Source organism: Cryptomeria japonica, chromosome 11, assembly GCF_030272615.1.
Source record: "Cryptomeria japonica chromosome 11, Sugi_1.0, whole genome shotgun sequence".
In the NCBI taxonomy this organism is placed as follows: domain Eukaryota; kingdom Viridiplantae; phylum Streptophyta; class Pinopsida; order Cupressales; family Cupressaceae; genus Cryptomeria; species Cryptomeria japonica.
This window is the reverse complement of record NC_081415.1, coordinates 670517747-670578694: the sequence shown is the minus strand read 5'-3', so window position 1 is coordinate 670578694 and position 60948 is coordinate 670517747. Positions and strand designations below refer to the sequence as shown.

Here is a 60948-nt window from a genome sequence, read left to right as displayed (position 1 = left end):
CATGACCAGAAAATAAAACCACAACCATAACACTCAAAAACGATTCTTTTGGTGGGTCAGTCATTTTCTATACTACATTAACACAAATCTGATTTTATCGAATCAGAGCTTACCAACTAAGCTCAAAGAAATGCATAGCTATCAATAACAAAATCACATATAACATTCCAACATAAGTTTTTAATACTAGTAACTCTGTACAGATAGCAAATATCTTATGTATTATCAATGTACTATGTAGTGTTCCCAACACTAAAGTATGCATTACAGTCCGGTAAAATCTTACGAGGAAAGACTGATTGAAAACCTCTTTCCCATTTGAGGGTTTTGATTTTTACAAGTTGCTGCTTTAGAAACATGTATACCAACTCTTATACAAGAGACTACTACAAAAACATTTCACGGACCTTACAGCCAATAATTCACTCTTCAGAAGATGAATATTCATCTTCATTGAAATCATGGCTGCTGCTCCCGGCATCTTCTTGTGTTGCTGCCCTGTCAGCTTTAGCATATTTTGCACAGTACTCTACAACGAAACAAATTGACAAACTGAGTTGTAAATAGTACTGCCAGTTATATATGAATCCCATCATTAAGCATCTGTTAATACATTTTAAAACCAAGACCAGTGGAAAATATTGAAGTGCATGACTATTAGGATTTCCGGTTCCACCATCCTATCAGATATTGGTATAAGATAGCAACAAGGATGTAAAACAGAAAAGGAGTTACACAAATGATGTGTAGAATTGAACAGCTGGAATTGATTGGGCATTGAAAACACAAGCAACTGATAACTAATACCTTTGACTTTCTTTTCATAAAAATCCTCATCATGCATCAATAGAGAAGCAGCCTCTTCATTCATGGGATCAGTTGGATTTGGATATAATAGAAGCTGAGGAAGAAAAGACTCGAATACATTTGACAAGTCTGCATAAAAGAAACCACATTCAAATAACTTATAAATCAACAACAAACACAAACATGCAAAATCTATAATAAATAAATATTGAACTTAAATATCCACAGTAAACAAACATTAATCATCTCAAAAGAACAAAATAGAAAGAAAGCAACTTCTTCTCACCATACATTGGACTCCAAGCCTGGTTGATTACATCCAAGCACACTGACCCAGACCTTAATTACACACATGTTGAATATGGTTAAATTTTTGCTGCTAAGAGAAATAATTAAGTCCTCTAAAAACCAATGCATCCTTATTTAAAATAAGAGACATTAGAAATAATCCAGTTCTCTTAAGAAAATGCCACATGCATTCAGGATAAATGAAGCCTTACATTTCATCAACATTGGGATGGTAAATCCTGTTAGCAAAGCCTACAGATGGGGATTTATATGGGTATGCCTCTGGTATTTCAATGTGAACCTGCCAGATTCCACCATCATAAGGGCCTGCAGTACAGCATCATCCAAAACTCATAAGTGAAAGAGTTGGTCGTATAAAATCCATTAACGAAATAACAAATATTCTTCTCATAATAGTGTCTCATTGAAAATTTTAAATTATATTAACCAAAATAATCAGCTATAAAGCATCACTGAAAACACATATAATTAGAAGTAGAATAGCTAACAGACTATGGAACTACCTCAATAGGCCTTTGCTATCATCCACACAACGTATTTTACCAAGTTCATGGTATGCACCAACAATTATGATAAGGGTATGATGGTGGTGTACATGGTATGCCACATCTTCCGGTGAGAGATTTATTTCACTGTTGATTTGATTCCAGGGACTTGGTTTATTTCTAAGAATTGATATGATGGCACAGGAATTCTCTTAGTACATTTAGTTAAAGGAAATGATCCAAAAGGGATTTATTAGGCCAAAACTTAAAATACATAAGCCACGCCCTTTCTATCATACTTAGTACACAGCAGATCATGGCTGCTTATAACCTAGCAAATTAAACTATTTGTGGGTTTATCACGGAAACCGACAAGTTTCCTGCATTTTCAGTTATAAATGATGTGTATCACCAGTACAATCATGTATGATAAATAACTAATAGCATTCACTACTACTGGGTTCTGTTTTAGAACAACTACATTTATTGTCTATGTTATCAGATCCGGTTGGTGACCAAATGTATCTGGCTCAAATTCCCCTATAGATTCTGGCATCGTGCATCTATCATTTCCCTTTCTTGAGCATAATTTTTGTTGGTGCCCAGATTTGCGGGCCTCTTAAATTGCATAATTGGCTATGTTTGTGTAATGAAATAACTTGCACAAATGAAGAAAAGAAAATGAAACATGCTGCAAATACTTTATAATAGCTGAAAGTAATAAAGCCACTTCGAGGGGGTGAACCTCCAAATAACTCTAATGAGAACACGCTTCACAGTATGATGATAAAAGAAGACACAGTACCTCCTATATATACGCTACTTGTGCCTAGGATACCACCCAAGCCGACCTAAATGTGACTATATAGGCCCAAGACCAACCTAACTAATTAAATAGCAATGCAATAATAATGATATGACTTAATTAGGAGTTACGGTAGCCACAAGCCGACTACTCATAAGCATATATATACTCTAGGATTAAGGGTGTAGCATTGCCCCCCTCTTCAAATAAGCATTGTCCTCAATGCTAACCAAGTGTGGATTCTTCTAAATGAACTCTTCATCTTCCCAAGTGGCATCGCCAATTAATAGATTCTTCCATTGACTGAGATATTCATTAATTGTTCTAGTTCTCAGCTTCTTTGTACTTATTTGGAGAATGAACTTTGGTTCCAATATGATTCCTCCTCATTCATCAAGCTTTGGTAATATTGTCCATGTAAGAATGTTATTCCCTATTACTTTAAACAAGAAAAATGAAAAACTGGATGTATCTTGGTTGTTGGTGACAATTCCAACTTGTAGGCAACGCTACCTATTTTTTGCATGATCTGGTATGGGCCATAATATTTTGGTAATAACTTATTATTCTTTGTCTATTGCTTCAATGATATTTTCTTGTAAGTTTGCAATCTCAAGAACACCCAATTCCCCTCTTCAAAGCTTCTTTCACTATGATGTTGATTTTCTTGCTGCTTGATTCGATTTTGTGCCATGGCCAAATTCTCCTTGAGTCCTAAAAGTACTTTCTGTTGATGATGCACGTGGTCCTCCACAACTTGAACTCTTGGTGACACCCTGTTGTGACCATTTCACACATCGCCCCATTAGGATGGGGACCCCCTCTTTTTTTTTAGGTTTTGCTTTTCCCTTAGCTAGGTTTTCTCTCTGCTTGCTAAGTTTTGAGTGAGTGAGTGGTCGCCTGGGCTGGGTTGATTAAGGTTTCCTTCAAAGCTCAGTGTAGTCTGGATTTGGGAAGTCAGATATTGTGTACCTTGAACCCTACGGTTGTCGCAAGAGGTGTTTTACCTTTCAGACGAATAAGGATGGATAGAATGAGTAAAGAAGTGGTAGGTCTCAGGTCAGGGTAGGTCTGGATTGATGGTTTTCTTGTCAGACTCTTGTTTTCCTCCCGATCAGAGCCTATTAAGCAGAGTCAGTGGCCAAGGGGAGACTCACGAGGTGATTCAGGGACTGGAATGCATTTTTGCCTTAGGAAGAAGGTTTGAAGCGATAAAATGATGGAAGTTAGCCTAAAATAGGAATTTCGCTCCTGACCCTTCCAAAGGGTCTAGAGCGAATTCCTCTACAAGACACTCCACCTTGACCCAAACTATGAGCTAACCCATTCCTAGGCTTGAATGAAGGTAAAAACACTTGTTTGAATGAAGAAAGGTGAAAATAAAGCCAGGACTTGAGCTCAAAGAAGAATTTCGCTCCTGACCCTTCCAAAGGGTCCAGAGCGAAATTCAGGTAAAACCTTACTTTCTACAAAAATTGGAGCTATATGTCAACCTAAAGGATAAATTTGCATGATCATGATGGAAGGAAGCCTAACAAAGTGTTTCCAAGGCATGAAAAGGAGGAAGCAAGTGGAAGATTAGCTCAAAATGAGAATTTCGCTCCTGACCCTTCCAAAGGGTCCAAGCGAAATTCCTAAAATCCATCTTTTCCTCTCAATTTTGTGTCTATCCAAGTGTGGATCAAGATCGAAGAAGTCCTTAGGCATGGCTTTGATTTTCTTATGATCACCAAAAGTGAAGGAATTAAGCTAAAATTAGAATTTCGCTCCCGACCCTTCCAAAGGGTCCAGAGCGAAATTCTTCAAAACACTCATTTTCCCTTAGCCAAAGTCAAGACCAAGATGGAGATGAAAGGAGAATGATCTATGTTTGTCTCCCAGAGAAGATTGAAGGTGAAAAAAATGAACAATCAAGCCCAAATCACGATTTTCGCTCCTGACCCTTCCAAAGGGTCTAGAGCGAAAATCTACTTAGACCTCATTCCCTTCCTTGTTTGACCAAATTTTGATTTGCAAGGCATGTTGAAAGGAATAATGGACATATTTTTCCTTTGGAAATGTTTGAAGGCATTGAAAAGTGAGGATTTTGACCAAGAATGGAAAATTCGCTGCTGACCCTTCCAAAGGTTCTAGAGCGAAATTCCTTGCAAACCTAGTTTTTTGACCTTGCTTAGGCTTAAAACCTTGTTCCTTGGATGAGAAATGGTGAAATTTATCTTGTAAAAAAGAATGAGATTGAGAAGATGAAAAATCAAGTCAAGAATGAAAAATTCGCTCCTGACCCTTCCAAAGGGTCCAGAGCAAAATTCCTAAAATCACTTATTTTCCTAGCAAAATCAAGTCAAACTTGGGTTTTTATAGCTTGGATGAGTGAGGAGAAGTGTTTTCTTTCCTTTTGAGGTTGATTCAAGATGAAGTGATGGAGGAAGAAGCCTAAAACAAGATTTTTGCTCCTGACCCTTCCAAAGGGTCCAGAGCGAAAACCCTAAAAACCACCTTTTTTTTTCAAAAAATTGAGTGAAGTCAGGCTTAGACAAGGGTGAGAGAAACCATTTGGATTGCCTTGAAAGGACTCTTGATCATCAAAAATGCAAATTTTGAGCTAAAACTTGAATTTTGCTCCTGACCCTTCCAAAGGGTCTAGAGCAAAATTCTGGATAGGTCCTGTCCTTGGTTAGGGTTTTGAGTGAATTTTCCTTTTTAGGCCTTGTGAAGATCAAACCAATGTTGCCAAGTTGATAAGTGGATTCAAAATGAGAGAGTCAAGATGAGTTGAAGCGAAGGAGATTAAAAATTAAGCCTAAAAGGTGAATTTCGCTCCGGACCCTTCCAAAGGGTCCAGAGCGAAATTCACAAAAGGTCATGTTCTCCTCCAAGATAATATTGAGCCAAGCCAGTGATCAAGGTGAATGGACCTTGGAGATTTCCTTAGAGAAGGTTGTCAACTAAACAAAGGTGATTTTTGACCTAAAGAAGGAATTTCGCTCCTAACCCTTCCAAAGGGTCCAGAGCGAAATTCTCATTATCACCTAATTTACCCATGTGAGAAGCTAAAAGGATAGATCCCTAAGCTTTGTTAAACTAAAGCTAGCATATGCTCACTTTCAGGAGGATTTTGGAATAAAAAAATGGGGTAATTGAGGCCTAATCAAGAAAATCGCTCCTGACCCTTCCAAAGGGTCCAAGGCGAAATCCTTGGAGATGCCTATTCTTCACCTTATTTGGGCTACACAAAGACATGATGACCAAATCAAGGTTGTGAAGGTGATGGTAGATGGAGTAAATAAACCTAGGTTGGAAGTTCAAACAAGCCTCCTTGGAATAATTTAAACCTTCCTCATACTTTGAACATTCTAGTGCCTATGAAGAATGTGCCTTCATCAAACCTTGACCAAACTTTAGCATCCACTAGGCTTACCTATATCTTTTCACTAAATTTGCTAATTAAATCTCATTTGGGGGACTAAGACAAATTCGCATGAGCTAAGGCACTTATAAATTGATTAATTATTTTTTTCTAAGCCTTAAAATAAAAAAAAACCAACCTTTAGGCTTTGAAATTGTCCTAAAAATAAATAAATCCCCACTTTAGCACTCAAGACATCTTATTTTTTCTTTATAATCAAGTTGGCCAGCTTGTAGAGGGGTTTTTATTTTATTTATTTAAGCATTTACCAAGTTGGCCTAGTGAAAAACTGAGGTGAGCGCCCTATAAAGGAGAGGTGTGTTTTGAAATCATTAATCAATTATTCATTTTCTCCTATGCAAATTTAGAGAGCAGACCTGAAGGTGCAAATTCCAGCAGATTTAGGGGTGCGAAATTGAGCAGATTGAAGGCAAGTTTCCAGATTTTGAAAAATAATTGAAGGCTGGTTGAAGGCGAACTCCTTGGTGGAAGCTGATTGAAGGTTAATTCATCCAAGGGAAGAGTCTGAAATTCAGATCAAAGACCTCTTATCCAGCAAATTCTCATTTTCCTTTATCCTTTTTCAAGGTTGATAGCTAGAAATCAAGGAAAAGGTATGTATAATCGGATTTTTGAAAGCTTATTCAAGATTTGATTTAATTTTCCATATCAATCCTTTGTAAGGTTAAGTCTTTCACAATCTGATTTCAATTCACAATTAATATTAATTTGAAAATTCATAATTCTAAGGATTTATTACATTATTTTCAAATTAATATTTATCTATTTCCTTGAAAAGACTTAAATCCCATACCTTAAGGTATTATGCTCAAACCTAAATTTAAGCCTTTTGTGTAGGTATCAAATGACGACCCCCAAAGCCAGTGGATCCACTACCCGGCAGGCTCTCATCAAGGAGGACTAGAAGAATGATGATTTGGAGACCAAGATCGTGTCCAAGTGGAGCAATATCGGAGACACCAATCTAGGAAACTTCAATGTGAAAAAGTTTCGGGAAGCACCTTACATCGGCAAGCCGTCACCTGTTGCGAAGAGGATAATTGAGAATGGCATCATCAAGGCCGCAAGTTTCCCTCCTGCAGTCAAGTGTCACGAGTTGATGATCGAATGTGCCCGACACTATGATTCACATTCAAGGACGATTGTAGCTGAGGATGGAACTGTCTTAGCCTACCTTTCAGAGGAAGCTATAAGTGAAGCTTTTCATCTCCCGAAGCAGAGAGACATGATCTACAAAAGTCTGGAAGGAGCTAGGTCTATCTACGAGGATGATCCTGATTCTTGTCTGGACTTCATTAACAAGAATTGGTTGCTCAAAAGCAGACCTTGCCTGAACAAGATTCCCAATACGCCGCACAAAATTGATTTCTAGGAAGAATTCAAGGACTTGATAACCATGCTCAATCGGGTTACTGGTGCCTCTCAAGCCTTCTTCTTCGACAAATGTATTTTCTTCTTCATACAAGTGATTGTGCAAGGAAAAGGAAAGCTCAATTGGGCTAGAATCATTAGTAATAACCTGGACGTGCAATTGAGGAGGCTAGCCCCTACCAAGTCATTCCACATGAGTTCATATGTTATATATTCCTTAGTCAGGAGTTTTGAGTATGCAGGGCTACCACATAGAGGATTTGTTGGAAGAGGACCCAGAGAAATAAGAGTTTGTGATTCTTATGTTCAACTACATCATCCGCGAAAGAAAGGACTACAAGCTAATCAATGACACCTTCACGATGTATATCACCAGGACATTGCAAGGAGGGATTCATCATCGATTGTCTGTAGAGGCACAAGAACTCGTGAAGAAGCATGGTGCATGGTTCATTCAGTTTCCAAAATTCACCTATATCAGGGTCCATGGATGCCCTTCACCTCCCTATATGTTGCCAAGGTATCCTACAGATAGGATAATATTACTTGAAGTGACCAGACAGTTGGCAACCTATGCTAGAGCATCAAGACATAAGCATGGAAATGGAATCCCTATACCTATTCTACTAGGGAGTTCAATTGAAGTATGCCCGTAACTCTCAAGCTGTGGAGGATGCAGAAAAGGAATTATCTCTATATTCGTTCACATCCTTTGCCTCAAGGGAGAATTTTGACCCTCATGGTCACATGGAAGAGACAGTCGGGAAGAAGTACAAGCATGAGTTTCAAGTAGAGGACTTCTGGATGAATGTCCAGGATGATGTAGAGGTCAAAAGAAAGATGCATTCCAGATTACCCTTGGATCTCATCAGAAAATGTAAAATTTATAGAGTAGTCGATCAAGCCCAGGACAGTGGTAGATATATCCAATCTTACTATGAGAAGGAAGATAAAGAAGTGAAGGTAGATTGGAATGAGCCTGAAGTTGTAGACTTAAGAGCATTAATGGATCCCATTTTAACTTTCACTCGCAGATGGGTGGACATACAACATCAAAAGTTGAAAGAGCAAAATGTATCTATGACATTCACCCTAGAAACAAGAACAAAGGAAGGAGAAGCAAGTGTGAGTGAGAATGCTTCTCATTCCAAGGGATCAAAGAGAAAGGAAGGACTTGAGAAGAGAGAACCTTCCAAGAAGAAGCAAAAAGTGAATCCTGACCGTCCATCGAGTACATCTTCTAGGCATGAGAAGGAAGCAAGTCAAGGAGAAGATCAGAGACAGATAGTGTATGAAATTGATAAGTCTATGGAACCCATGGTGCAGAATGATAAACAAGGTAAAGGATAGACACCTCAGCATTCATCGAGTCAATCTCTCTAGGTTGGTGCTAATGAACAACAAGAAGAAAAGAATGATGATGAAGCAACATCTCCTTTCAGGGAAGATAGACCTCTGCCTAAAGAAATACAAGTGAGGGAAAGGAAGTCTTCCATTCCAGATTGGCTAAAGGAAAGGCTGACAAGGGTAGTTGTGGTCGAAGAAGAAGAACAAGTGTTCAACTTGGAAAGTCTCATAGGAAGTTCTCATGAAGAGATCGAAAAGAGGAAGGCCACAAAGATGTCAAAAGTAATTAGAGATGAAGCAGGATCCAGAAAGGTACATATAGCTACACCAGTGGTAGACAAGTATGAGGACAAGATTCTAGCAGAAGAATATGATCTAGAGACAATTGATCTTGGTCCACTTACCTCCGAGCAGGATATGGAAGAAGCAACTGATTCAGTGAGAGCACTTAATGAAAAACTCAAAGAAGAAATGGAAAAGAATAAGAAGCTAGAAAGAGAGGTCAGTGCTTGGAGGAATTATTTTATCCATCTTAATCAACCTTTGAGACAACAGGATCCGGCAATATCTCCTTTGCATGCACTTCCTCTTGAATCAATAAATGAGGCAGAAAGGATAAAGAGCTTGGTCCAACTCATGAGTTCTTGGATTGATGAATCTTACAAGGTAGCCATTGAATTTGCAACAAGAATGATGAAGACAATCCATCGAGCTATCCAAGTCCTTGAGATCATCTATAATCTAATGATAACTGTGGATGCATTCACTCACACTAAAGACGTTATCATCCCGGTCTTGCAAGTGATAAGAAGGACATTGAGACAGATTCTAGCACAAGAGAAGATAATGGATGGAGAAGCCCATAGCCTTCTGCAGTGGTCAACTTTGCTCCAGATGAAGGAAGTTCTTTTCGAAGATATCAATACCAGATGCAGCGAGTCGAAGACACCATCCACCCTATTCAAGACAAGGTGCTCGATGTATTGTGTACAATCTTTGACAGAAGGATAGAGATCGAGACAGATGTGGATGTCCAAGAGTTGGAAGGCAAAATCAAGAGCATTTTCTGCAAGAGAGCATTGTCACAGAAAGGCAGCGAGATCAGATGAATGCTACTATGTTCCTGATTGAGAAGACAAAAGAACTTGAGCCTGGATGGGAGGCGACCCTTCTCACAGCTTTTGATCAAGTCCTTCACTTGGAAGAACGAATGAAGAATCTTCCTGAGATTCCCATTGCTGAGATTGAGAAGATTACGTCCAGATTCATTGAATATGCTAGAAAAGAGCATAGGAAAGGGAACAAGGTTCTAGATGAAAAATTGTTATAAAATGATGTGGCAACTTAATTCCTATTGGGTTGTCTCCTTGTTATTTGTGCCAATTCCTATTGGCTATGGATTGATAATGTTTATCTAAATGGGGACTTTTTTGTAACAAACCCTAATTAGGGTTTAGGTGTCAAAATCTCAGCCGTTGATCTTCTTTTGATCTAGGCCGTTCATTGTATTTGAGAGTGCTATATAAGCCCTCACTCATTTCATTTCAGAGAGAGTTAGAGAGAGATTTAGAATATATAAGTTTAATATTGTCAGCAGCAGAAAAATAAATAGTGAAGAGAGAAAGTTGAACAATTGTTGTTTTATTTGGCTATGAGATCAATGAAATATTGAAGTTATGGTGTTTTATTGCAATTCTTGTGGCTATTTTCATGGTTTCTTCTCTTCTTGAATCACTCTTAGTAGAGATAGCATTTAAGTTTTAAGTTTGAAGGACGAATGTTGTGCTTGATCTTTGATAAGACTCATATTCCAAACTACTAGCTCTTTATTGATTGTAAGAACGCCCTGTGTGGTCAACTGGAAACATTGAGATTGTTTAAAGAAGTTCAATCATTGTCGGAGGCATTGATATGTATCTTACTGATAGTATCTATCCCCTTGGTGATTTGAAAATCATTGAATCCCCTTAGAAGATCGCACCAATTCTAGTGGAGTTGTAATCTTTTGGCAATACTAAAATTGGTAGAGTTCTATCAAGACCAATCATCACTGAGTCATTCTTAGGATTAGTTTAAGAATAGCCTCCTTAAAACCTTTATCTTTTGATCTTTTTAAAACATCAGTTAGTTCTAAGAGAATCCTGTTTCCTCGTTAAAAAAGTAATCACACGAACAAGCTTTCCTTGAAAGTACGTAAGGCCCCTTGTAAAACAATAAACACAACGACCACTGGTGCTTATCCACGAGTAGAGATCCTACATAACAGAACCTTGAAGCTCTTCCGATTGATCCTTTTGCGATATCTTCAGCATTCAGAAACTTTACTTAAGAGAGGATAAGATACCTCTGGGTATTTCATTCTGTGTTTGGTTGTGTACAAAATACACATCAACATACCCTCAATGATGATGTGATGGAAGGAGGCTGATATCCACATGGCGCCATAAAAGGAGACGTTTTTTATGAGCTATGGAAGGAAGTGTTATACCACCATTTTTCTAGTAGTAGCCAATCTAGCCATTGTGATTGCTATCATAAGTGAAACAACATAGATATCCTTCCAAACACTTATTAACAACCTCAGTTTGCCCATCAGATTGAGGGTGGTACAAAGAACTATGAGCCAATTGAGTTCCCAAACATGAGAATAAATTTGTCCAAAAGTTACTAGTAAAGATAGGATTACAGTCACTAACAAAAACCTTAGGTGTACCATGTAGCTTTTGTATATTCTAAAAAAATGCTTTTTCCACTGTACTTGTTGTAAAAGGATATGATAATGCAATAAAATGGGCATATTTAGTGAGCTGATCCATCAGTGCCATAATGACATTCTAACCTTTTGATCTTGGGAAACCTATGATGAAAACCATGGAGACCTCTTCCTAATGCTGGTTAGGAATAACTAAGGGCTGCAAGAGACCCGGTATTTTAACTATCTTCCCTTTATTTCTTTGACAAACCAAACATTCAGCCACAAATTTTTGAACATTTCCTTTTAGTCCTTCCCAAAAGAAGTCTTGCTTAACTCGATATGTTTTCAAAAATCCTGAATGACCACCTATTGGAGACTCATGAACTTCTGTGAAAATCTTTTGTTTGAGAGTAGAATTCTTGCATGGGTATAATCGCTCTTTATACCACAAAGCATCTCCCTTCCATCAATCTAAACTACTCAGATCACTCTGTAATTGTTGAATAAGATTACTTGTAGCAACATCATTTTTCCATTCTTCTTTAGCTTCTACTACCCAATCTGCTTGTAATATTGAAATGGCACACAATAGAGCTTCATCCTTTTCATCCTTCTTGGATAATGCATCCACCACAATATTTTCCTTTCCTTTCTTGTATGTGATCCCAAAGTCCTACCCCAACATCTTAGTGACCCATTTTTGTTACTCTTCAAAAGATAATCTCTATTCCAAAAATATTTTAGCTATCATGATCCATCTCAACTTTGAAGTGTCTTCCCATTAGGTATGGCCTCCATTGTTTGACTGCATGAAGAATAGCTAACATCTCTTCATAAATAAGCTTAAGTTGATTTTTAACCTTTAATTGACAGCTCTCAAAAGCAATGGGTTGACCCTCCTGCATGACAACTGCTCCAATACCATTACCTAAAGCATCATATCTCACAATAAAATCCTTTGTAAAGTCAAGAGTAGCAAGAACTAGAGTAGTACACATAGCAGCTTTCAATATCTCAATGCTGCATTAGCTAACTCATTCCATTGAAAAGAATCCTTCTTCAATAGAGCTATGAGTGGTATTGCTATACAACCATAGTTATGCACAAATATTCTATAGTTCCCAGTCAACCCCTTAATTTCTTAATGGTTTTGGGAATATGCCATTCCACAATATCCCTAATTTTGTTAGGATCCGCCTTTACTCCATGTGAAACTATGTGTCCCAAGTACTCCACCTCCTTGAGACCAAAAGCACACTTGGAAGGCTTAGCATATAACTAGTGATCTTAAAGAACTTGTAGTGCTATATCAACATGATGTAAATGTTCCTCCCTGTCTTGCTATAAATTAATATATCATCAAAGAACACTAATACAAAATTTCTCAAAAAATCCTTAAAGATGGAGTTCATCAAACTTTGAAATGTAGATGGTGCATTAGCAAGACCAAAAGGCATGACCTAAAACTCATACTGACCCTCATGAGTCCTAAATGTTGTCCTGGGAATGTCTTCTTAATTAGAATTTGGTGATAACCCGATCTAAGATCTAACTTGGTAAAAACAATAGCTCCATTCAATTCATCTAATAAATCATCAATGATGAAATATCCCCTGCAGTGGATTGATTGAAAATACGAGGGATATTTGCTGATAACTGACTTTCCAATCTGCATGTTATGTGGTTTATGTTTGCATGTTATGCTGATAGGGTGTCTCAGAATTTTTCAGATTGGAGTAGAGGTTAATCAACCACACATTTCTCATGAAAGAACAACTACGAATGATAATATGATTGCCAAGAATGCATATACAACTGATTTACTTAAATTAGACACACAATCATGCTCCTACAGCTAGCTGACATTACACCAAACAGTTTGCAGGAAACCTCAGACAATCATATAATCAAAATGCTGCCTTATTCCTCCCTTCTTATTCAAATGATTATCAAATGAGTTCTTACAATAGCAATATTATGACCAAAATCTACCCACTTATCACTCAGAAGTTCTAGAGACTAATGAAAGCCATGATTATTACAGCTAACTGAAATAAGTACATAGAATGTTTGACAATAAACCTGGAAAAGATCGCCTAACTCGATTTTTGAAGAAGCAAGCAATATCATGGATTATGAAGCCTCCAATCTGCAAATCGAACTTGTCTTCAGAAGTCGCCCCTGCTGTAATGAAGATGGACTGATAATAATTGATGGACTGCTGCTAGCCTCCAAACTCTTCTCCAAATTTGATCGCCTTTACCCCTCAAATGTGGTGCTATCCTCCTTCATGTGATTCAATGCCAATATGGAAAGCTGTAAGCAAAATCATGGGAACTTGACAGTCTGATTCAAATTGTCTCAGATCTGAAATTGATGCAACATTCTACTTATTTCTCCCTTCAATCACTCCCAAATAGAATTGCCTTATGCTTCTAAGGCTAGCGATGTCTTCCAAAGTGAACTTCAATGCTCAAAAAGGGAGATAAAGGAAAATCGAGACTATGTAGGGAGAAGTCGATTTTTATCTAAGACCTGCAAATCGATCAGCTCTCACCCAATTTCATTTCCAATGATCTACAAATAAAATTGGCCTCTTACTTCAATAGGAATTGATGCATTTGGGACAACCAAAGTGATAATCTGAAAACATCATGAATCCCAACTGCCATGAAAATTACAAATAACTCGATAGGCACAATATGGAAGACTGAGTATCTCCCACTCTCAACTGCAACCCCTTGGAAGTTCTTTCACCTCCTCAGTTATGCGAATCATAGGGAGTTTTTGTTCCCAAATGATTAATCTGCAGAAACCCTTGGCTCCACAAGTCTACACAAGAGAAGATATCCAAACAACTAATGATGAACAATGAACCAACCTCCTCTATTTATTCTTTTCACAACCAATCAATTGGTTCCTTCTAAAAGATTCTTCTCTTATCCTATTGTTACACTTTATTATTTTATTACACATATTAATTAATTTAATTGCACTTAAAAATATTATTACATTATAATTAAGTGCAAATGTCTCGCAATACATGTAATCTCCTTATTTCACCGTAAAGTCAAGTAGACACAAAACGTGAAGCCGCAAATCATTGCCAGCCGACCCCCTAATCAATCTCCTTGGCCCACGAGGGTCAAGTGATAGGCCAATCCCGTGAATGTCTGTGGACTAATGAGAAGAGGACATTACAGTCCGCCTTCCCTGAAATTGCTTGTCCTCAAGCAATCTCAATGCTGGATGCTGCAGAATATCCTCTCTCACAAGTAGCATCCTCAACTGGCAAATCTTTCCACTTCACCAAATATTCCCTAATGACTCTGCTCCTCAATCTGCGCTCCTTGAAATCAATGATGGTCTTAGGTACTAATATCAATTTCCCCTCTTCATCAAGTGGAGGTAGCACTGTGGAAGGTTTAACATGATGTCCTATTGCCTTTTTAAGACGTGACACATGAAAAACATTATGCATCTTTGCATCTGCCGGCAGCTCAAGATAATAGGCCACCTCTCCAACTCGCTTGACAATTCTGAATGGCCTATAATAGCACGGCTTGAGCTTCTCTGCACCACTCTTCTTAAGTTTGGACTGCTTGTACGACTGCAACATCAAATACACTATGTCACCCACGTCAAATGATCGCTCAACTCACTTCTGATCGGCATACTGTTTTTGCTGATTTTGTGCCTTCTGTATATTTTCCTTCAATGATCTCATAATGTCCTGACTTTCTTGAAGATCCCTGGCACTCGATACTCTACTGTCACTCAGCAAAAGATCCAAGAAGTTGGGCGTATCATACCCATACAAAGCCATGAATGGTGTCAAATGGATGGACGTGTGGCAGGTAGTATTATAACCATAGATGGAACACTCATAGAGTACTCAATGAGTTTTAAAAACTCGCCGAGTTTTTGAGCTCTGCGAGTTTTTACCACTTTAACTCGCAACAAAATCTCTCCGAGTAATCACCAAGTTTTTTGCAAAAACTCGACTCGACTAAAAAAGAGGCCCAAACATGTCAAAAAAATATCTATTTTTTTGTTTTTTCAGGTCAGTTTCATTCTCTTCATCAGAATATATACATGAAATATAACATTCAAGTATAAGAAAGGAAAAAGACTTATACTTTAAGTTATGTTTTATGTATATATTGGCAGGATGTTTGAGAGTGGTTTCAGATCTCTAGGAGTTATAATGCAAATTCTAGGTTTTAGAAGATCTTTTAATTTTTCAGACAGTCAAATTTCAGTAATCATTATGCTCCTATCAACATTCTGTCGCTCTCTCTATCTCACTCACTTTATCTGCCTCGAATTTTAGACCTATCTATCTCCCTATCACTCTTTTTCTATCCCCCTCTCTACCACATTCCATCTCACTCCCTCCTCTCTCCCCCAAGATCTAGACCTATCTCTCTACCGCTCTTTTTCTCACCCTTAGACCCTAATGAGGGGTGCTACTCTCAACCTAATTTTAATTTGCAGATGCTTGGTGGCAAAGTTGGGGTGGAAATACCTCAAATCTAATAAAAATTGCCCTCAAAATCTTATGTTAACCTTGTAATTCATCGAGTTGTGAGTGCAATTAGAGCTTGTTTGAAGCCATCGACACGAAGAAGAGGAGCAAGTTAGCTCAAAAACGCCTCAATGACCTTGTCTTTGTGCAATATAATCTTCGATTGTGCATAAGGAAGGTAGAGGAAGTAGTAGGTGGTCCACTTAACTTGGATGATATTGATCCTTACAATGATTGGACATCACAGGAGCGACCTCCATTGTTTTACGAGGATGACATCATTGATTTGGAGAGGCAGGCTATGGAGGAGGAGGGGGGTGGATTTGGTTTCATGTTGGATGACATTGAGGAAGAGGATGAGGATGAGGAGTCATTGCCAGCGCCACAAGTAGGTGGAGACATAGCTCCATCCAAGATGGAGGATGAGCCGGCCATACTGAGCGAGGAGGCACAGTCACGCCCACTGCAAACTTCTAGGACTAGACCCTCTAGTTCTACCTCTCCCTTAGTTTTTGCTAGAGCTGGGAAGAGGAAGTTGTAATTGTAATTTGTAATGATGTATTTACTTTTGGTTTTACAAAAACTATTTACTATTTTGCTTCCAAGCTTCCAGCCATCAACATTCCTCATGAGGATGTGATTTTGTAGACACTTTGCATTTAAGTATATCTAGAATCAACTTGTTTCTTTTGTGTTATCATTTATTGACTCATTGGATGCATCTTCTCATTAAAGTTTGCCAAAAAAAATGCATTTTTTACTAAATTTAAGCGTGTTTTTAAGTTGCCAAGTTTTTCCCAAGTTTTTTTCCTAGGGGGATGGTGAGTTGAGCTGAGTCACGAGTAGTCCAACTATGATTATAAAAATATTCACAAAGATGCAACCACTTCACCCATGCCCGCTGTTGTCCGACTATATAATTTCGTATGTAACCTTCCACCCATTTGTTCACATTCTCTGTTTGTCCATCAGTCTGTGGGTGGTAGCTCATACTAGGGGTGAGCTCAGTACCACTGAGTCTAAACAACTCCTGCCAAAAATTACTCATGAATCTGATGTCCCTGTCATTGACAATAGTCTGTAGCAACCCATGAAGTCTGAAAACCTCTCAGAAGAAAAGATCTGCCACCTGTACTACTGAATGAGTAGCTGAGATCGGAAAGAAGTGAGCAAACTTTGTAAGACGATCAACAACCACATAAATACAATCACTGCCGTGAACTCTAGGCAATCCAAAAATGAAATCCATCGATAGACATTCCCACTTCCTATCAGGAATGGGAAGTGGTTGGAGAAGTCCTGCTGGATAAGTATGTTCTTGCTTGTTTTGTTGACAAACATGACACTCTCTAACATACTGAAGAACATCGGACTTGAGCCCTTTCCAAGTGAACTGTTCCCTTACCTGCCTGTATGTCTTTATAATATTCCCACTATTTAAATTTTTTTTTTTTCAAAGCAATATCACAATCACACCAATCACCCGTTAGGGTTAGAATAATGAAATCCAAACAACTGGAAGGAACCCTACACTTTCTAATCACCGAGAGACTAGACTGGGAGGGTGAGAGCATACGATAGCAGGGGATTATTAGAGATAATTTGCTGAACTGCTGAAATACAATAATTGGCGGCAAACCAGCTCCCTCCGCTTATCCAGCGGGAAAGCAGGGAACTTGGCGGAAACCAGCCAAGAGAACAATACTTCAAACACAAATCACTCTACCGCAATATTTCAGCGGGAGGATTAAATACACTGAACAAACTCAACTCGACCGCTTATGCGGCGGGAGGACCATTACAACCAATATCACTGAACCGCTTATGCAGCGGGATGACTGAGTTACAAAATATTAGATATAGGCGGCAAGCCAGCGTCTTCCACTTTTCAGCGAGATATGGAGAATACTATCCAGAAACGGTTAGTAGTACTACTACTTAACCTTACAATAGAGACGGAAGATAGAGTAGAAGTATAATGCTGAACACATGAGATAATTATCATCAAACTAACTCAACACCAAAAAAACAGTAGGCTGGAAATGCATAACCAGCAACACATAAACTCACTAAATTATTCACATCTCACTCATATCTCCTTCAATTCACCCCAAATCACTCCCAAACAATTAGTAGAAAAGCAGGGACTAAGAACACACCAAAAAGAGCTACTAAACACCCTGTAAACACCCTGCGTGCATCCCAATGCACTTCCCAGGAACCACGCCTAAGCTAGAAATTTCGATTAGCAAAAACAAATCTAAGACTCCAAATAAGGGGCTGCAAACTTACACGATATATCACCAATAGCATAAAGAGGGTTTGAGCCAGTACCTAGAATGAGTTGTCGCTCAGGCAGGGAGGTATGATCGAAAACTTGCTTCAACCACAACAAACCAACAACTCCAGAAAACACACCACTCCAAAATACTGAAAATACACACTGAAAATGTCACAAGAATACACCACTCAGCTAGGTACTATATCTCAAGTACGAAACTGGTAATACTAGGGAGCCACACTTTGAAGCTTCAAGTTCATATGCCAATTCGACAGCATAACGATGCAATTTTTCAAGATGCCCAAAATGAGAGCCCAAGGCTTATATTTATAACTTCAAGCTCCCCCAAATTCAGATGCAAATGGCGCCCAAACTCAACTCAAACTCCTTTCATTTCATTTCAAGTCTTCACCCAACATGGTGCCCACTTCCCTTCTTCCTAGGCAGAGTTCGAACTTTACCTTTGGTGACAATTTTGCAACATAAAATAATATAACATGAGATGTTTTATCATCCCCAATCGCCACCAAAAATTACACCATTGACTTAGGAAAATAACACATTGATATCAGATAATTATTTTTCCCTAAGTCATCCTCAATACATTTAATTAGTAAATACAAATATTTAAATATTAAACCTTAGAACAAGGAAATAATATTTAATTAAATCACTTATGACTTCCATACTGATCATCAACAAAACTAGGATGAAGTGGAGTAAAGAAGACCATAGAACTGCTACAGGATTAGGAACCTATCCACTGCCACAAATAGAAATGCTCCATACTGCCACTTACTAAAAATAGCAAGTCATGAATTACTCCTTCGAAAAGCATGATGTTCGCACCCAGAGACAGAGCTTGGAAAGCTTAGTAAGACAACATCATCCAAACATCCAAACCCTAACTTACTAAAAATAGTAAGTTCTTGCTTCACCAATGTTTGAAACCCTAATTCTCCATTCCACATAGCCTACAGGTCTCCGGAATAGGCCAATGGACCACTGAAAGCACATCATTGAGAAGGGGACATTACAATCCGCCCTCCCCAAAATTTCTTGTCCTCAAGCAACTGTAAGGCTAGATGCAATAAAATCTCTTCATTTTCCCACGTAGCATCCTCTGCTGGCAAATTTTTTCACTTGATCAAGTATTCCTTGATCACCCTTCTCCTCAAAGAACACTCCCTAAAATCAAGGATAGCTTCAGGAATCAAAACTAACTCTCCCTCCTCATCAAGCAGAGGTAACTCTGTCGAAGCAACAACATTATGTCCAAGAGCCTTCTTAAGGCGAGACATGAAATACATTATGAATCCTACTGCTCGCCGGTAGTTCCAACTCATATGCCACTTCTCCAATCCTCTTGTTGACTCTAAAGGCCCATAGAATCGTGGTTTAGAATTCTCAACTCCATTCTTCTTGAGAGTAAATTGCTTGTAGGGTTGGAGCCTCAAATAAACAATGTCGCCCACCTCAAAGGTGCGCTCAATTTGCTGCTAATCAGCATACAACTTTTGTTGATTCTGCGCATGCTGGAGATTGTCCCTCAACGTCCTCAAAATATCTAGACTCTGTCACATAATATCCTTCGCCTGAGGGGTTCTTCTATCACCAAATATCAAGTCAACGAAGCTAGGAGCTTCATAACCATATAGTGCCATGAATGGTGACATCCGGATGGACATGTGATAGGAAGAGTTGTAGCAATACTCTCCTAGGTGAAGCCATCTCACCCATGTATTCTGCTGCTCCGAGACATAGTTTCTAAGGTATCCTTCGAACCACTTATTCACTATGTCGGTCTGCCCATCATTTTGTGGGTGATAACTTGTGCTTGGAGTGAGCACAGTTTTACATAATTTGAAAATCTCTTGCCAAAAAGAACTTAGGAACTTGCTGTCCCTATCACTCGCAATGTTCTTTGGTAACCCATGTAACCTGAACACCTCTCGAAATAACACTTTAGCAACCTAAGCTGCTGTGAATGAGCTGGTGATGGCGAAAAAGTGAGCAAACTTAGTTAGTCTATCCACCACCACATAAATACTATCCTTCCCTTGAGCTCGTGGCAACCCAGTGATGAAGTCCATGGATATGATTTCCCATTTTTTACTGGGAATGGGCAAGGGTTGTAACAAACCAGTTGGTAGGGTGTGCTCATCTTTGTTTCTCTGACATGTATGACACTCCTTGATGTACCTCAAAACATCATTTTTTAGTCCCTTCCAAGAAAACCTCGGATCTGCCTGTATGTCTTGAAGTAACCTTGGTGACCAGCAAGGGGAATGTCATAGAAATTCTTCAAAATCTTCTCGTTCAGCTTAGATTCAGCCATAATGAAGATCCTTCCTTTGTATAGAAACAATCCCTTAACCAATTTGTACTTTTCATCATGAAAAGTACCCTCTATGATGCTGGTTGCAAACTGATTTTTGGCATAATCAACAAGCAACAACTCCCTCCAATCAACAGTAAGCTCGCACAATGAGCTCAAATGGGGCCTTTTGAACAAGGCATCAACCACAATGTTATTCTTTCCTTTGACATACTCGATATCAAAGTCGTAAGCCTGTAGCTTACTCACCCACTTTTGCTGCCTTTCGTTCAAGTCTTTCTGATGCATGAAGTGTTTAAGACTGTTATGATCAGTCTTAACGACGAACTTACTCTCCACAAGATATTGCCTAAACTTTGCAAGGGCATGCACTATGGCAAACATCTCCTTGTCATATATCGAATATAGCCTTTCAGGCCTTCTCAACTTCTTGCTTTCAAAGATTATAGGATGCTTGTCTTGCATGAGGACTGCACCAACACCTTCTCCAGATGCATCACACTACAGTTCAAAAGGCTTGGTGAAATTAGGTAGAGCCAAAATAGGGCAAGAGCTCATGATCCCCTTAAACTGATCAAATACTGTCCGTGCCTTTTCTGACCATTCAAAAACTCCTTTCCTTGTAAGATTTGTGAGGGGGGCAGCCAACTAAGAGTAGCCCTTCACAAACCTACGATAAAAACCACAAAGACCCAATAATCCCTTTAAGTGTGTTATATTCTCAGGAGGAGGCCAATCAATGATAGCTCTAATCTTTTCAAGATCTACCTTCACACCTCCTGCACTGATAATGTGACCAAGGTAGAGCAATTCTTCCATTCCAAATTCACATTTGGACTCCTTTGCAAACAGGGACTCGGATTCTAGTATGCTCACCACTTCATCCAAGTGTTGTAAGTGCTCGTTTCAAGATTTGTTGAATATGAGTATGTCATCAAAGAATATGAGCACGAACTTCCTTAATTGTTTCTAGAAGATTTTGTTCATGCATGACTAGAATGTGGTAGGGGCATTAGTCAAGCCAAAGGGCATGAGTAGGAACTCAAAATGCCCAAAGTGGCATCTGAAAGCAGTCTTCTCCACATCTGAAGCTCTCATCCTAATTTGATGATACCTCGACTTGAGATCAATCTTTGAGAAGAACACTGCACCATGTAGCTCATCAATTCTCAGGATAGGATGCCGATTCTTTATAGTTTTCTGATTCAGGGCTCGGTAATCCATGGACATGTGCATGGTCCCATCCTTTTTTTTCACCAAGACAACAACCGAAGCAAATGGGCTTTTGCTTGGCCGTATGTAACCCATGTCAAGCAGCTCCTGGATTTCTTTCTCACTCTCATCCTTCTGCTTCTTGGGATGCCGATAAGGAGTATTCATAACCGGATTAGCTCCTTCTTCAAGCTCAATGATGTGTTATGCACCTCTTTCAGGAGGTCTACCAGGAGGTGGATTCTCAAACACCTTACTTCTCTTGGTTATCAAAGCCTGAATGTCTTTGGGATAGCTCCGATTCTCTTCTAGTGATTTGGAGGGCATAACCATGACCTTACGTCTGTCTGTGATCAATGCTTGAATATCTATAGAATAGCTGCCCTTGTCTTCCAATGGATTTGACGGCATTATCAAACACTTTGCTGCCCACTCCACTTGGTTATGGTAGATCAGCCTCTCCATCCTCTTCAATGAAACAACTCAAAGTCCACCATTTGACATTCCTCTCAATACCACCTTCTTCCCATCAAACATGAATTTCAGCTCCATGGTTTGCAAATTTGATGTGATCTCACCAAGAGATTTCAGCCATTGAATCTCGAGGACTGCATCATCAGTCCCACCAATGTTAACCACAAAAAAACATCTCTAATTTCATGATTTCCCAACTTCAAAGACATGTTGGAAATCATCCGGTTGCAAGATATAGTGGAGCCATCAGCTACCATGACTTTGAAGCCTTCTACTTCCTCTGCCACTAGCCCCCTCGTTGCAACAATTCTCTCATCAATGAAGTTATGAGTCGCTCCTGTGTCAATGAGAGAAATGACACGATGCTCTCCTATCACACCTCGAACTCTAAAGGACTCATTCTTGTGAATGCTCGAGAGTTGAGCAACCACTCCTTTGTCTTTTGACTCAATTTAGGCCCTTCAAGAGCCTCTTCATACTTGTTGTCCTCAATTTCAGTCTGCTGTTCTGACATTTCAGAATCTGATCCATTTGCAGAATAGCACTCCATTTGATACAAATTGCCCTTCTCATGACACTTATGCCCTGGGGCCCAAGGTTCCCTGCAAGAATAGCAAAGATTCTTCCTCCGGAGCTCTTGATGGAGCTCATCATCCATTCGTGAAGGAAACTTCTTTTGATTTGTAAACTTCTTCTTATCATTTCGGAAAGGCTTGGACTGAAATTTGTTCTTTGGGGCAGCCAACTCCATGCTTCGAGCCTTTTTGATTGCATCAGCCAAGGTGGGCGGGTCAAAGGATTTTACCCAACCTTTCAATGGTTCTTCAAGTCCCTCAGTTAATAGGACCACCAACCTCTTCTCCGAGATGCTACTAACCATAACTGAAAGACTTTGAAACTCATTTATGAAAGTGTACAAAGAACCTTGCTGTTTGAGTTGAGCAAGTTCTCTAAATTTCACCTCTAGGTCCTTGGTATCAAACCTTTCAATGAGCTTGTTGGTGAAATCAGCATATGTGGTGATCAAGTTATGACCAAGGGTGACCAACCCATGGTACCACCATTTGTGAGCCACTCCATCCAAGTGCAAAGTAGCGAACTTGATGGCATCTTCTCCAGGCATAGGCCTCAAGGACAAATAATTGTCCAACTTCTGTACCCACGCTCTAGCTGTGCTCTTAGTGCTTCCATCAAAATGTGCTAGAGTCGCCCTTCCAAGAGCTTGTTGATAATCTCTTGGGGCAGAAAACCTGTTGTCATTCCTCCTTCCTCGCTTCATTTTCTGATTCATGAACTGATCCAGGGTGAGGATATCTCGGATCTCTCCAAGGAGAGAAACATACTCCATATAGCTGTTCCTTATTTCATCAGCTGTAGGTATCTCAATTTCAGCTTGCTGTGCTTCTCTTGGAAGGAAGACAAGTTGCAGAGGTCTTGGGGTTGAACCTCCACTGTTGCTCCCATTGTTACTCCCATTTCCATTTCCTACAGGAGCATTAGAAGTACTGGCTTCCAGTTCATTGTTGGGTTGATTAGGGGTCCCAACAATATTCTTGTTAAGTTTGGCCAGCAATTGAGACATCATATCCATCATGGCATTGAATTGCCTCTCAGCCTTTTTGTTAAGTGCCTCATTCTGTTCTGCAACCTTATCTGCCATCAAATCTACTGAATCTGCAAAATCTACTTCTTTTCCTCTGTTTCTCAATACCTCTGAAAATGTATCTTCTTCCGACACTGAAGGAATCTGAAACCGATGTCTCTTCTATTCTTTGTTGTAGTAACAAACGTTTCTATCATTCATGGAGAACTCTGACCACTTTGAAACTCACAGGCTAGCAGGAAAACCAACTCTAATACCACTGTAATATTCCCACTTTCCGGATTTAGACAATTCTTCATAATTGTTTAGTCTTCAGTGTTTGCCTGTGAAGAGCCTACCAAAATAGACTTTCCCAAAATAGTAAGTGTTTCAAAAGGTTAAGATTAGGGCAAAATAGGTTAGGAAAGCACTTACTAAAAATAGAAAATTACTAAAAAATAGAAACTTCTAAAAATAGTAAGTTTGATTTTTGGCAAAATTAGACCAACCCGAGAGGTAGTGAAATCCCTAAAAAGTAGGAACTTTCTAAAAATAGAAAGTTGCTCAGAATTCTCTCAAATTTCATGTGTAAGTTCCTTAAAGGGTCCTGATTTCGATACAACCTTCAACTTTTCCAAAACCCTAAAGGAAAGGTCTCAAATCCAAGGTTGAAGGACAAAACCCTAAAACGGACAAAACGAGCTCCAGACTTGGCCAAAATTGCTCAAACGAGTTGCAGTCTTAATCAAATTGACCCCACAACACTTGCAAACCAGAGAGACTTGAAGAGACTGCTGCGAAAAGACCCAAAAAACAAAGCCAAAAGACCAAGAGGGCCTAAAAAGTAGGGGGTCCCCATTTGCAATGGGGTGATGTGTGAAAATGTCACAACAGGACTTCCATCAATGGGAACATTTAACAAGGGAATATCTGAATAAAATTGGCTTTGTTGGACCAGCAAGAGGTGGTATGTGTTTATAGGATGAAGAGGCCATGGATCATCTCATGATTCATTGCCCCTTTGCACATAAGTGCTGGATGTGGCTTTGTGCTCACCTAGATAAAGGGTTTTTATGGATACTTAAGTTGTTCACTACTTGTTTTTTTCTTCATTCTAAATCTGTCTTGTCATGCTTATTGGCAGTCTGCCCATCTCTTATCATATATCACATTTGGAAAGAACGCAACCAAAGAATTTTTCAAGGCAAGGCCTTGGGGTTTGATTCTTGCATGGCTAAATGTGAGACTGCCATAGAAGAATTGGTGGCGTCCAACGTCAAATTCAAGCAACAATCTGTTAAAAAAAAATCTTATTGAGATCAAGAGATGCCAAAATACTGGCTGCAGCTTAAGCTTTTGCCAGTTGATTGACCACTAGGAAATCATTCTCTCCTCTGCCTAGTGGCTCTCTTAAATTGAATTTTTATGGTGCTTCATGGGGGAATCTAGTCATTTTGGGGGCAGGATGTGTCATTAGACACTCCTACAGGATGGTTAAAGCGGCTTACAAAAAACTTAGCCATGAAGTTGAGCCTCAAGTGTTGGTCTTGGCTCTCCAATTGGAAATTCAAAGAAGCATAAAAACCATTCAGATTGAAGGCAATTCAATGCTCATCTTTCATGCCATCCAAAACAAAAAGTCCCAGAACTGGAAACTTGTAAACATTCTTCATCAAGCTTGGCTTCTCCTTGATGCTCTGGAAGAATACACATTCAACCATTGCTTTTAGGAAGCTAATGGTGTTGTGGATTTTTTTGGCAAACTATGTAATGGATCCTGTGGAAACACTTATGGTGGACTCCTCTAAGGCTAAATGTAAGCATCTCCAAGAGAAGTGGAATTCTTCTAATATTGATAGATTGTGTACAGCCCCCTCCTGGAATACTGATATGTCATCATTCATTTAACAATTGCCCTGATTTGAGATGACTGTCGTCACTTATTGATGAATCTAACATGCAAAGTTATGATTAAAGGCTCTTTTATTGAGGTGACTTCGTTACATGAGTTCACTTGACAAGATCTGCAGTAGAAGACTATTCTGCCTGTGGAAACATATATATGCAGACAAAGCAAGTTTTTTTATGGGCAAAGAGAGCTGTAAAATTCTTCTTTGATCATGCAAACCTAGTTCACTTTGTTGAGAGGGTGTGTGTGTCTCAGGTGGCCATATTGTGATCGAGGGTAGTGAATGAGTCTCTCTGGCTTTCTATCTCTCATACAGTATAATGGTTGGTTCTGTAGCTGTCAACAGTTAAGAGTTTTCTTAGTTAAATGTATATACAGAATAGAAGATCTAGAGTATTGTTTCCTCTGGTTTTGTGTATAAATCCCATCTTAGGTGGCCTAGATTACTATGAATCTGGTTTTTGTATGCCATTCTTGTTTTTATGTAAGTCGAAAACTTGGTTTATTAATGAAATGGGGAGGACCCCAAGCTCCTCTATTTATGTGTAAAAAAGAATACTAGTACATCTTATCAAAATGCATTTGATTCCATGTAAGAAAATTCCTTTGAAAGATAAAGCAATTATTATTGAAAGGATTGCTTTTGTAATCAACACTGTATGTTTTTTAATCAACATTTTTTATCGCACTCAATGATCCATCATCAAGAAGAGGAGAGTGAAGGATTGAATTGCAAACATAACCTTAAAAAGATGTAAGGGGGAGGAATTAATAGGATGCCAAAGAATGAGGAACAGACATGAGGAAGAGGGGGTGTAGAAAGATAAGGAAAATAAAGTAGATGAATGAAAAATCTATAAAATATAGAAAGCATATATAAACTTAAAAAAATCTATAACAATAAAAGAAATTATATATGAACTTATTATCTTATATACATATTACATACTCAAATAAACTTAAACATGTTTACTCATATGGTTATTTTTTTCGGTTTATGTAATCTTCTCTTCTTATAGATTTTTCATTCATTTACTTTTGTTTCCTTCACTTTGTTCACCCCTATTCCTCATGTCTCTCCCTTGTTCTCCAGTCCTGTCACTTCCTCCCCCTGCCTCTTTTTAAGGTTATGTCTGGAATCTAATCCTTCATTGTCCACTTCATCACTGGGTGGGATCCAAAAACATACATAATTGATTCTAAAAGCAATCTTTTCAATACTACATTGACCGTGGAAAACTCAAGTCAACTAAAGCAATTCTTGTAGAAATATTTTAAGTGACAATGGCAGTTTCATTTCTTAATGTAATTGAACCTGCATCATTCTAAGTGTAATGCAATTCCAAGCACCAATTTGAAGTTGTGGGTGAAGCAATTATGTTATGTTTGTATCCTCTGTCTCAAACGAAGGTTTTAACTTTTAACCAGTAGTGGCATTTGACATGCCACTTCAAACAAATTGTATTTCTATCATTTCACTTGTAAATGTAAATCCTCAAATAAATCAGGGATATTCAGGAATGTGTTAGTGTTAAGTCTAATGCCATGCAAGGTTTCACATAAAGTGCATCCAAAGGATTTGAATTTGTCCCATTTAACTTACAAATGCAAACGTACACCCAAACATCAAACCAAGATTTCTGGCAAGACGCTTAAGTTCCTTTCACATTGTAGCTTTCACGGTATTAAATTGAAAGCAGGGTATAGCCGTACAAGCCCAATGCACTGCATGGATTACCGGGCCATTATTTTTAAGATAAATGGCACCCAGGTTAAGAATGTGGGCATTGTTTAAGGTGTGGGGTGTTTGAAAAGTTTGCCCAACATTCAAAACGTCCCACTCCCCACATTTGCACAGGCTAGTTAGAAGCTGTCTAAATTGACATGAAAGGGGTTTAACAGAGAACAGTGGAACACATAAACCACCAAAGAAATTCTAACTCATCAACCAGCAATTAACTAGACATTGTAATTTCCATGAAAAATTTAGAAAGTTTGACAAATACTGTTTGGAGGTCCTTTGAGCTCCACGTACAACTCGGCCAGGCTATCATTCACCAACTCTACTTTGTAACCGCTCATCATGCTGGCCAAGACAAATACACCACTAGAATAAAAACCCGCATACATAAATCTCTGTAAACAAGGAAAAAGGAAAGGAAGATACATATAAATTTGAATCTGTTAACACTGTATAACAGGACAGAAAGGGTATCTCCAATAACTCACAGTTTCATGACGTCCATGTCCCGACGCAGGTTAGAGTTAACCATGGTAGCAAAGATGTAAACACGGATCGAAAAAGAAGGGGATTTTGTTTTCTCTTTTTGTTTGTGATTTTAAATTGGGTTAGTAGTTTTTATGCATAGAGAGTGTCTGTTTTAATTAAACGCTGGGTAAGAAAAAGCATTGACGAGGTTGGTGGAGTCATCGCCCCCAAGAAATGATGTAGATTGAAAACGATTTTCTTTCCTCTGTTGTCAATCATTACATTTTATGGCTTCTTCTTCGCCCAATTGAGCTCAACTTATTTTAAGAAAGGAAAAAAAGAGAAAAACCAGCTTTGATCCACGTATCTCACGAGGCGCAATTACCTAGTGATTGACAAATGTTAGTTTGCTGTTTGAAATTTGATGTAATAATTTTCTCAGGACTTTTTTGTTTTGTTTATTATTTGTTGTATTTTTGTTTCACCCTGATTAGAGGTGGTGGAGTCACCTATAATGAGACAGAAAGGTAATGGCAGGGGATGTTAATGAAGGGCAATCCAATCCAATTCCCAAATCAAGTGTACGTTGACAGTTAGCAGTACAATGAGATATATAGATATTAGTGTCTGTGTGAAAGAGGTAGATGATAACAATATTTCAACTCGGTTTATAATCAAGGCTTGGGGCACTCTTTATAATCAAGGCTTGGGGCACTCTCAAGGTGTAAAGATGAGAAGTGCTTTTGTTTTAATTATTCTTTTGGGTCTGTTTGATTATATTATTCAAAATATTTTGAGTTGGTTTTAATCATTAAATAAAATGTATTTTTAAATATTAAAAAATAATGAATCAATTGATGTCACATCAGTGTACAAGTATTGGTCTCACTTTTGTTTTGGGTTGTTTTGGATACCTTGAAAAAAAACATGTTGATGTGACATCATACATCATAATTTGATTATGTGGCTCTAAAACCTTAGTTATATGCAGGGGATTTGGTAAGTAAGTTGTGAAAAAATGGGAGTAATTTGAAATTTCCATGTAAGATTTTGAGAAGTGCGAAGTTAGGGCGGTCAACTACTAGATCCTCTACCTTAGTTTACAATTGAAAAAAATAATTTATGATATTTTTTTTTTGGGTTAAAGGCCAAACCTGAAATTTATATTTTATTAATAAAATATTACATAGCATTAGTTACAATGGGAAGGAAACAACATAGGAGGGGAAGAGGACACCCTCAAAAAGTGTCAATCTTAAACTCTACCAAAACTACCAAATAATTACATCAAAAGCAATGTTGGTATCAACACAACCAATACTAGGCATCCAAGGTTGCACCATATACAAAAAAGCACCTCCAAAAAAGGTCAGAGCTACAGGATGAACTTGTTGGCAAGAGACATTGCATTGTTGTTCAAATGTTGTCATTGATGGCAACATAGCTCATGGATTCCATCCGCATTGTGTAAATTCATCCTATTGGAAGTCGGAAGTCCAAATTTGCTTAAGTTTGGAAAGTGGAACACAGTTTTCGGTAGTGTAAGTCTATTTTGATTGGAATTTCATTTTGGTTGCATGTTTTACTTTGTGGTGCTAGAGGTAGTTGATTAGATGTCTGGAGTAGCTTATTCCAAAATCTCAGCTTCTGGTGTTGATTCACGTGCAAGTTTGGAGATCCGGTAACCGACATTTCAAGAAGAACAATATTATTTGGCCGACTTGTGAAGTAAATTGTTGTGTGGATTGTGTGGAGTAAGAATGTTGAGCTGACATGTGGGAAGCCTGTGGACAATTTGCTTTGATCTGCATGATTGTTTTGGATCGGATTGAACCGACTTGAGTAATATGTTTCATTTGTGTGTTATGTGTTTTGGGGTTGACATGATTAAAACCTAAATTGATGTGGATATATAAGACCGATTGATATGATCATTTTTTATATTGATGGTTATGTATGGTGTGTGTATGGGAAATTGTACTTAGTTTCGCGTGCGCACGTGAAAGATTTGTGCTTCAGAATACAACAATATATCAAAACAAAGCAATGTTGCAGAATGGAGTCTTTTGTGTTTAACCGGAACTATTTTTGGCATTTGTGGATGTTGTTTATCAGTTCAAACATTCCAATTGTTATCTGTAATCATTTGTAAGGCAGTGAGCCTTATAGGGTTGTAGCCCTTATTGTAATTTGAGCAGTGAGCTCTAGGCAGTGTGCCTGAATGCATGTGCATTCCCCTCATGTAATATTATTATACTTCTAACAAGGTATATTAATATTGTGGGTCTCAATCCCATCATGGTTTTTCCTCTAATCGGATTTCCATGTAAAAATCCTAGTGTTATGATGTTATTGTTATTTGCTTTGTGTTTCTGCACTCTACTTTTATTCATTTGCATTAAGTGATTTAAAAGATAGATTAAAAATGTCAAAAATTACAAAACACTATTCACCCCCTCTCAATGTTCCTTGTTTAACTATGCATAGTGAATAGAAAAAGCCAATAAAGTGGAATAAAAACCACATAGGTAATGAATCTTCCAAGAGACATGAGCCCATTATAATGAGAGAGCCAAACTCAGAAGGGAGATGACCATTCTGAAGAAAACACCATGAAGAGTTTGGTCAGCAACTGACATGGCCACCAAAAAAACTTGTCAGTACTGGAAAAAGAAGATGACCATACCGAATGAACCACCACGAAGAGATCGACCAACATAAGCCAAAAACACCAAGCGATTCTACCGCTACCATGCAAACTCGATCAACTGATAACAAGAGCACCAAAAAATTTGCCGCCCCTTGTATGTGAAAGCTGCCACACTACACTCACAGGGAAGGGGAGTAGGAATTATCAAAGAACTGTTATCTAACAAGCAAACCAACCATCAAAAGCGAGGAGAATAGTATCCAAAACACAAACCCATAATAAGCAGCAGAAAGAACTATCTAGCAGCAGATATGGACATGAATTCTTCAAAAAGGGATAAGAGAAAATTGACAAAACTATACTCTAAATCCCACTGGATGATTCCTCAGACGAAGTTACTTATGTAGGTTGCGGAAAAGACTGTGGGTATCCATGTGGATCCACTTCAGCATGACAAATCAATTCCCATAAGGCATTAAATTTAGATAAGGTAACAGAAAAGAGGGGTTCACCAATTATATCCCTATTCCTAAAATCCCAATCATGAAACGGAGATGCAGAGGTTCACCAATTGATTTATGATATTGCTTTCATGGTTATTTATTAATTTTTGAGAATTTATTATGATTTTTGAATTTTGAATTTGTTAATTTAGATTATATTTATATGTATATAATTGATTAAATTGACTTTCAATCTAAATCTAAGATTTTTAAAATTTAAAATTAAAATTTAATTTTTTTTAGGTTTTTATCTTAATAAGTGTAAGCTAACACAATGCACGTTTGTGTGGATTATGTGTTATGTTATTGTATTTAAGTACATTCATCATTTATCTTGAAATTCATTAAGGTTTAGGAAATAGTACTATCACAAAGCATTCATGATATATCTATAGCAACATTATCAAGGTATAAATAATCTTAGGCATTCATGCATACTTTCCTATTGTCTTCAACCATTCTTATCTAAAGATGTTGAATCAGTTTATCTAAGGGCTTGATTAAATGAGAATAAATCCTTACCTAGCAAGTTCCTAAACATTGTCTATAGAAACACACAAGTACAATAAGTTAAAACAAATCCATTAAACTTATAAATTCTTTGCCAACTCGCTTATGGGAGGCTAAATTCAATTATATGTGTTATATTAGTATATTCATTTTACATATTCTAAGGTGTTCATCTAAACAAGGCCCTAATTTTTAGCATATTATCAAATCAATTCCTAGCATCTTCAATAGTTCTTACCATCATTGACACTTAACCTAACCACCTTATTTATTTTAAATCTACATTAATTACAATATTTATTGGATTATCTTCTATTCAATCAAAACTATACATTATAGTCTTTTATTATTGTGTAATTGTTTGTCCTAGGATATTTATATGAAGGTATATATATCTCTTACATTTTATTCGTGAGCCCAACATTCATATATGACCTAGAGTTTTGGCCTTATGATTTATCATTCTATTAGGGTTTGTAGATATATGTTTTAGTAGTATTTTTTCATGATCTTATTAGGGCTTGAATTCCCCTTTTACTTTTGTTTCATTACTACACATTTCTTTAGTGTTTTGGAAGTTCATCGTTTAACCTTATTTTTATTGCTCTCTATCTATCATTACTTTGGAATCTAGGGTTTCATTTGTTGATTTATTTCCATATTTAATTGCTTCTTTATTTTTATAATTAATTGTATTTCGTATGTTTAAGTTATTTTTATATTATTTATCTTTTAAGATTTTTCCAGTTATTAGCATGTCAAGCTCTAATCCACATCTTATTTTTCAATTGATTTGAAGCCCTCATTTGCATCCTCAAATGATCCAATATAGTGAGAATATAATTTAAATTTATCTCAAGTAGGTACTACAATTCTATAGACTAAAGTAGATAAATTTGATCATGAGAGACTTTTGAAATAACATTAATTTGTGCATGAGATGTATAGTTTGGCCAATTTGGATAGATCCATGCATTTGGTTGAGACCCTTCCTAATTTGTTTCTTAAAAAATTATTCTTTGGAATTGATCCAAAGCATTAGTGCTAAGATTGCTTCTTCTACTTCTTAGAAAGGTGCATCTTCCCATCCTACCCAAACCACTCCTTCATAGTTTCCTCTAGATTATGTTGTCCAATTTAGTATGCCTCCTTTTCCACCTCCTACTATAATACTATTGATATCAATGTTATTTCCATTTTGCATCTTGTTCTTCTACATATGCTTTTCATTCCTTCTTTCCCACTACCATTTCACCTAATTTCCACATTATCTCTACTAGTGTCATGGCTACCCATGATCTTACTATTTCTTCTAATTTTTCCACTTACACCATTATTGTCATCTCTTCCTCCCACCCTTTTACAACTATTCATTTCTTCATTCATAGAGTCACACCTCATTTCACGCATTCTTACATACCTTATCCTATTTCACACTCCACTCCCCCCATCATGGCTATGTGCATGTCTTATAATCCTCTCTTATTAGCATATATAAACACCACCTTTTTTGTTGAGTGTAATATTAATGCTATTGATGTAGTTTTTGACACAACAGCTTATGTGGATAAAAGTTCTCCCAATTTAAAGGAACTAAAATTTACCAAGGCTTTGATTACCTAGTGTAGAGTGGTGGAATAGGGTTCACTATTCTAAACATGCAAACTAGGAATCAAACCCATTCACATCAAATCACATTGGGGAAATTACTAATAGGCCCAACTACGAACCCTTGAGAGGGATAGGCACATTAATTGGTTACTCTCTTTTATTGCATTGATATGAAATGCAATAACTAGGTCTAAATATACAAAATTGATAACTTAATCAACATAAACAGTAAGATATAGAACAAATATGCACTCTGAGAGCATATCTAGAAAGAAGGATCGGAAAGGAACCTGTGTCTGCAATTTGAATCTGAAAGTGTTGGATTATGTGACCAGACATCCTAGTCCTGAAGGTGTCTGATACAGATAATATAATCGGATTCGGGATTAGGATGTCACTTTGATTATCTCCCTAAAATTTTGTTGGGAAAGTGTCAAACTATGTGGCTAAGCCATAGTGTCCAAGATTGTCTACTTCTTCAAAATATTGATCTCTTTGTCTTAGTTTGCACTTTTTGAATCTGTAATCCTTCTCTATCAAATTTGAAAATTGCACATGCAAGAGATAAAAATGTTGTTGGATTTATAGGGGTTTTCCTAGATCAAACCTAAGGCTTGGAATTAACCCTACAATGATGAATTTATAGAAAAGAGGGCTTACCCTTGTAGGAAAAAAGGATAAATCTAGAATGAAATGTTATACCTTTGCTAATTAATCTCCTTACCTTGAATTCTTCATGAAAGGTTGATGTTGCTAGGTGGAAAATAATGCATTCCTCCACATGAACTTGATCATGAATGTTTGAAAATCTAAATAATTGACCTCTCCTTCATTGCCTTGAGGATGCTTGATTTCTTTCTCAATTGGAATTGAATTTCTCTTGAGGAAATGTAATTGAGAGATGATTGAGATATTTTTTAAATGAAGGGATAAGACTTTATTTTATACTCAACCTCATGAAACGTGTTGAAAATTTTGAAGAAGGTTGACATCAAGAGTATTTTTGTACTCAACTTATTCTGACCATTAGAGGGTTCAAATTTGGACCCCTTTTGGCTAGACTATGCCACTAGGTACCCTAGTCTAGGGGAAACAAGGTGTTAGGCACCCTAGTCTAGTCCTCCTAGGCTTAAATAGGGTCAAAAGTAGGGTGCTAATCTTCCAATATCAAGCATTGTTTGAGTATAATTCGGCATAAGCAGGGACAAGGAAGGAGAAACACTAAAGTGAGACATAAATGAGTATGAAATTGTAAGAGGATACAATTTATGACTCTACATTTAGCCCCCACTTTAGTGGGACTATGGCCTCCTGCTCATACTTTTGGTGGAGTATGAAATAACATCATAAAAAATTCCACTAGGAAATTAAAGAGACAAGAAAGACCAAGCCCCCAAGGACTTAGGATCTCATCAATCATTAAGATAAAATGAGCAGAAATGATCAAACACATGGAGCATGCAAAAAGGAAGAAGAGATATGGCTTCCAGGTCTAGTAAGGAGTTGCTTACTATGAGCCATATGAGAAGAGAGAAAGAGAAGAGACATGTGACTTCTTGATATAGTAAGGAGTTGATTACTATGAGTCATGTTAGCAAAAAGAGAGATTATAAAGAAAAACCTCAATTCGCTAAAATAATCTAACAAAAAATTAAGTACAAAATGGGTGTTGCAATTTACACCAAACACAATGATTACAAAACAAAGAGTCAGCTTACAAAGTAGTTCGAACAAAAAATTGACTAGAAAATGGGTGTTTTATTGTGGACCAAACATATCACGGTGTGTGATCAAAGTGTACAAACCAAACCTCATGGTGTGTGCACAAAGTGTAACATATAGCAAAGTGTATTCCCCCACATTAAAATAATTGTGTATGCCTTTCCAAGAAAAAATTATTTAAGGTGGCATTCATGCATCCAAAAGACAAGCACATCACAACAATAAAATGACCCCAAACATAGGCAAATCAAAGGCAAAAGTTCATAGGACATGAAAAGAGCACATAAGGGATCCACTACTGGGGACCAGTTTGTGCATTAGATAAATCATATATCTAAAGTATAATTATATTAAATTGACCTCATCACTCAAAGATAGTGAAACTACATGCACAATGGAAAAAGAGCACATAAGATGAACAAAACAAGTCTTTTTGGGTCAAGATTGAAGAGACCAAAAAGAGAGATCTTGATGATTTGCATTGTCCCTAGATATACAACACAAAAGATCATTTATGACAAGAGCACATTTATGACGCAACATTTATACAACATATAGAAGAAGTGAGATACAAATAGATGAATATCACAACATGGTTGGTCTTTGTTACCTTGCACCAACGGAGCAACAAGGGTCATCCAAAGAGAGCTTAACAAAATAAAAAGACATGCCAAGAATCAAATTTTGAGGAACACATTACATACAAGAAAACACAAATGAATCCACTACACGAGTGAAGCTAATCTAGAAAATCGTTGGCCTCCCAATATTTCTTAACATCATTTAGAGATGGTGGAAAATATGCTAGAGGAGCCACAACTAGTACAATAGATGGAGCTATTGCTAGTGCCAAACAAGAATCATGCTCTAATGATGAATCACTATGTATGTCAATAGGAGCTAAAGTTAAATCTTCTAAAAATCATGAAGATAACTCATGATTAATCTAAACAAATTCATACATATCATCAAAATCATTAGCATTGACATAATCATACAAATTAATCACAATAGAAGATCTCATGAACAAAGGAGATGATGATGAAGAAGAAGAATTTTACATAGACAATTTTAATCTTTAACAAGGATTATCAAGATAAAGTTCATCCCTAGTATTAGGTGAAGGTTGGGAAAATGGGACCAAGCCAACATTTGATTGCTTAGGAAAGGAAACATTTTGGGAAGCAAGCTCATGAGCCTTAGCACAACATCTTTGTTGACATTCTCTTGCATTATTCTTTTTTTGTCATGAATCGAAACTTGTATGGATGAAGGAAGGGGATCATTCAACATTTATTTCTTTGTGGAAGGAGGTATGGAAGAAACCACACTAGGAACTGAGAGATACAAGATATTGATCATTTTTCTCTTTGTTGTTTATAGGATTTAGAAGGTGGAACCACAACATTTATAGGAGGAATATATGGGGTAGGAAGAAATCTAGGTCCAAGATGTAGAGGCTAAATAGTTATGTCCATATCCATAGATGAAGAATTATTAAGAGTAGTAGGCAAAGTGGACCCTAAAGGCTTATTTGAGGCTGATATCTTATAGGATTTATAATTTTGGTAGGATAGGAAAAGAACGTCTTGACGAGGTTTCAAAGGATTAGGTTTTGAGGCCAAAAGCAATCAAAAGTAAAGTTTTCATGAGTATCTAAGGGCTGATAAAGACTATGATTAATCATTATAACTCACCCATTGTGAGGGAACTTCAAACATGAATTTTAGAAGGTATAACTTTCATGGAATCAATCCAAGGGTGTCCCAAATTCACATGAAATTGTTTAGAGGTAGGGATAATAGTAAAGGTAACATCTAAGCACTTAGTGCCAACTTCCATGGGAAGGGTGATGAAACCTATAGTGGGACAAGTGAAACCATCATGCGCCTTAATCACAACATCAAATTTATCATATGCAGCTTGATGAAATTGTTATATATAGACATGTTCTTCCATGATAACATTCACAATACATGTTGTATCAATGAGTACTCCACTTGAGAGATTATATTTAATCTTCAGAGTAATGTATAATGGTTCATCGGGCGCTTTACAATATCTCTTGAGTCAAAGGTGATGGAAGGGTCACACTTAGGCTTAACTTCCTCAATAAAGTTCACAAATTTTTTGTTGGCTTCCCTACATATATCATAAATAGCTATAAAGCCTTTATCATGATGCTCACCAATATTGCTAGAGAGAAGGCAAAGGATTGGTAAATATTTGCAAATTTTGATTAGGAGGTGCCACATATTTGTTTCCTTTATAGTTCACACCATCCACTACTATAGTCTTAGAATCAATAAGATATTGAATTTCATTCTTCAATCTAATGCACTTCTCTATATCTTGTTAGTTTGACAATGGAATTGGCAAAAGGCTTTAGAATCAAAAGAAGGTGGAAAAGAATTTGAAATATCCATGGGATGAATAGGTGGAAGCTTCGTTGCATTGGAATTAATAAACTTAAGAATGATGCTATCAATGATTTAGGAGGAGTGAAGTTGTGGTGTCTAAATTTTCAAGATAAGTCAACTATAATGGGTGTTGTGTCTACCACTTGAGAATTAATATGATTAGAAGAGTTGTTAGTATTGATCTTGATGAAGTTCTTTTTTTTGTTTTCTAAAGTTTTGAAAGTTTTGATGAAGTTTTGATGAGTATCTTCATTCCAATCAACTAGAGTCAAAGATGTATATGCCTCATATTGACTCACTTGAAGTTGATAATTATGAAGTTTTGCAAACAATTATGTGAAATACATGCATAATCAGAAAATAAAATCTTATCTCTAACATCTTTTGTAACTATTAATGAAAATCCTTTGAAAATCACCATTAGGCACAATATAAATAGTTTGTGAATGCACATGTTTACATCCACCAAAGAAATCGGTTACTTTTTCTTTAACACCTTATTTGTAATGGACCAAATTAGTCAAAAAAATTGTGGACCAATATTATTTTGAAATGTTGAAGAAATGCATCAATCAATTTTTGAAAAGTATCAATTGAATAAGCATAGAAACAACAAAACAATTGAAAAATATTTTTCTCTTAAGGTATATGCAAATAGTTTCACAAGGAGTCTTTGGTCATATTGGAAACCACTGCACAAAGTGGAAAATATTTTAACATGAGTTTGGGGGTCACCTTGTCCATTATATTTCTCCAAATGGAGAACTTTAATGTTTTGTGCAAGAAGAGTATGAAGGATGCCAATGAAAAGTGGGCTAGTAGGAATACACAGGAATAGAAGATTTGGATTTGGTTATGGTAGCCAATTTTTGTTGTAAAGATGAATCATTTTGAATCAAATGGTTTATGGTGGCTTTAGCGGATGAACTGGATTGAGAAATGTTGTATTGTGATGAAAGATTTGAGGGTGTTGTCTGATAAGTAGGTGGAACATTGCGATAGGTAGGTAGAGGAGATGGTTGGGAAAAAAATGGAAGATTAGTTGAAGGTGGTATGTGTAATAGGTTTGGGAATTGGTATTCTCTAGTTTAGCTATGTAAACAAGGAATTAACCCTACTTCCAACTCCAGTTATATTAAAGAGAAACGAAATCAATAAATTCAATCCCAAATATTTGTAGAGAGGAATAAATGTTAATTGACTTCTATTCCTTCTTTGTTTGAGTAAAAAATGACTATAAAAATACAATATCTAGGGTTAATGATGTGGAATTGAGAAGAATCAACATGCACGAGCAATTTCAGATAGATGCGTAGACACAATGCATAGATTTGGAAATGGGAAGTAGAGTAGAACCTATGCTTAAAATCTTGACTTATAAATGCCAGACAATTTCACTTGGGGAAACCTTCTCCATGAGGTTGGATGCAGACAACAAATATATTTTGAGATTGAGAGGTTGTTTTAAGTGTTTTTTTGAATTTGTCAAAAAAGTTGAACAATGTCTCTTGGCAACCTTGTCCTCCAATTTATGCCTCTACAAAAGTTAGTTCTATGTGTCTCATTTTTCTCTTTCTGAGTTTGTATCTGTTGTCTCTAGATTTTATCACCTGCACATACAAAGGAGAGAAATAATGTTGTTGATAGGGGTTTGCCTAGGTCAAACCATTGCTTTGGGATTAATCTTATAATTGAATTGAAATAAAAAAAATCTTTGAAGTAAAGTGCTAAATATTATACCTCAAACTTGTTGAAGTTGATGGTGGTTGATGATGCAATACTTATTGAATGTGATCACAAGTGTTGCTATAACAACATGACATGAAAAGACATAAAGGAATTAATCATGAAAAAATGCTTACATAAAAATTTTTATAACTTGTTTCTCCATAATGCTCAGATCTAAAGAATCCTTGAAGGATATGATTGGGTGAAATATTAGTTTGATATGCTATAATATGCATGAGATTTGGAATGCTCAATGATAATGGATGATGGGATATGAAAATGAATGAAATAATGCTCTTATATAGGGTTCTCATGGTATTTCATAAATTATGCCGAGGTCTCTAATAGTCATATTGAGACATTGTGATTGGGAACCAACTAGTAGGAAACAAGCACTGACATATTCAAAATTGGACCTAGATTTGAGGGACAAGGGCACCCAGAATGCCCATGTTTAGGACAAGGATGCCCCAAGCACCCTTGTCCACCCAAAATAGGGTGAATCAAGCATGAATTAGGTAAATTCAGCCTCACAACAGAGGCTAGATCACCATGCAAACATATGAAATCAGTTTTGTAGTATAAAGGCCATAAATAGGCTTGGATAAGAGATGGGAGAAAACACACTAGAAGGAAAGGGCACAAAAAGCAGTGTAAAATTATAAAGGATTACAATTTACAACACTACAGTATGTAGAATATTTATTTATAGGATTCCCCCCATTACTAATATATGTAGCATTAGTATTTTTGTAGAGGTAGTCATGATGGAAGATGTATATGCAGACACATTAGGAAAAGATGTAGGAATAGGAATGAAAATCCCAACTCAGTTTGAAGGATTTGATCGTTGAAGCACTCAAGAACAAATTTTCAAATTCATAATGTTCTCATCCATAATATGAGCTATACTACACAACACTTCCACACTAGTTTCATCATTTTGAATCAACCTCCTTAAACCTTCAATAAAGGGGATTTCCTTTCCACCAAAGTGTTCTTGATTTGCAAATTGTTGAAGCCCTTCCAATTTCTTGTCAATCTTTCCCAATTGTTCATTAAACACTTGAGTTGAAGATTACTCCTCATCATGAGAAGGATGAATGGAAGGATTCTCAATAATGTTAGGCATGTTAGGTGCTGGATTGAAAGAAGAGAATTCATCCAAGCTCCTATGGAATAAAGGATCCAACTCTGGCTCAATACCCTTAGTGTTTAAACCTTGGGAAGTCATAAGTCAATAAATTATTCTTACTAGGATATTCGATTTGAGACAATAGGTAATGAAACTCATACACAAAGAAGGAAAATCTAATAGAATAATTTTATGCTCAAAATGCATCTTATACAATTGCAAATGATAATGCAAACAATTAACAATTGATATGCAACTATAACAATGAAAAAAGTGATTAAACAATAAAATATCTCAATATAATGATTAATTAACCACTCAATTAAGAAAAATAAGCTATAGAAATGATACATTGAAGAAATTAATATTTTTAAATCTAAAAATTATATGTAATTAAACTCAAATTTGAACATCCAAATAAAAAATTATGCAATAAAAAGTCACATAAATCAAAAAATGTAGTGGTGGAATAGGGTTCACTAGTCTAAATATGCAAACTAGGATGCAACCCATTCACATAAACTCACATTGGGGAAATAACCAATAGGCCCAACTAAAAACCCTTGGGAGAGTTGGACACATTAATTAGGTACTTCCTTTTAGTGCTTTGATATGAATTGATAAGATAGAATGATGAAATGCAAGAACTAGTTCTAAAGATATAAAATTAATAGTGATAAACATAAATGGTATTAAACTACGAAATAGATATACAGATTTTGAGAATAAATTTGGAAATATGGATAAAAAAGGAACTCATGTCCACAATTTGAGCCCAAAAGTGTTGGACTATGTGGCTAGGCATCCTAGTCCTGAAGGTGTCTGATGTAGATACTACAAATAGATTAAGGATTAGGATGTCACTCTAATTATCTCCTTGAAATTGCATCAGAAACATGTTGGAATATGTGGCTAAGCCATAATGTCGGGTTTTTTGCTTCTTCAAAAATCTAGATCTCTTCATTTCAGTTTGTACTTTCTGAATCTCTAATCCTTATGTTGGATATTGTTGGTCATTGTTGATGCTAGGATATGCTATTGCCATTGATGTTCTTGTGATTTTCTCCAGTGATCGCTGATTGGGAAGATCTTATGATCCGGTTTGCAGTGTTGTTCTATTGATCATTGTTTTGCAGAGTTTAGTCTTTCCTCTGGTATATTTCGGTGTGATCAGAACTTGTGCTAAGATTTTGGGATATTGCTTGGGATGGTCTTTTGTATCTTCATTTCAAATAGTTCATGATTTGGTGTTATGTAAGTTATCTTTCTTCATGACAGTTGTTGATTAGTTGTATTCCCGAGTTTCAAATGTTGATCGATGAAGATTTGACATGGTGTTGGTGTAGCTAATATTGGTGATTCTAACATACTTGTTGGTGTTTCCTAGTCGTTTCCTATTTTTCCTGGTGATCTGCATTGATTGTTGTGAAATTTTTTGGTGGTTTCTATGAACTGGTGATGATTTTCGTGTTATGCGATATTTTTGGTGGTGTACTGTGTTGCGGTTGATCTTGGCGAGATTTTTGGTGGAGTTGAGCATTTGGAAATTTGAATTAGGTCCATGTTATGTCATGTAAATCATTATATTGGTTCGATGGTCGATCTTTGTATCGTGTAATGTAATATTGTAATTGAGGGTTGAGGGTTTAGCTGACCTTGTTGTCAAGGTTGATGATTTGTATATATAGGCGATATATTCATGTAATTTGGGTGTCGATGTTGTGTCTGTATTATCAGAGAGTGGTGTAAGTGTGAATAAGTGATTTATCCTTTAGTGTTGTGATTGTGTGGAGATTGGTGTTGTTGAGAAGACAACTATGTTTAATCAAAACCGTAATTAGACATTTGGAGATATTATTCAGGTTCAGTTTATTTCATCCGGATTGGAGTCTGAATCTTGTTGTAAGTCAGCAAGACTTCCCTGAGGGTTGTAGTCTTCCAAGCCATTATCTTTTGAGCAGTGAGCTCTAGGTAGTGTGCCTGAATGCATTTGCATTCCCAATTGTAATATTTCCTATACTACTATAGAGTATCATCTTATTGTGGGTAGGTTCCCACCGTTGTTTTTCCCTTAACCAGGTTTTCCATGTCAAAATCTTGGTGTTGTGTGTTGTGTTGTTAATTTTCTTATATTTGTCATTGCTGCAGTTTATCAAATCTATTTTTGTGATTAAGTTTGTAGATCTAGTGAAGAATAATTCACCCCCACTCTCAGTCTTCCTCCTTTTTGCTGCTAACAATTGGTATCAGAACTATATCCTCTGATAGAAGCTTAATCGCTTGAGGAGATCTGAGATGGCATCTCAAGGTGTTATCTTTAAGAAGGACAGTCTGAGGTTTGATGGAAGTAACTATGCTATATGGAAGAACCGGAGGGAAGTGCACTTGAAATGTCTTGGTGAAGATTACTAGAAGATTACAAAGAATGCCTATTCTGCTCCTCCGAATGGACCAACTACTCCTAATGAGATAAAGGAAGCTAAACATAATATTAGAGTGAAGGAAGAAATTCTTACTGCCCTGACTAATTCTAAGATAACAAATGTAATGGGACTTCAGACCGCACATGAGATCTAGGAGAAGCTTGAAATTATGTATGAAGGTGATAAATAGGTGAAAGTTGCTAAGTTGCAGAGTTTGAAAGAAAATTTTGAGACATTGAATATGGGAGATGATGAGAACATACACTCTTTCATGGCTAAGGTGAATGACCTTGTCCTAGGTAATAGATGTGCTAGTGGAACCATTAAAGAAGATGAAATTTCTGCTAAGGTGTTGAGATCTTTGCCTCCTGCCTACAAATATAAGGTTGATGCTATTGATGAGATTTGGAGTGTGACTACAGTGACAAGAGATATGCTGGTTGGAAAGATTGTTGCATTTGAGCTGAGCGAATTTGGAGAATCACATGAAAATTCTAAGACAACATTTAGAGTATCAACATCTGTATCCGGTAAGCAGAAGTATGATCCCAATGAATGCAAAATATCTAGATATGAAAGAGAGAGAAGAGAGACGGAAGAACAAGAAAAGGAGTTAGATGAGCTTGAAGCATTGATTGTCCGGAGATTACCTAAAGGAGTCAGTAAGTATGATGGAAAACTGCCTCTGAAATGTTTCTCTTATAATAAGATAGGACATTTCGCTTTTAGATTCTAGGAGACAATGGCTAAGTATGACAAGCATGATAAGTTTGATAAGCATGATAGGAATGATAGATTTGAGAAGCATGAGAAGTATGATAAGCCCTACAAGCCTAACCAGAAGTATAGAAATCAAAAGAACTGTTATTATGATGTTGATGAAGGTATTACAGATGAAGAATCATAAGGAGATGAAGTTGTATTCCTTGCCATTAAGGAAGACATACACGTACCTGTTGATTCCACAAGCTACTATATTGAGGAGAAGGATTTAGCTGCTAAAGTTGAAGAGAAAGATGAATGGGTGATTGATAGTGGTTGTTCACATCATATGACTGGTGATAAAATTAAATTTGTGAGTATGGAAAGGTATGATGGTGGAATAGTTAGATTTGGGGATGACAAAGCCTGTGTGATATGTGGAAGAGGTTCTATTTCTTTTGATGGTAAGCATAAAACTGATGATGTCTTGTATGTTGAAGGTTTGAAGCATAATATTTTGAGTGTTGGATAGATGGTTGATAAATGTTATGATCTACAATTCAAGAATGGAAAATGCAAGATCCTAAATGCCTCCAATATAGAGATTGCACCTAGAACTAAGACTGAAGGTAACATTTTTCATTTGAATGCTGGTGAGAAAAGTTGTTTGATTTCTTAGATTGATGAAAGTTGGATGTGACATAGGATAATGTGTCATGTTAATTTTGATTCAATGATTAAGATTTGTTCTACAAAAGATGTTAGATATTTGCCTAAGATTGTTAAGCCTGCTAATCCAGTATGTAAGGAGTGCCAGTTGGGTAAGCAATCAAGAATCTATTTCAAGAGAAAGCAGTACACATCTGATGGATTGCTAGATCTTGTGCACACTGACCTATGTGGACCTAAACATGTTAGAAGTGTGTAGGGTGATAGATACTTTATGCTGTTAATTGATGACTATTCTAGGATGATGTGGGTTGTATTTTTGAAGGAGAAATTAGAAGCATTGGACAAATTCAAGATATTCAAAGCTATGATGGAGACTAAGTATGGTTTGAAGGTAAAGTGTCTGAGATTTGATAGAGGTGGAGAATTATGTTCTGGTGAATTTAATTCATTTTGTGAGAAGCGTGGGATTAGAAGACAATAATCTTATCCTAGAAGCCCTTAGTAGAATGAAGTTGTTGAAAGAAAGAACAAAATTGTCTTTGATTCTGTAAAGACTATGCTAATTGAAGGAAATGTTATGAAGATATATTGGAGAGAAGCTATTAGCACTATTGTTTACACATTCAATAGATTTCATATCAAAGGTGATACCGGTAAGACCCCTTATGAGTTATGGTTTGGTCATGTTCCTACTATAAGGTATATCAGAGTATTTGGTAGCAAATGTTATATCAAAAGAGATGAGGATATAGGAAAGTTTGATGCCAGAAGTGATAAAGGAATTTTATTAGGATATTGTACAAAGAGAAAAGCCTACCGGTGCTACAATAAGAGACTGAGAAAGATAGTGGAAAGTGCAAATGTGAAGGTGGATGAGAACCTTGGGAAAGAGATCAGAACATGTGGTTATGATGATGAACAACATATTGTTCTAGCCCCTATTCAGACTGAAGAGCCTAAGCAGAATGATCTGGTAGAGACAATTAACCCGGATGCTGTTGTTGCCGGTGAAGAGGTGCAAGAGCCTGATAATTAAAATAATTAGAAGACTCCAAGGTATGTAAGACTGAATCATTCTAAAAATCAGATTATTGGGGATAAGAATAAAGGTGTAATGACTAGAAGAAGGTTAACTGTTGAAGAAGTGTGTCTGGTTTCTAAAGTTGAACCTGAAGATGTTGCTAAAGCTTGTAAAGATAAAAATTGGACGAGAGATATGGAAGAACTAGATAAGATTGAAAAGAATAACACTTGGGAACTTGTGCCTAGACCTAAGGATAAGAATGTTATTGGTACTAAATGGATATTCAGGAACAAATTGAATGAAGTCAGTGAAGTTGTCATAAATAAAGCTAGACTGGTTTGCAAAGGGTATTCTTAGAAAGAAGGAATTGATTATGAGGAGAATTTTGCTCTAGTGGCCAGACTTGAAGCTGTTAAACTGTTGCTTGCATATGCTACTTATAAATATTTCAAGGTATATCAGATGGATGTCAAATCTACCTTTTTGAATGGCGAGCTAGAGGAAGTTTACATTGAGAAACCTAATGGAGTTTCATTATCAGATGATGGAGAGATGGTATGTAAACTGAAGAAAGCCCTTTATAGACTGAAACAAGCTCCCAGAGCCTGGTATGCTAGACTAGATAAATATTTATTAAAATTGGGATTTAGTAAAGGTGTTGCTAATAGTAATATGTACTTTAAGATAGAGAATGATAATATCTTGATTGTTGAAGTCTTTGTTGATGATATTATCTTTGGAGGTGATGATGACTTGAGTATGAAGTTTGCCGGTGATATGTAGAAAGAATTTGAGATGTCTATGATTGGTGAAATGAAAATTTTCTTAGGTTTGCAGATGTCACAGACTGGAAAAGGTATATTTATATCTCAAACTAAGTATGTGAAGGAATTGCTGAATAAGTTTGGGTTAGATGACTCCAAACCACTTGGAACTCCTATGGTGACTGGTTGTAGATTTTCTAAGAATTATGAATCTCCGAAAGCTAATCAAAGTTTGTACAGATCTATGGTTGGTGGACTGCTATATCTTACTCAGACTAGGCCAAACATTATGCGTGTTGTGTGCATGACTGCTCGATATCAAGCTGATCCAAATAGAGTCATGTCATTGTTGTTAAGATGATATTCAAATACCTGAAAGGAACTATGGATTATGGTCTGTGGTATCTGAGGAATGACGATTTTATGTTGTGTGCCTACACTGATGCAGATTGGGCCGGTGATGTTGATGAACGAAAGAGTACTATTGGTGGAGCATTATTTTTTAGAAAGAAATTGGTTTCATGTGATAGTAAGAAACAAGATTCAGTGTCCTTGTTTACTGTTGAATCTGAGTACATTGTTGCTGCTAGTAATTGCACTCAGGTAGTCTGGATGAAGCAAATGTTGATGGATATCATAATTATTTATGATGAGCCTACTGTCATTTACTATGATAATTCTAGTGCTATTAATATGTCAAACAATCTGGTGCAACATTCAAAGATTAAGCATGTGCCAATCAAATTTCATTACTTGAGAGAGCAAGTTAGTGAAGAGAAGGTGAAGCTGGAACAAATAGCTGATATTTTCACTAAGCCTTTGCTTATAGATATATTTGTCTATTTGAGAGACAAATTAGGGGTATCTTCCCCTCTCGATGAGAACTAGATGCATTGAGTTGCATCAATCTGGTGGACTGCAGAGCTGCATCCTTTTATCCGGATTGGTGAATTGGTGCTGCTCCTCTAGTGGAGTAGTTTGTATTTTAGAGAGATTCCTTAGATTCATGTTTTGGTTTTGGGCAGAGAGGTTTTGGTTTTTTGTTTTGAGATCTTTGGCATTGTTTTCAAAGGGAGAGAGAGATCATGTGAAAAACTTCTTTATCTGTCTTGATCTTAGGGGGAGTTTGCTGGAGATATCTTCTTTCTTTGCATTGACTATTTTTCACATTCATATGTGGCCATCAATGCCAAAGGGGGAGATTGTTGGATATTGTTGGTCATTGTTGCTGCTTGGATATGTTTTTGTCATTGATGTCAATATACTCATGTGATTTTCTCTGATGATTGCTGATTGAGAAGATCTTATGATCCGGTTTGCAGTGTTGTTTTGCTGATCATTGTTTTGCAGAGTTCAATCTTTCATCCGGTATATTTCAGTGTGATCAGATCTTGTGCTAAGATTTTGGGATATTGCTTGGGATGGTCTTGTGTATCTTCAATTTAGGTAGTTCATGATTTGGTGCTTTGCAAGTTATCTTTCTTCATGACAGTTGTTGATTAGTTGTATTCCTGAGTTTTAGATGTTGATCGATGAAGATTTGATAAGTGATGTTGGTGTAGCTGTTATTGATCATTCTAACATACTTGTTGGTGTTTCCTAGTCATGTCCTATTTTTTCTGGTGATCCGCATTGATTATTGTATGAGTTTTTGGTGGTTTCTATGAACCAATGATGATTTTTGTGTTATGCGGTATTGCTGGTGGTGTAGCGTGTTGCGGTTGATCTTGGCGAGATTTCCGGTGGAGTTGAGCATTTGGGAATTTGAATTAGGTCCATCTTATGTCATGTAAATCATTATATTGGTCTGGTGGTCGATCTTTATATCATGTGATGTAATTTTGTAATTGAGGGTTGAGGGTTTAGTCGAACTTGTTGTCAAGGTTGATGATTTGTATATATAGGCGATATATTCATGTAATTTGGGTGTCGATGTTCTATCTACATTATCAGAGAGTGGTGTAAGTGCGAACAAGTGATTTATCCTTTGATGTTAAGATTGTGTGGAGATTGGTGTTACTAAACAGACAATCGTGCTTAACCAGAACTGTAATCAGGCATTTGGAGATGTTATTCCTTCAATTAATTTCATCTAGATTGTAGTCCGAATCTTGTTGTAAATCAGTGAGACTTCCCTGAGGGTTGTAGCCTTCCGAGCCATTATATTTTGAGCAGTGAGCTCTAGGTAGTGTTCCTAAATGCAATTGCATTCCCCATTGTAATATTTCACATACTACTGCAAAGTATCATCTTACTGTGGGTAGGTTCCCACCGTGGTTTTTCCCTTAACCGGGTTTTCCACATCAAAATCTTGGTGTTGTGTGTTGTGTTGTTAATTTTCTTATCTTTATCATTGATGTAGTTTATTATATCTATTTTTATGATTAAGTTTGTAGATCAGATGAAGTTTGATACACCCCCCTCTCAGTCTTCCTCCTCTTTGTTGCTAACACCTTCTGTATCAAATCTGAAACCTGCACACACAAGAGAGGGAAAAGTTGTTGGGATTATAGGATTTTTCCTAGGTCAAACATCAGGTTTTAAATTAACTCTATAACGATGAATTGATAGAAAATAAAGCTTACCCTTGTTAAAAAGATGCTAGCTCTGGAATGAAATGCTTAATTGAAATGTTATACCTTTGTTGATGAGTCTCCTTGTCTTGAATTCTTCATGAAAGGTTGATGTTGTTAGGTGGAAAATAATGCATGCCTTCACATAAATGTGATCATGAATACCATATAGAATACTTGAAAATATAAATACTCGACTACTCCTTCATTGCATTGAAGATGCTTGATCGCTTGCTCAATTGAAATCAAATTTCTCTTGAGGAAATGTAATTGAGTAATGATTGAAGATGTTTCAAATGAGGGGATAAGAATTTATTTAATACTCAACCTCATGAAACATGTTGAAAATTTTGAAGAAGGCTAACATCAAGAGCATTTTCTTGGTCAATTTTTTTTTATCATTAGAGGGTTAAAATTTGGGCTTCTTTTGGTTAGACTTTGGTGCTAAGCACCCTAGTCTAGTCCTCCAAGGTTGGAACAAGGTCAGAGAGAGAGAGAGAGAGAGAGAGAGAGAGAGAGAGAGAGAGAGAGAGAGAGAGAGAGAGAGAGAGAGAGAGAGAGAGAGAGAGAGAGAGAGAGAGAGAGAGAGAGAGAGAGAGAGAGAGAGAGAGAGAGAGAGAGAGAGAGAGAGAGAGAGAGAGATGCTAATCTTCCAAAATTGGGCACTATTTGAGAAGAACCAAGCATAATCAGGGACAAGGAGAAACATTAAAGTGAGACCTAAATGATATGAAATTGTATGAGGATACAATTTATGATACTACACCTAGTATGGGCTACCTATTTCTTTTAGGGTTTTATACAAACCAATATTCATTTAACAACCAATATGAGCACATAATCCATAGGTTGAACCTATTGTCCCACTAGGGGATACTAGTGCGATGGATAAAAATGTGAACCTAAATAAATGGAATTTAAAATCCAAATCCACATTCACACTCACTTACAAAGCCTAAAATCTATGTATAAAATAAATGGTAAATAATAATTGTTACAAGTGCGGTTGTTGTTGCACCAAAAGATCAACTTGTTAATGCTCGATACAACCACTAGACTTATAGAATTCAAAAGAGGTGTTTAAGTCATGTCACAAACTTGAGCATTGTGTTACACAACACAAGGAGACCAAGAGCGCACACGTTGCAACAATCCCCCCCAGTGCAAGCGAGGGGTTTGAACCCGTGACCAAGCTCTGATACCACTTGTTACAAGTGCAGTTATTTTTGGACCAAAAGATCGACATGTTAATGCCTGATACAACCACTAGACTTATAGAATCCATAGGAGGCAATTAAGCCATGTCACAAACCCGAGCATTGCACTGCACAACACAAGGAGACCAAGGGTGCACACCTTGCAACAATAATACCATAGAAAAGACATTAGACTACTCCATCGTTATTTGATAAAATTTTCAATGTTTGATGTAGATTGCTCTAAGATTTTTAGCATAACCTTGATATCAACATGATAAGATGAAGGCTTCATGCTTAATGCTTAATAAATTCTTTAAAAATGATAGTGCATGCTTGCTTGATAGATTGAATAGGAGATTTGATCATAAGTGTGATAGGATATGAAAGTGCTAGCTCTAGGGAGAAATGTATGTGTGAAGATCTTATTTGTATGCCTCACTTAACATTTGATCAATGATGGAGATTAATTAGAAAGATTAGTAGATGAGAAAAATTGAGAGGCTAGGACCTATAATTGCACATAAATTGGTGAGGTGGAAGGGCAAAGAGGGGTGTAAATGCACAAAGAAAATAATTAAAATATTTATTTTATTTATTTGAGGTGGTAAATTAAATAATTTATTTAAATTTATTTAATTTTGAGAGGATAGGAGAAAATTAATTAAATAATAAATTTATTTAATTAATATTAGAGGACAAATCAATAATAAATTAAACAATAAATATTATTTAATTTGTAGAAGAAAACTTAGCTTAATTAAATAATTAAAAAATATTTAATTAATATGCATAAAAGAAAAATGATGAAGGGATGATGACATGAAACCATTAGCCAATTTTAGATGTCTACAACTAGTATTTAAGAGCTAACTCGACACATTTACTTAGCTCTAACAAGTTTGGGTCTGAAGATTTAATCTCTATAAAATAAAAAAATGGAGTTTACAAAACTATCCCAATGATTAGTAAGCAAGCAATTTTAACTAAATTTCAATACTTGCTCAAAATGACATTAAAAAGATCAAAAGAAATAAGGGATAGAGAAAGAATTCAGAGATGAACTTATTTATCTAGCCTTGATGTAAACTCAAATTAGAAACATGAAAGTAAAAATTGATATAAGACATAAAAATGGTGAATACAAAACTTCCTACTAGGGTCCTCAATCAAATATACAATAAATATCTTACGTATATATAATTTCAAGATGACGAATGATAAAAAAATGGTAATAATAGTTGGCTCTTCATAGTCCATGTAGTATAAAAAATATTATTACTAAAAATAATTGGGTGTGTTTTTAATTGACATTTCATATTACACTCAATTATCTATGATTTAGAATAAAATAATGAGTTGTTAAGTCTTTCAAGTGAGTTGAAAAAACTAATGCCCAAGCAACACTCACAACTTATATACTCCGCTGATGCAATCTTTTAGTAAAAGAGAGAAAAACGATATACATGCAATGACATAAACACCATAAACATGCACAAATCATCAACAATATATACTTTTATTATACATATCATAATATTGTATACATATTATTTCTCATTGGGATGAACTTATATAAATTGTAGTGATAACTTTAAAAAAAATCAAAATAGAAATATAAGAAAAAAAAACTTGATATAAACTCAAATTAGAAACATGAAAGCAAAATTTGATATAAGATGAAAATAGTGAGTACAAACTTCCTACTAGGGTCTCCAATCAAATATAATATAAATCCCTTACGTATATATAATTGCATGATGACAAATGATTAAAAAATGGTAATAATAGTTGTCTTTCCATAGTCCATGTAGTATACAAAATATTATTTCTAAAAATAATTAGGTGTGTTTTTAATTGACATTTCATATTACACTCAGTGATCCATGATCAAGAACAAAATAGTGAGTAATTAGATTAAATCAATATATTCTTAAAAAGAGGCAAGGGTGGAAGTGACCAAAAGAGTGTAGAATGAGGGACAATTATAAACATACGAGGAGTTGAAGTAAAAGAAGTAAATTAGATAGAAAGAATTGAAAATTAAGGAAAAAAATGATAGTGATAATAAACTCGGTAAAAAATAATAATTATATATGTAAAAGTACACACACAATTAGATTATATATTGGCACATATGAATAATAGAATCACATATATAATAATATAAATACTTATGAGTTGAGGTGTGTACACATAAATATTCATATATTTATGTTTTTCTAGGCAAGGAACCTATCAAGGTAATCTATTCTTATATATATTTTAAGAGTATAATCCATATATTTATGTAAATGTATAAAAGAATAAATATAAATTCTATGCAATAGAAAAAGAGATTAAAGAAAAAAGGATAAAAAAACAAGAAAAATGTGCTCATAAACTTGACAAAAACAATATTTATATGTATACCAATTTATGAATATATAAGTATAAGAATAATTAATATTAAAGCATATTATGTTGAAATAAAATAAATGATTTAAAATATGTAGAAAGAAAAGTGGGGGAACATAGACTAGAGTTTTAAGTCTCAACTATTATCTATACCTCAATTGAGTAGTAGAAGAGGGATCAAGGATTAATGTATAATACCACATTAAAAGGGTTGTTGAATAACATATAAGTAGGAATTAAAGAACATTCATAGTATAACATACATTAAACAACTTTCATATGCAAATATATATTATATTTTTATTATTTTATTATACATAATGTCTTCTATATGTCTATCCTATAGACTCTTCTTATCTATTTATTGACTATACATATCATATCATATATCATCCTTATCCTTTTTCATCTTATTGTTACATTAATTCTATTTTATACATATGAGTTCCTAATGGATGTGTGTTTTACAATCTATTTCTCTTCTATGGGGTTTCTTCTCAACTAAGAGCTCTACGACTCTCATATAGTGGTTTACGGTACGATCTGCTAGTATGTTATATACTCTATTTTTTTTCCTTGTTAGCATCATCCCCTTTCAAAATTGTGTCTTGTCCTTAAGACATATTTATTATAATTATTTGGAATGTTGCCTTTATATATATCCTTCAAATGAGAAAAAATGTTATCCATTGGGCTTTGGTTTGTTGGAGAAGTTGATTCTATATATTGATATGCGTAAGCAGTTTTTCAGTTTGGAAAATTGGAAGGGATTTGAATTTGTTGGGCTAGGTTTTGTACATCTTGTAGTACCCCTATGAAATTTTGTAATTGCATACTAATAATTTCCTCTATATTTTATTCTTTATTGTTTCCTCCAAATGTTTTGTGTTGTCTAAATGTTTCTTCAAAATATCTTCTTGGATACAAAAAGAAATGCTAGAGATGTCAAACTAGGAGCCAACTAGATGAAGTTGTATTAGTTGCGAAGTGGCTACTAGTTGAAGTTATTTCTATTGTGCCAAAAAGTCCTTGATAGACTGCATTGAGGATGTTGTGGTGGATGTTGAGGGTTTCTCTAGGGATGGTGGTTATTGTGCCATCATCTTTTATCCTACAAACTTGGGTTTGTATGATTAGAAGGAGAGGATAGAACCTCTTGAAATTTTGCGTTTTCCTCATATACTTTTGCTTCTTAGCAACTTTAACTTCTTCTTGAATTAGTTTGGTAATGCCCAGTTTCCTTAGTGTGAGTTTTTCCACTGATTGAAGTTCCCTTTCTTGCATTTGGGACAATTTTTCTTTCCGATCAGCAATGGTAGAGAAGACGAGCTCTGTGATTACTAATTCTTTAATTTTCTCTTCTTTCTTTGCAACTTATTATTTTAGTTGCCACAATATGACAACTAAAGGAAGAGTAAATCTATCAATTAAAGTATCTAGTGTCATGTTAGAAGCCACCATGTATCCAATAATGGCCTCTTCAATTATAGCTCTACTGGGAGAAACCATATCCTCACTTAATTGTATGGTTTATTCTAGGACTCCTCTAAAAAGAGCATTATATAGGTTTTCATCTTTCTTAAGGATCTCTAGATTTTCTTGTATGGGCTTTTCTTCTTGTTTAGTCTCTTCCTTTGAGTGGGGGGGGGGTTATCTATGTGCACCTTTCTCTTATGTGTATTTTGTTTCCTCTCTACATTCATTTAGAGGAGTGCTCTTAAAACTTCATTTGCTAATGATTATTTTAAAGACAATATGGTAGGCAATTTTCTTTTTCTTTTTCCTTTTCTTCCTCTGGACTGAGTGGACATGGTGGGGGATGGCCCTACTTTTAATATTCCTAACCTTTATGAAGTGGAAGTTCTTTCTTCCTCCAGTTATTTTTTAGGAAATCCCCATGTTCTCTATCAGTTTTTCTTTGTTCGTTTCCTCATTCTCCTCAAATTTCTTCTTTTTCCAAATTAATCATAAAATATCAATAAATTGTGAATTTTTATAATATAGATCTTTGAATTTTTATATATATAGATCTTTTAATAGTTACAACAATGTAGTAGCATAGGAGTCAATTTTTGTAGTAGTGACCTTGTATGAGAGCTTTGGTATTAGGACATGCAGGGTTCTATTGCCTCCATTAACGCGTAGTCTTTATCTACCAATTTTTTTTTTTTTTTTAAAATATCATCTCACTACATCATTTGATATTCATTCCCTGTCTTGTAAATTTTGTTGTATAGACTTGAAAATCCCCAATTTGCTATTGTGAATTGTTTTGATTAATATGAAAAAAAGGTTTTAAGGACCCAAAACCTTTAACATAGGAGCATAAAATAGTTCATCAAAAAGCATCCAGACCTGCTTGAAACAACTTACAAAACGACTGGCAAAAAGGCCAGCAATCCGAATGGATAGAAAACAAAAGGAACAACAAAGCAGAAAAACTAGTGAAAAGATAAAAAGATAAACAACAACTATAAAGACTTAAGAAGATCTACCACCTTATTGACCAACTGGTCATAGTTTGCCGAAGCAACTTTGAGTTCTTCCATATCCTTGTTTGGCTTCTTCTCCTTCTTTTTGCCTCTGGCCCTTGTTCTAGGTCCTTGCACTTCTCCCGTACCTTCAATGTCTGGTTCTAGCTCCAGGGAATCCTTCTCGTCCTCTAGTTTATTGATGAGAAGTTTGGTATTGTCGGTCGAGGCCTTCCGAATGCTATAGCTTTGTTGAGCAATACTTTTGAGGCATTTTTCAATTTTGTTGAATTTGTTTTCAGTATCCGCCATTCTCTGTTCCATAGCATTATCATTAGTTTTTATCTCTGTCAGGTCCTTCTCAATTTTCTCAAACCTAGGGTTGAAGGAATCTCTGATCTCTTCGGATCTGACAACAGTTTTAGTCAAATTCTCAACATATTCCACCATAAATTTGCCTCCACCAAATTGATTGTCTCCAAAATTTGGACCCTATGGCTCAGCTTCTTATTATCCTCCACAACTTTCTTGTATCTGTTAATTAACCAATCGATGGTGTCCACAAAACCTTTCAATCCCTCAGTGGGAGGATTTGAAGGGGGGGTTATCTCACAAGGATTGTCCTGTTCATTTTTGGGGATGTTGCCACTAGTGATCTTATCAACATTTCCATCAACCCTCTGATCAAAACCTTCCCTTGTGGTCTCCTCCTCCAATTTCTGGTCGACTTCAGGATCCTTTCTCTGCACTTGTACCTCTAGCTCCATAACATTATCTTCCTGCCTCTTCTTTTTGTTCCTTGTCTGAATTTTAGTTTTCTTTTTCCGAGGAGACTGGGGTTCATCCTTCTCAGAATCCTCAGAGACCTCCTCCTCCGAGGAGGAGCGGATCTGGAAAACCTTTTCTTTATATTTTTTCTTACCCTTCGAAGAAGAGGGCCTGATACTCACTTGATTTCTTTTCTTACCAATTTCAGCTTCAGAGTCATCCAGACCCTCCTCTGACTTACTCATCGAATCACTTTCAGACTCCTCCCCCATAGAAAAACCAGAATTTGACCCTTTCTCCTTAGACTCAGAGATAGAAGGCTGAGGAGAGGAAATTTGGTTGGCTTTTAGATGGTCATAAATTAACACCATAATACCTTGATGCATGGTTGTATCACCCTTAGGGTTATCTCTATGGGCCTTAATGGTATCATTCATTGAACACAATAGGAAATATGGAATATTAACTTTTTCATCATACCTGAAATGATTAAGCAATACAAAATGATAGCCATACACATTTGTGAATCTGCCATCCAAGGTAACATAACACATAATAGCAAACAAGATCTCCCTCCATGGCTTAACAAATTCCCTAGGCGGGTAGTAGGTTTTACTTAGCTTTACTAGGCACTTTTTCTCCTTTGCCGTTTCAGGGTATCGCTCAATAGCCTCCTTGCTCAATTTTTTGTCTCTGTAGTAATTGCTTCCTTCCCTGCGAAGACCCGTGACCTGAGCGATGAGCTATTCATCAATGGAGATTGTTTGATCTCCCATCTTCAGGGTGCCCTTCCTCCAGTTTTTACGAAAAAAGTTAGTGATTGTGGCATCCCTCCCATGGAGCCTCTCCATAAACTTCGTAAACCCGCCCTTCTACAAAATGTTCCAAACAACCTCCTTTTGTTTCCACTCCTTACAGTTCTTGGGTTCATAGCGACGTCTATTTCCTCCCATTTTTTTTCTTTTTAGAACAGAAGGCCGAGAGTTGCAGAGAACTATAGGCAAGAAATTTATCGAAGCTACCACATATACCCAGAAAGCGTGGGAAAAGGTGGCTTTTGTCTTGTAATAAATGGTATTAACATTATTATAATTAATCATAGCCCTCCTATTAATCCATTTAATCATTATTTTGTCATTTATGATCTTTGGGGTACTATTGTATCGATCCATGAATATGATCAATCTGACATCATCGAGGAGACCCTCTTCACCCTTCCAGGTAATCAAATTGTTGTGATTGACCGCCATGTTGGTTGTCTAGTCAGTTGGACCATTAGCTTCATGATAAATGTGGGAGATGAAGTATTTCTCAAAAGTGTTGATGAGATCTCTAGCAGCCTTTATTATGTTGTTGATAGTCCATGACGACTTAGAAGTTCCTTTTAGGCACTTGATGATGTTATTAGAATCCCCCTCAATCCATAGATAGGGACAGTTCTATCTTTTAGCCAGGAGAATACCTTGGAGAGAAGCCATAGCTTCCACCATTTGGCTAGTTTGGCAACCTGTAGGAACAACAATCATTTCCTTACAACTGCCATTTTCATCTCTGAGAAATGCACCACATCTCGCTGGGCCAGGATTGCCTTTGACAGCTTTGTCAAAGTTGATTTTGAGCCAACCACGAGGGGGAGTGTGCCATCTGGCTTCTAGTCTCTTTTTTAGTTTGGGATCAGTACTACCAGCACTCTTCAGATTCTAGGAGTTGAAAATGTGAGTTTCCAGGGGGTTGGCAGAATTGCAAGGATCCCCAATGATCCCAATGTTCTCCACAATATCCCTTTGAATTTTCTATAAAATAACAGCCTAGGTGAGAGAAGTGTCCCTGAAGATGCGGTTGTTCCTTTCTTTCCAGATCCTCCATAGAATGTGAGGGAGAGATAGCTGCCACAAAGATCTCAAAGAGGGGTTAAACCAATGATAATTCCAAGAATGGAACAATTCACTAATAGTGTTAGGAAAAAACCAATCCATGCAAAAATTCTTAAGAAGTATTTCCCAAATTGAAACAGTGAAGGAATAGTGGATAGCTAAATGGTCTATAGTCTCTTCCTCCTCCAGACATAAAGCACATCTATTTGGGAAGGAAAAGCCTCTAATCTTAAGATTATCTAAGGTCAAAACTTTGTTTTGAAGGATTGTCCAATAGAAAAAAATGATCTTAGGGATAAGACCCTTTATCTAGGCTTTAGACCAGAAGGGATTCATTGAGGGGGCAGGGGAAAAAACACCATACATTGAAGAGACAGTAATGTTGCCTTTAGGTTCATATTTCCAAATAAGGGAATCTTCCTCAATGTACAACCAGGCAGAAGACAAATGGCTCTTAAGATTGATAAGGCCAGGCTGAATACTTTCAATGTTCTGCCATTTATCAGCTATCCAATACCCCTCAACCAAGGAGCCAAAGACTCTAATACAAGGGGCAGCAAAAGGGGCCCAATCAGGGAATTCAATCAAAGTCTTATCAAAAAGCCAGGGATCCTCCCAAAATCTAACTTTCCTACCATTTCCAACTCTCCATTTCACTCCTTTAGCAATGATATCTTTACACTTAGAGGCATGATTCTAGATATGGGACCCATTAATACTGAAATCAGAATTGATGAAAGAGAAAAGAGAAGAAGACAAAAGAGGATACTTCTCCAAATTTTACACCATTCACTATTAGAGTGGAACAGTCTCCAAACCCGTTTAGACAAGAGAGCATCATTGAGGGTCCAAATTCTTCTCAAGCCCATGCCACCTTTACTTTTCGATCTACACACCTTGTCCCAAGCCACTAAAGCCATTCTTTTCTTTTCCTCAACACCTGACCAAACATTTTTTTTTTGAATTTTCTCAATGGCATCATCATACTTAATTGGAATTCTGAAGAGGCTAAGGGCATAAATAGGTATGCTTTGAAGGGATGCTTTAAGAAGTTGAAGCTTGCCAGCCCGACTTAAAAGAGAACCTTTCTAACCAGCAAGCTTTCTTTGGAATTTGTCCACTAGAGAACTCCAAAAGGAACTAGGTGGAGCAATGCCCAAGGGGAGACCAAGATAAGTAGTAGGAAGATCAACAATTTGACATTCCAAAATTCTACTGATTCTATGCTGTCTTCTCTCAAGAGTATTGATGAAAAATACTTCACTTTTAACCCAGTTGATAAGCTGGCCGGAAGAAGAAGCAAACTTACAAAGGGTGTCCTTCAGGATTCTGGCTTCTGAAATGCTTGAGTCCCCCATGACAATGGTGTCATCCACAAACTATTGGTGGGAGCAAATATGATCAGCTGAGGAAGGTTGGAGACCCTTAAAATACCTCTCATCACCATACTTTCCATGGACCTACCAAAACATTCAGCCATAATAATGAAGAGGATAGTGGAAATGGGATCCCCTTGCCTCAATCCTCTAGAAGCTTGAAAGAAGGAGGAGGGAGACTTGTTGACAAGAACATCAAAGGAGGCAGAGGAGCTGAGCTACTTGAAGAGGTCCACACATTTGTTAGAGAAGCCAAAAGCCAATAGGAACTTCATGAGGAAAGACCAATCAACCCGGTCATAGGCCTTAGAGAGATCAAGCTTGAGGATGAAACCATGTTTCGTAGCCATAACAAGAGAATGGATATTCTCATGGATGGTTATGATGGAATCAAGAATTTGTCTACCTGGCACAAAACCATTTTGCTGATGACTAATCAAAGAAGGAAGGACTATCAGGAGTCTGGAAGTTAGGACCTTAGAGATTATCTTATAAAAAGAGTTGCATAAACTGATTGGCCTGAACTTATCCATGGAGTCAGCACCTTGAATTTTGGGGATTAAAGCAATGAAGGTGCCATTAATCTATTTCAAAAGTTTTCTAGCCCCAAAAAATTCTTTGACCCCACTAGAAACATCTTTCCAACAATATCCCAGAATTCTTGGAAGAAGAACATGGGGAAGCCATCAGGTCCGGGGGCTTTATTACCATCAAAAGAAAAGACAACATTTCTGATCTCCAAGTTTGAAGGTATTGAAGTTAGGGAGGCATTCTTCTGCTCATCAATGAGGCAAGGAATGTTTTGAAGGAAGGAACTTTGAGTTTCATCATCCAGACTTTGATCCCTACAAAGAAGATCAGTGAAGAATCTTTTGGCCTCATTTCTAATCTCCTCCTCCTTAACTAGCTCCCCATTGTCCACCATCAATTTTTTGATCCTATTTGCCGCTTTATGTTTGATAGTCGACATATGAAAGAATCTGGTGTTCTTATCTCCTTCCTTTAGCCAGATACATCTAGACCTCTACTTCCAAAAAGCTTCTTCTTTAGCAATGATTTCATGGTATTTTTTGAGGATCTCGTTTTCTTCAGCAATAGTCACAATAGAGAATCCATCCTTCTGGATTTGGACCTGTATTTTATTGAGGTCTTCTTGAATTTTTCCTTTGGCCTAAAAAATATTCCCAAAGCTGGATTTATTCCAAGACCTTATATTGTCTTTTATGCTTTTGAGTTTCTCCACAACTCTATACATGGTAGTGCCCTCAACTTGAATGTTCCACCATTCCTGAATTTTATGGGTGAGATCTAGATGAAGAGTCCACATTTTTTCAAATCTAAAAGGAAAGTGCCTTCTTCTATTTATGGGGTCAGCAAAAAATGTTATAGGATAATGGTCAGACCCAACCTAGATGTGAGCAGACAGAGAACAAAAATAATGTCTGAACCAATCATCAGAAATAAGAGCCCTGTCCAAGCGAACTTGAATAAGGTCAGTTCCAGCCCTCCTGTTAGTCCAAGTGTAATTGCAACCCTATATCTCCACATCATTAAGAGCCTGAGTGTTTATAAAATCCATGAGGGCCAGTCTGCTTTCCAACTGAGAAGGGCTTCCACCAAATTTTTCCTCCTCTCTCAAATGGGTGTTGAAGTCTCCCATGACCAGCCAGTTGAGGTTCTTGAAGTTGTCCCTTATTTCCATAAGTTTTTTCCAAAAAGAACTTCTGGCTTTCAAGGTATTAGGAGCATAAATATTAGTGAGGACCCATAGTTTTCCATCTTTTAAATGCTCAAATTTAATGCAAGAGAAATTACTTTCTTGAATAAGAACATGACCTTTAACACTATTGAGATTCCAAATAGTTGCAATGCCTCCAGAGGCACCTTCTGAGTTGCCACCACTGATACTCCCAGATTTAAAGAATTTCAAAGCTTCAACCTTATCTCTACTCATCTTAGTTTCTTGAATAAGAAAAATATCAGGTTTACTATCCCTAATCATATTCCTAATTATATCATGCTTGTGGGGATTATTTAGTCCCCTAATGTTCCAAGAGACAATCTTCATAATTACTTACCAATTCCTAACTCCTTCAGAGTCTTTTGAGTCCCATATGCTATGTTCTTGCCGGCCTCCTTGTCTCTAACTTTGTGGTTTGAAGGTCATCCTGGGGATGAGGAGACATACCCGACATCAACTTGAGCAATTCTACTAGACTTCCTTAATTGGGCAGCTGAGGGAGTGGACCCTTTTTTGTTCCTGTATTTTGGGATTTTCTAGTTTGCTTCTTTCTCAAGATCCGCTTCAGGGTTACTAAGCATTATAGAAATTTCTTCTTCATTACCCAATTAGGTGATTTGGAATCATGTGAAGAACTATTGACTATTTTAGAAGCTTGGTCTAAATCCGAGAGGTTCATACCCAATATAGCACATTTCTGGGCTTCTTGCATATCAGACCTGATCGTGAGAGGGGAAGAGTCAGTCTTTTCTTCTTGTGAGCCAATAATCTCCCCTTCCTCAGCTTGTTCAAATTCCTTAATATCCCCATCCTTCTGATCCTCTTTGTTGGAAGCTTCCTTACTGGCCAAGGTGTCAACGATTACCATCTCGGTATTTTCTTTTGAAGATTCAGTCTGATCTTTTAATT

The 60948-nt window shown here is 36.6% G+C and overlaps 1 protein-coding gene across 2 annotated transcripts; it reads right to left on the bottom strand.

The window, feature by feature from the left end:
- Positions 1–202: 202 nt before the first annotated feature.
- LOC131070684 (ubiquitin-conjugating enzyme E2 5) lies at positions 203–28074 on the bottom strand. 2 transcript variants are annotated; one of them, XM_058006278.2, is made up of 6 exons: positions 27800–28074; positions 27577–27656; positions 1308–1422; positions 1094–1146; positions 808–936; positions 203–529 (listed from the first exon to the last, which is right to left on the bottom strand). In XM_058006278.2, exons 1-6 carry the CDS (start codon positions 27841–27843, stop codon positions 423–425), a joined length of 528 nt encoding a protein of 175 aa, XP_057862261.1. In that variant the 5' UTR covers positions 27844–28074; the 3' UTR covers positions 203–422. The 2 variants fall into 2 exon arrangements, with proteins under 2 accessions (XP_057862261.1, XP_057862260.1); XM_058006277.2 differs by lacking the exon at positions 27800–28074 and having other exon boundaries at positions 27577–27753.
- Between the last annotated feature and the right edge of the window lie 32874 nt (positions 28075–60948).

Excerpts from the sequence above, each read along its gene's own strand:
- LOC131070684 (XM_058006277.2), bottom strand. The coding sequence starts at position 27,739 with ATGTATCTTCCTTTCCTTTTTCCTTGTTTACAGAGATTTATGTATGCG. Across the intron at positions 1,423-27,576 it reads GCTCAAAGGACCTCCAAACA|GCCCTTATGATGGTGGAATC; the intron begins GTATTTGTCAAA and ends GCTGTACTGCAG. Across the intron at positions 937-1,093 it reads GGCTTGGAGTCCAATGTATG|ACTTGTCAAATGTATTCGAG; the intron begins GTGAGAAGAAGT and ends TCTTTTATGCAG.